This window comes from Hordeum vulgare, chromosome 7H, assembly GCF_904849725.1.
Source record: "Hordeum vulgare subsp. vulgare chromosome 7H, MorexV3_pseudomolecules_assembly, whole genome shotgun sequence".
In the NCBI taxonomy this organism is placed as follows: domain Eukaryota; kingdom Viridiplantae; phylum Streptophyta; class Magnoliopsida; order Poales; family Poaceae; genus Hordeum; species Hordeum vulgare.
In genome coordinates, this window is record NC_058524.1 from 420,178,161 (window position 1) to 420,250,249 (window position 72,089).

At 45.3% G+C, this 72,089-nt stretch overlaps 2 protein-coding genes across 2 annotated transcripts; one reads left to right on the forward strand and one right to left on the reverse strand.

Moving 5' to 3' along the window:
• Positions 1-24,847: 24,847 nt before the first annotated feature.
• On the reverse strand, positions 24,848-26,350 carry LOC123406979 (guanosine nucleotide diphosphate dissociation inhibitor 1-like). Its single transcript, XM_045100000.1, has 3 exons — positions 25,967-26,350; positions 25,223-25,285; positions 24,848-25,015 (listed from the first exon to the last, which is right to left on the reverse strand). Exons 1-3 carry the CDS (start codon positions 26,078-26,080, stop codon positions 24,908-24,910), a joined length of 285 nt encoding a protein of 94 aa, XP_044955935.1. The 5' UTR covers positions 26,081-26,350; the 3' UTR covers positions 24,848-24,907.
• An 836-nt stretch (positions 26,351-27,186) lies between these two features.
• On the forward strand, positions 27,187-30,121 carry LOC123406980. The gene is made up of 6 exons (XM_045100001.1): positions 27,187-27,775; positions 27,900-28,008; positions 28,960-29,015; positions 29,210-29,374; positions 29,566-29,682; positions 29,781-30,121. The coding sequence occupies exons 1-6, from the start codon at positions 27,200-27,202 to the stop codon at positions 29,874-29,876; spliced, it is 1,119 nt and encodes a 372-aa protein (XP_044955936.1). The 5' UTR covers positions 27,187-27,199; the 3' UTR covers positions 29,877-30,121.
• Positions 30,122-72,089: the final 41,968 nt, after the last annotated feature.

A 72,089-nucleotide genomic window follows, 5' to 3' on the forward strand; every position in this document is an offset into this window, starting at 1 on the left:
AGGAGTCCGAAGAAGAAGAGGAGGAAGATGAAGAGCAGAACTCGCCACCCCCACCGCCAGAGCTTCAAACCAAACGCCGTCATGAACCCGCGGCTCCTTTGGCCCCTCCAGCATCCTCGAGTGCCCCGCCAGCCACTCCTCTGGTTCCGAGCGCCTCGCGAGCCGTTCCCGTGGTTCCGAGTACTCGGAGCACCAAGAGGACCAGTGACGCTGCTGCTGAGCCTGCGGGTCAGCCCTCTAAGGTGGCCAAACCGAGTGGATCTAAGCCTCGGAAGGCTTTGCCGCGGATGAGGGTCACAGTTCCCATCACCTACGTAAGTGCATCGTTCTTCTATTTTCTTCCGGTATTCGATTGAACTCCTGTTTATTGGTCGAATGAATTTCACTCGGCAGAGTTGCCACCGCTACCACCTCTCCGACACGCTAGGGGGACGATCCCATGGACATGGACAACGTTGTCACATCCCAGCCACGTGCTTCGTGGCGATTATGAGAGTTTACATTATTGCATCACGAATTCAGTCGTTGGTCTTGCCTTTTTCCTGTGGTCTCACGCTGTTCGGTCGGGTTTCCCTCAGGGGTGATTTATGTGGAGGAGGGCGACCAGAGGAGGTCTGAGCAAGCTGCGGTGCCTGTCCTTGAGGCTGTTCCGCCGGTTACTACTCTCGCCATGGACGCGCCGCCGACTGAGACGATGCCGTCGACTGAAACGGCGCTGATCGCTGTTGAACCAACTGGAGCAGGCCTTGGGATGCCCAAGGAGTCTCCTACGATGCCAGGTCCGTCGACTGTCCAGTACAACGTCCAGTGCCTCCCGGAAGATCAGGTGGGAGCTGCCAAGGGGGCCATGGTGCAGGCGGAGCTGATGGCGGGAGAGGCCAAGAGAGCGTACGACTCCATCGCGTCCGTGTACAAGCGAAGCTTGGAACTGCGGGACGATATCCGAGTAAGTGGGCTAGTAAGTATTTACTTTCCTCTTGTAACCCAGTGGGTGTGAGCAATGCACTCGTATAGAGTATGATTATTTTGAAGTGGGTTCACTCTTAGTGAACCCAGTGGGTGTAGTCCCCGAGACTTCTGTCGAGTGCTTGCACCGGCAGTTGTCTTTATACACATTTCCTTTAACTTGATCAGATCAAAAACTAATCTGCTCGAATGTTACCGGTGGGGGCACTCCGAGTGCACCTACTGGATGAGTCCCCGAGAGTAATTTTACTCAGGTCGGGTAGTAGTAACCTCATAGGTTTGTTTGTTGTCATGTATCTCAATAGGGCTGACCTGTTTGAGCTTCATGCCAGTGGGGTCACTCATAGTGAACCCACTTGGTGTAGTCCCCGAGACCGCTGTCGACTGCTTGCGTCGGCAGGGGTCTGAAGAACTTAGAATTTTTATTGTTGTCCTTGTTGAATTTGTCTGATCGTCTCTTGGCGCTGACTTGCAGAAAACTTGCGAGATGGGAGCAGCGTACGAGACTCTGAGGGCTGAAAAGGTTCAGTTTGGTGGGGAACTGGATGCAGCAATGGTTGCCTTGGCTGGTATGAAGGATGTTCTGGCTGAACGAGAAAAGTCCTTGGAGGAGGCCCGTGAGCCAAACAAGGCGTTGGTGGCTGAAGTGGAAAAAATGGGGAAACAAAGGACCGAGCTGATGGGACAGATGCAAGTGTTGAACAGGCGGTGTATAGCACAGGAAAATTACGTCAGTGACTGGGCCCGGAAGATGATAGCGCTTCTCGGTGGTAAGTTCCGTTTTTCCGAGTGCTTGTGGACTGTGCATTGCATTTGGCGCTTACTCTTTTCTCGTCCTGTCTTTGCAGATTTTTGCATGGACGCTGAGGCTGAAGCAGCTGACGTTGAGCGGTCGATTCTTGCGAACGTTCCACTCGGCGAGGACGCCAATCGAGATATGCTCCGAGCGCAAATTCGTCTCGGCAAAGTGGGACCTTTCATCGGTCGATTGAGAGAAGTCGTCGGCCGAATCGACAAGGAGCTTCGGCCTGAAGATGAGTCTCGGCACAAGATGGAAGGCTTGATGACCTGGCTGGAGGAGGTCCCGAACCGAGTGCAGGCATGGAAGAAATCTGCGGCTCGCTGTGGTGCGGACGTCGGTCTATCGCTTGTCCGAGTGCACTGCAAGGAAGCTCGCGAAGAGAAGCTGAAGGCGTTGCAAGTCGCCAACACCAAAAAGCTTCGATCCGAATATTTTATGGAGACCTTCCTTGAGAGTGCCACTCGCATCGCATACAGGATCGACCTCGACACATTCGTGGAGCCTGCCAGTCCCAGTGCCAGTCCTGACGATGTTTAAGAAAACTTTTACCTCGGTATGCCGAGTGTTGGTTGTAAGAAACTTTGGCCACTGCTGTTGGCCGTCACATTTGTGGTTCGGTGTGGATAAGCTTGATATACACCGAGCCACCTATCCTTAGGCGAACTTTGAATTTGAATCGAATCTTTTTCTCTTCTTTTGCCAAAGAGTTGTTGACACGATTTTGGCTCGTGGTTTTTGTTTGGCGTTTCTTGGTGAAGCCAATGGCAAACGTGCGGAGCATGTAATTGTCAGTTGTCTTGACATCTGCATGAGCCTCACTGAGGGTCTGTTGAGTCTCCGAGTGGATCTGCAGGATACACTCGAAGGCAATTGAGTACTTAGGCGATTCGTGATCGCGGCTAAGTCTTCGAGTGCGACTGTAAGGTCGTACTCGGAGTGAGTTGTTACTCATGTAATTGTCAGTTGTCTTGACATCTACATGAGCCTCAATGAGGTTCTCCTACTCATGTAATTGTCAATTGTCTTGACATCTACATGAGCCTCACCGAGGGTCTGCTGAGTCTCCGAGTGGATCTGCAGGATACACTCGAAGGTAATTGAGTACTTAGGCATTTCGTGATCGCGGCTAAGTCTTCGAGTGCGACTGTAAGGTCGTACTCGGAGCGAGTTGTTACTCATGTAATTGTCAGTTGTCTTGAAATCTACATGAGCCTCAGTGAGGTTCTGCTCCTCATGTAATTGTCAGTTATCTTGACATCTACATGAGCCTCAATGAGGTTCTGCTCCTCATGTAATTGTCAGTGGTCTTGACATGTACATGAGCCTCAATGAGGGTCTGCTAAGCCTCCGAGTGGATCCGTGAGATACACTCGAAGGAAGCTTTCTATTTTAAGCGACTCTTGATCGCAGGCAAGTCCCCGAGTGCGACGTTAAGTGCACACTCGGAGAAAGTTTGTAGTTAGGCGATTCGTGATCGCAGCTAAGTCCCCGAGTGCGACGGCTAGTGCACACTCGGAGAAAATTTGTACATAGGCGATTCTTGATCGCAGCTAAGTCCCCGAGTGCGACATTAAGTGCACACTCGGAGAAAGTTAATACTTAGGCGATTCTGGATCACAGCTAAGTCCCCGAGTGCGACATTAAGTGCACACTCGGAGAAAGTTAATACTTAGGCGATTCTGGATCGCAGCTAAGTCCCCGAGTGCGATGTTTAGTGCACACTCGGAGAAAGTTAGTACTTAGGCGATTCTGGATCGCAGCTAAGTTCCCGAGTGCGACGTTTAGTGCACACTCGGAGAATGTTTGTACTTAGGCGATTCTTGATCGCAGCTAAGTCCCCGAGTGCGACGTTTAATGTACACTCGGAGAAAGTTTGTACTTAGGCGATTCTTGATCGCAGCTAAGTCCCCGAGTGCGACGTTTAGTGCACACTCGGAGAATGTTTGTACTTAGGTGATTCTTGATCGCAGCTAAGTCCCCGAGTGCGACGTTTAATGTACACTCGGAGAAAGTTTGTACTTAGGCGATTCTTGATCACAGCTAAGTCCCCGAGTGCGACGTTTAGTGCACACTCAGAGAAAGTTTGTACTTAGGCAATTCTTGATCGCAGCTAAGTCCCCGAGTGCGACATTTAGTGCACACTCGGAGAAAGTTAATACTTAGGCGTTTCGTGATCGCAGCTAAGTTTTTTTTTTGAGACCGGAGTCTGCGACCGCGGAAGAATTTTGAATCTGCAAAAACTCAATCTGCTTTGTATTATTTCACCGATGCTTGTTCTTTACATTGCTTTAGTCGACGGTCACGTGTAGAAGCGCTTCAGGAGATCTCCGTTCCATGCTCGCGGCTCGTCCGTTTCCCTGTCGATGTTGTAGAGTCGGTATGCTCCGTTGTTCAGCACCTTGGAGATGATGAAGGGTCCTTCCCAGGCGGGAGCCAACTTATGAGGTCTCTGCTGATCCACTCGGAGCACCAGGTCGCCTGCTTGGAATGTACGACTCCTAACGTGTCGCGTGTGAAAGTGCCACAGATCTTGTTGATAAATGGCTGAGTGAATCAGTGCCATCTCGCGCTCCTCCTCTAGAAGATCCACTCCGTCTTTTCTTGCTTGTTCTGCTTCAGCTTCGGAGAAGAGTTCAACTCGTGGAGCGTTGTGAAGCAAGTCACTCGGAAGGACTGCCTCTGCTCCGTAAACGAGGAAGAACGGGGATCGCCCTGTAGATCTATTTGGGGTTGTGCGGAGACCCCAAAGCACCGAAGGTAGCTCGGTGACCCATGCGCCAGCGGCATGTCCCACCTCTCGCAGGAGGCGAGGCTTCAAACCTTGTAGAATAAGTCCATTCGCCCGCTCTGCTTGCCCGGTTGTTTGGGGATGCGCCACAGATGCAAAATCCACTCGGATACCTTGGCCTGTACAGAAACCTTTGAATCTGTCCGAGTCAAAGTTTGTTCCGTTGTCAGTGATTATGCTGTGAGGTACCCCGAATCTGGAGATGATGTCCCTGACAAACTTGATGGCCGTTAGGGCGTCGAGCTTCTTGATGGGCTTGGCTTCGATCCACTTTGTGAACTTGTCGACTGCCACCAACAGATGTGTGAACCCCCTTGGCCTGTCCTGAATGGACCGACTGTATCTAATCCCCATACCGCAAACGGCCAAACAAGAGGGATTGTCTTCAACGCAGATGTTGGCCTGTGGGACTTGTTAGAGTAGAACTGACAACCTTCACATCGGTGAACCATATCTTTCGCCATTTCATTCGCCTGCAGCCAAAAGAAGCCAGCTCTAAATGCCTTGGCGACGATTGCTCTTGAGGAGGCGTGATGACCGCAGGTTCCCGAGTGAACTTCTTCCAGGATCAACTGTCCCTCCTCGGGGGAGATGCATCGTTGAAGGACGCCTGAAATGCTTTCCTTGTACAACTGGCCATCAATGAAAGTGAACGACTTTGACCTGCGAACGATCTGTCTGGCTTGGACTTCGTCTTTTGGTAATTCTTGCCTCAGGATGTATGCAATGAATGGCACAGTACACTCGGGGATGATAGCAAGAACTTCCATGATCAAATCAACCACAGCAGGGACTTCGACTTCAGTCGGATCTGTGGAGCTCTTTGGTTGTACGGGTTCCTCTGTGAAGGGATCTTCTTTAACTGAGGGAAGGTGGAGGTGCTCGAGGCAGACGGCACTCGGGACTGGTCTCCGAGTGGATCCGAGTTTTGCCAACTCATCAGCTGCTTGGTTTTTCAGTCGCGGGACGTGGTGGAGTTCCAGACCTTCAAACTTTTTCTCGAGCTTCCTCACTACATTGCAGTACGTGGTCATGGTGGGGTTCCTGACGTCCCACTCCTTCATCACTTGATTGACCACCAAATCCGAATCGCCATAGACCATCGGGCGACGGACGCCGAGTGAGATGGCCATGTGCAGTCCATAAAGGAGAGCTTCATACTCTGCCTCGTTGTTGGAGGAATCAAAGTGTATCTGCAGCACATACTTGAGTTTGTCGCCCTTTGGCGATATGATCACAACGCCAGCGCCGGAGCCATTCAACATCTTGGACCCATCGAAGAACATTGTCCAATGAGCCGAGTAGATGTGGGTCGGTTGCTGTTGTTCTACCCATTCTGCTATGAAGTCAGCCAGAGCTTGAGACTTTATAGCTTTCTTGGCCTCGAACTTGATGTCGCAGTACAACATCTCTATTTCCCATTTCGCCAATCGACCCGATGCGTCCCGATTGTGGAGGATTTCCGACAACGGAGCATCGGAAACGACAGACACCGAGTGGTCTTGGAAATAATGAGCTACCTTCTTCGTAGTCATGTAAATCCCGTAGATAAGTTTTTGATAGTGGGGATACCTCTTCTTGGAAGGAGTCAGGACTTCGGAGACATAATACACTGGCCGATGAACCTTGTAAGCTTCGCCTTCTTCTTCCCGTTCGACTGTGAGAACAGTGCTGACGACTTGACTTGTAGCCGCGGTGTACAAAAGAAGGGGCTCTTTACTGAGCGGAGCAGTAAGAACCGGCTGGGTGGAAAGTAGGACTTTGAGGTCGTCAAATGCGACTTGAGCTTCGTCTGTCCACTCGAAAGTATCTGATTTCTTCATGAGTCGGTACAGAGGAAGCGCTTTCTCACCGAGTCGACTGATAAACCTGCTCAAAGCCGCTAGGCAACCTGTGAGCCTTTGAACATCGTGTATTCTGACCGGCTGCTCCATTCGGATGATGGCTCCGATCTTTTCGGGGTTGACATCGATCCCTCGTTCGGAAACGAAGAAACCGAGTAACTTTCCGCTGGGAACACCGAATGAACACTTGGCTGGGTTGAGCTTGATATCGTACCTACGAAGGTTGGCGAATGTTTCTGCCAAGTCAGTCAGCAGGTCGGAACCCTTGCGTGACTTGACTACGATGTCATCCATATACGCTTCCACATTCCAACCGATCTGGTCGAGAAGGCATTTTTGGGTCATGCGCATAAAGGTTGCTCCTGCATTCTTCAAACCAAATGGCATAGTGATGTAGCAGAAGCACCCGAATGGGGTGATGAAGGCTGTTTTTAATTCATCGGGGCCATACAAACGGATCTGATGATAGCCCGAGTAGGCATCAAGAAATGACAAACACTCGCAACCCGCAGTCGAGTCGACAATTTCATCGATGCGGGGGAGCGGAAAATGATCTTTCGGGCAGACCTTATTGAGGTGCTTGAAGTCGATGCACATTTGGAGCGACTTGTCCTTCTTGGGCACCATGACAACATTGGCGAGCCACTCGGAGTGTTGTACATCGCGAATGAAGTTGGCTGCCAAAAGCTTGGCCACCTCTTCTCCGATTGCCTTCCTCTTGTGCGCGGCGGACCGACGCAGGCGTTCTCAGACAGGCCGAGCGGCAGGATCCACATGCAGACGGTGCTCAGCCAACTCCCTGGGTACACTTGGCATGTCAGAGGGCTTCCATGCGAAGATGTCCCAGTTCTCACGGAGGAACTGGATGAGCTCGGCTTCCTATTTAGGATCGAGGGTGATGGAGATGTTCGTCGGGGCAGCGGTGTCGTCCGTCGGGTGGATGCTGACCTTCTTCGTCTCTCCTGCCGACTGGAACGCGGACTCCGAAGCTCGCTTCTTCGAACGCATCAAGTCAACGGGGTCGACTGTCTTCTTGTACTCGTCAAGCTCGAGGACAGCCATCTGCTAATCGGCGATCCTCGATCCCTACTGCAGACACTCCTCGGCCCACTGCCGATTGCCTGTGATAGTGATCACACCTTTCGGGCCTGGCATCTTCAGCTTTAGGTACACGTAACATGGACGGGCCATGAAACGCGCATACTCCGGGCGGCCCAGAATCGCGTGGTACGCACTCTGGAAGTCCACCACCTCGAACGTCAGCTTTTCCTTGCGAAAGTTCTTGTCGGAGCCGAAGACGGCGTCCAACGTGATCTGGCCGAGTGACTTGGCCTTTCGTCTAGGGACGACTCCATGGAACTGCATGCTGCTCTCGCTAAGTTTGGACATCGGAATGCCCATCCCCTTGAGAGTGTCGGCGTACATGATGTTCAAGCCACTGCCGCCGTCCATGAGGACTTTGCGCAGTCGGATTCCTTCCACCACCGGGTCGACGACCAGAGCCTGCCTCCCTGGGGTGGGTACGTGTGCTGGATGATCCGACTGGTCAAAGGTGATCGCAGTCTGAGACCATTTGAGGAACGTGGGGTTGGTCGGCATGGCCATGTTCACCTCCCTGTTCACCAGCTTCAGTCGACTCTTGCTCTCAACGTCAGTAAAAATCATCAGTGTTGCATGGACTTGGGGGAACGGATCCTCCTTGTCCTCCTCATCCTGTTCATTTCCCTTTTCACTCGGTTGCCCTTCGCCGAACCCCTGGATCATGAGGCGACATTGCCGAGTGGTATGCTTCGGATATATGGCGTTGCCCTCTTCATCCATCTTCGTGTGAATCAGACATGGCTGGTCCAGGATGGGGTTGCTGAACTACTTCTTCTTGGGGGTGAATTAAGCCTTCCCCTTGCCTTTGAACTTGGCATTAGTAACAGCTGCGGCTTCTGCCTGCGGAGTGGACGGAGCTTTCTGCTTCTGCTTCCGAGTGTTATTCCCATCTCCATTGGTGACTGCTTTGTGCTTGCCGCTACGGATGCGGTCCTCTTCTTCGCCATTTGCATAGCGTGCTGCTATCTCCATCATCTTGCTCATGGAGATGTCGCCTGTTCGACCAAACTTCAGGTACAAATCAATGTACCGCACGCCTGCCTTGAAGGCGCGGACTGCTTGGTGTTCTGTGACGTTCTCCACCGTGTGGTAGAGGGTCGTCCAACGCTGAATGAAATCGCACAGGGGCTCATTCTGCTTCTGGACATAGTGCTGGAGCTCCACGAGGCCAGCAGGGCGCTTGCACGTCCCTTCGAAGGTTCTGATGAAGACTCGGGCCAGATCTGCCCAGCTGTAGATGCTTGAAGGAGCCAACTGGTTCAGCCACGCTCGTGCCGAGCTGTCGAGCATCAGAGGGAGGTGTTTCATGGCGATGTGGTCGTCCCCTCCTCCGATCTGGACTGCCACTCGGTAGTTGTCCAGCCATGTTTCTGGCTTGGATTCTCGTGTAAACTTGTTTATCCCCGTTGCCAATAGGAAGTTGGGAGGGATGTCAGTCGAACGGATGGCTCGACTGAAGCACTCGGGGCCAGAGACGATGGCCCTGCTTCCACTCGGACGGTCCATATCGAGACCATCACGGCGGGCTCGGCTCCTGTCGACCCTCCTCTGGGCGATATGCCCCCTCGCGTCGGGCCTCGGATCATAAGTGTCACCGACTGAACACCGATCATCATGATGTCGGGGCCCGTAGGGCCCACCCCGCGGAGGGGTGCGTGAGCGGCGACGATCTTCGGGATTCATGGAACGGCTGCCTCCCCTGTGTTGTTGATGAGAACCGGGGCTGTGAACAGATCGATGCGTGTTCGCGTGAACAGAACTATTCTGAATCCTGTTGTGCGACTGGGAGACCGCTGAATTTTGCTGCTACGCCATGTGCAGCAGGGCACGTATTTGCTTGATCCCTCCGCCAGCCTCTGAATCAGTCGGCTGGAGAGAATCGGCTATCTTGGCGGCGGCGGCCAGGTTGAGGACGGGCGTGCGATACACCTCCACGTTGCTCCGCCGAGTGTGCCGACTGGGAGAACGACGGGGATGACGGCGAGCGCCGGATGTTTCGCCGACCTCGTGCTCGTTCCGGCTAGATTGGCGGGGACTTTCATGGGAGTTGGCCATGTGCACTTCAGCCGCAGGCCCGCGACCCAAGTACTCGGAAGGAAACTCAGTCGGAACCAAGTCCGAGCGCTGGGACGGCGGGGCAACCACAACCGACTCTAGGACCACCACTTGTGAAGACGTGTTCTGGCGCGCCTGGGCGTGTTGCACCCAACGCTGGAGCCGCGGACGGCGGGACCGCTTGTTGCGGCGCGCAATGACGGCACAGGTCGACACCGGAGCCGATTGCTGGAGAAGAAGAATACCGCGGGCGCCGGCACGGAAGTGCTTAGCCCCGCGGCTGGGGAGCGCCTCGACGTCAAGAGGGGCATCCCGGAGCTATGCCGAATGGTCGACGATGAAGGAGAGAGCGCCGAAGAGGATCTCATGACCCATGCTCAAATCTCCACCGGATGACATGATGAAAAGATGTAGTCGCAAACTCGCCGGAAGTCGCTTAGACGCCTGCCCCACGGTGGGCGCCAACTGTCGTGGGTATAAGCCTGACAGTAGATGTGTAGGGTACGGAAGGATGAGCAGAGTCTTTGCTACGACGAGGTTGTATGAGTTCAGGCTCCTCTACGGTGGAGGTAATAGCCCTACGTCTCAGTGCTCTTGGAGCTTGTTGTCGAGTGGAATATGGATTACAGTGAATTGCTAACCCCTGCACCAGTGGGGAAGGGTGGCTTATATAGAGTGTGTTGCCCTTCACAAAGGTTCGGTGCACAGGGGTGGAGTAGTGGCGAATAAATGCCTATGTTACAGGTAACGTATGTCTGAATGCTAATAAAGGCACATGGAAAACGTATGACCGTTTCCCTCCTGGGGGTTACGATGCACAGAGTGGAATCCAGTCGGTTAGTTTGATACACTCCGAATGCTCATCTCCGACTGGATGATGGAGGATTCACCACCGACTGGATGATGGGAAGTCCTTAATTCAGTCGGAACTGACTAAGGGCCTTATCCCTTATGAAGGGTAGTCATTGGGTAGGACTTATAGGGCAGGCCTATGACCCTACCCTAGGACTATAACCCCATCACATATAATCCTGTATAACATTTCCTTTGTCTTTCGGTATGTTACTTGCCCGAGATTTGATCGTCGGTATCTCTATACCTATTTCAATCTCGTTATCGGCAAGTCTCTTTACTTGTTCCGTAATACAAGATCCCGTGACTAACACTTGAGTCACATTGCTTGCAACGCTTGTATGTAATGTTGTATTACCGAGTGGGCCCCGAGATACCTGTCCGTCGCACGGAGTGACAAATCACATTCTTGATCCATGCCAACTCAACGAACACCTTCGGAGATACTTGTAGAGCACCTTTATAGTCACCCAGTAACGTTGTGACGTTTGATACACACAAGGTATTCCTCTGGTGTTAGTGAGTCACATGATCTCATGGTCACAGCAATGAATACTTGACACGCAGAAAACAATAGCAACAAGATGACACGATCACATGCTACGTTTATAATTTGGGTCTCGTCCATCACATCATTCTCCTAATGATGTGACCCAGTTATCAAGTGACAACACTTGTATATGGTCAGAAAACCTTAACCATCCTTGGTCAACTGGCTAGTCAACTAGAGGCTTACTAGGGACACTGTTTTGTCTATATATCCACAGATGTATCTATGCTTTCATTCAATACAATTATAGCATGGATAATAAACGATCATCTGGAAACAGGAAATATAATAATAACTATTTTATCATTGCCTCTAGGGCATATTTTCAACAAGAGTAACATAAGTAGATACCATAACATGTTAAATGCTATGCTACTATGTGTCATGCATGATACTATGTTATGATACTATGCATTATGAAGATAGTATCATACAATAGTATCATATGCATGATACTACTATATGATACTCCCCACTATGACCAGCCTAAGTGACCCTCGACGATGACCGTAGAAGACGAGTAGAAAAGCTCGAGCAACAACGCGAGTCAAGGCCACAACTTTGACCAAAATAAGACCTTGTATTGCATTGTGAAAATCGAGATAAACCTCAAAGTTGTTACGAGCAAAAAAAATCAAAAAAAGAGGGAGGTGTTCAAAGTCTAGACTCCAAATGAAAAATCATAGTGATTGGTATTTGGATTGTAAAACTGATATAAATAAATTTTATAGCATAGCGAAAGCATAATACAATCAAGGATGAGTGAACTAGATTTTGTATTTGGTTTTCAAAATACCGCTCGTTAGATCTCGTAACCGACGGTAAATGTTTCGTCCCGGTTTAAGCACGCACAAGCACGAGCTCCCCTCCAGCCGCCTCTCCACTTTGACCCCGCCACCCTCCCCTCCTCCCCGTCGTCACCGACGAACGCTGTCAGGCAAAACACGGTGGACGTGACGGCGGGGGGCCCTTATTTCCCCTCTGCTCATGGGGCGCCGGCGCGGGGTGGATCCCTCGGGTGGTAGCCCTGGGCGGCCGCGGGGCACAGCGACGCGGCGGAGTGGCTGACGTCCTAGGTCCGGCATGCGGCTCGTCTTGGAAGGTGGTGCACAGACGATCTTCCGCTGGATCCGGATAGACGATCTTCCATCGACGGGTGTGGCAGCGGTGGTGCGTGCTTGGCGGCTCCGGCGTTTGGAGCTCATTGGGCGACGCGGGTAGGGCAGGGCCCGGGAGTGGTCGTTGCTCCGGTCGTGGGCGGCGACGCGGGGAGGTCCGATAGTGGTGCCACCCGGTGTCGTGGTGGCTTCGCGATGGCTCGGAGTATCTGCCTGCGGTGGCGGCTGACTTATCCAGCGCCGGCTCGTCTGTGCTCAGACTGTTTTGACCCTCGTCTCATTTCCGTGTTGCGCGGACGCTACTTCCATCAAAGGGATGACCCTCTCCCAGCTACGGTCCATCGGTCGTCTCGCGCCCCGTGCAGCAGGACCGAGCTCGCCTCGCGCACATGCTGCAGGACCGAGCTCGTCTCGTGCACAGTGCAGCAGGACTGACCTCGTCCCCCTCACGGGGCTACAGGATGGGTCGATGGAGGCGAGCACTGGCCGACCGATCGGGTCTCAGCGCTTGGGTCTCCCAGGGGTGCGAAAGGTGGGACCTTTTCGCCTGTCTCTTTGGTTGGGATAGCGTCGGGTCTCGAGTGAGGTGGTGTCAAGGTCTTGGATGCCGGGGCGGCGGCTTTGGTTGTGGTAGCGTGATGCTCGTCGGCGGAGGCCGTGGCATGGTGCTTCCCGGTGGCCATGGTCGAGACGTGGAAGCCGGGGTGTGGCGTTCGGTGGCAGTGAGTGTTGTCCCGGTTGAAAACCTGTTCTATCTTCGGATGGACTGACGGCGGTGTAGCTTGTTCCCTTTTTAAGGCGTCGTCGTGGCTATCACTGTCTGTCGTGCGGCTCCAGGGGAAACTCTGATCCTCAGATCGGGCGGTGGCTGCGCTACGGTGTCGTGTCCTTCCTGAAGGTGCCGCTTTGGAATCCTTGGTTCGTCGTATGCGGGTTCATCACTTCGCGGTGGTAGTGCTATGGATGGTGTTGCTGCGCTCAGCGCCTATATCCTGCTTTGGGGGTGTGTGATGGTGACGTAAGTTTATTTCGGGTGATGTTGATCTTTGTTTTATATATAAAGCAGGGTGAAAGCCTTTTTTATTAAATGTTTCATCCCTCTTACCTACAAAGAAAAGTCATATCCCTCTCTTTTGCCACGTTTTATGGTTTAGCCGCAACATTTTAGTTGTCTTTGAAGTTTTTATTAAGTTGCCATTATCTTGTTTATAAGCACAACATTTCCTTTGGTAAATGTTTACCCCCGGCGCGCCGGCCGAGTCTTCCACCGGTCGCGCGCGGGACGTGCGATTTGTTTTTAATCGAGTGGTCCTCGTTCACCCGTCCAGGCCCATGTGCAACAGACTCTTTTCTAGCCACACATCCAATGTATTATCCATCCACCAACTGCTCTTCTTCCTCCTCTAGCTCTTCTCCTGTTGGAAAAATGCTTCATCGACGTAAATAAAAGCTTCAACTGTCCATTGAAAAAGCTTCGACGAGCATGAAATGAAAAACTTCAATCCATGAGAAAAAGCTTCAACCGTTGAAAAAGCTTTGACTGTTGGTTTGAAAAAGCTTCATGTCCACGACCATGTCTGACTAGTTCAACCGCGAGATGCGCCCCCGCAGATCCCGACCGGCGATGATGCAACCATTGACATAAAATGCTATAACCGTTGATGAATAAAGCTGCAACCATACATATAGAAATCTACAAGCGGTCATTGCCATGGCGGAATGCTGCAACCGTTGACATAAAATGCTACAACCGTTGATGAAAAAAGCTGCAACCATACATATAAAAAATTGCAAGCGGTCATTGCCATGGTGGAATGCTACAACCATTGACATAAAATGCTTCAATCGTTGATGAAAAAGCTGCAACTGAAACAATCGAGAACGCATTAACCGAGCGCTGTTAAAAGATAATAGTTGCAACCCTTTACAGAAAAGCTTCGACCGTAGAGGGAAAAAGTTCCAACCATTGAAAGAGAAAGCTACAACCATACACTGCACAATCAGAAAAGTTGCAACTGTTCTAGAGAAAACTTCAACCGTATGTGTGAAATGCTTCAACGAGCGGCGACGAGGGAAAAAAGTTTTGACCGCCGCAGCCTCTCCTACAAGCAACGTGCTTGACAACAACACAAGCACCGACGAGCGGCTCCGACGAGCACGCTCGCGAGCGCGCCGACGAGCAGCTCCGGCAAGGACGAGCGGCTCTCCCGCGAGCGGCAGCTCCGGCGAACAGCTCCGGCGAGCAAGCCGGCGAGCGGCTCTAACAAGCGCGTCGACGAGCAGCTCCAGAGAGCGGCTCCGATGAGGATGTTAGCTTGCACGCCGACGAGCAGCTCTAGAGAGCGGCTCCGACAAGCGTGCTGGCGAGCACACCGAGAGGCGGTGAGCGAGGAGGGGAGTTTTTTATTTCTTTTTCTTTCTAAATCGGACGGTTACATGTGCATTTATCCTACGCTGGAGCATTGACCAGCCGAAACGCTTGTGTCGACGCGCCGATGTAGAGCGTTGCCCATTTCCTTTTGGAAAACGCTTGGGAACGGCGCGCCGGCCGAACGACTCGCCGGTCGTCTCCACAAACGCACGCGCTATCCCCTCCTTAGAAAACCACGTGGACTATTTTTTTCCCATCTGCCACCGATTTGCTTCAACCGGTCATACAAGGGCGACTTGGAGGGCGACAGGGCCGGCGGTTGCTCCGGCGACAGGACCGGCTGATCCGGCGACAGGGCCGGCGGATCCGGCGACAGGGTCTGCGGCGGCGGCGGCGGGCACGTTCTCCAGCGACCTATTCTTCCTCTCATCTCTGTCACATCTATTATCCGTTCCCATCAGATCCATGGTGGACGAAAAAGTTACATCCGGCTACACGGGAGCTGCAACCAGAATGGCGACGGCGGGCGGGTGATCCCATGGCCGGCAGGTGAGGTTGCTGCATGAGGATCTGCAAGGATGATGTCGCGAATGCTACAACCACGTATCACAAAAGCTGCAAGCATCCAAAAAAAAGTTACAACCATTGATAAAAAAAAGTTACAACCACGTCCGTGAGAGTTACAACCAAACTTCACCGGAGTTTTGTAGCCGGAGTTGCAACCATGATGAAAAAATGTTGCAACCATTATACAATTTTGGTACATCAGTCATTCTGTTTGGTTGCAACCATATTATTTTTTTGCTACAACCGTTCGCATGGCGAGTTGCAACCATGATGGGAAAAATGCTACAACCATTATATTTTTTGTTACATCCTCGTTCTGTTTTTGTTGCAACCGTATTGTTTTGTTGCTTCCACTGACAATTTTTTTCTTCACGTGAGGCAAAATGCTACAACCATTATACAAATTTGGTACATCCGTCATTCTGTTTTGTTGCAACCGTATTATTTTGTTGCAACCGTATTCTGGCAACGGAGCTCATCCTGGAGCTTGAGCCCAAATCCATGGCAGCCCGTGATAGATGGGGAAGACCCTCCTCGAGCTAATCCTGCATGCCACCGCCGCGGATCCGGCCACCGCCGCCGCGGATCGGGGACGGACCGACGTGGGGGCAGAAGGCTCCGCGGTTGAAGCTTTTCTAAAAACGACGGGGAGCGACCATGACTGGAGCTGCAACGACGACGACCAGCGGCGAGGACGGGATGGCTTTGCGATGCTGCGCGATGCGGCGCTGCGGTGGGGACGAAGGCGGCTTGCATCAGTGCGGGGCGGGATGGGGCTGCGCTCGAAAAAGAAGAAGAAAGAAAACACAGATAGAACGGTAGGGCTGGCTGCATCGGGCGGCTAGGGTACGACCGGCACAACAACTTGGGCCGGCGCCTAGCAGTGCCCTTTCCTTTTATGCCTCAGCGTGAATTGTGTTTCTGTGGTTCTGTACCTATATCTCTCCCTAATAATAAAGCAAATTGGGTTTCTGGTCGTCCGTCGTGGCATTTTTGCGAAAACATCCTTGTCGTTTCGGATAATTAACCCGCAGTCTTGTTTTAAGTGGATACTTTAAGAAAACGTTTCGTTCTTACACAAAACCCCCTGTAGTTTTGCCTACTCAACCCGCGATCCTTTTTCACACAGGCACAGTTGGTGCTACAGAGTTGGTGCTACAGATAATTTGCCAGTCAAGCGTGTCCGTGTACGAATCAGATTATACTATACAACGACTCCAAGTCCTATTTAGATTCCTACAGAAGTCCAAAACCTACTTAGGGACAGCCACCGTTGGTTCTACAAATACTATCTCCAGGTGATTGTTGTCTTACACAATCCCAAGCCTTTGGTTCAATCAACATCTCAATTTCACACGTCGCCCTGTAGTACCTGCCTTCGTCAAGCCAGCTTTACAACAGGTATTCTTGGGCTAGCACACCATGGTCCTGCCCATGTTCAAATTTGGCAGTTAATAGACCAATATATCCCTCCAGTAGCATATCTGTGAGTCCTTCCAGCTGAGACCATAGATTAGATTTCATTGGCATGCTTGCAGATCCTGATTCTCTCAAAAGCTCCATCACACATGATGCCAGACTCCTGAAGCAACACAGAATCATGAAATAAATAAACTTTGGCATGCATTGTTTGAAACCTTAGGAATCCATCTATTTGCTGGCTAGCTTTGGTTGTTCTCAAGGAAATAAAGAGACATGATGAACTTGCAAATTATAAAAGCGCAAGAAGAACATTAATAAAATAGTGGCGTAGAATTACACCAAACCTGATATTTTTGCTTCTATAATTTGCTTTGCAAGGTCATACAGGGATCCAAGAAGTTCATCTCTCCGTTCACAGTATTCTTGGGCTAGCACACCATGGTCCTACCCACGTTCAAATTTGGCAGTTAATAGACCAACAGCACAGGACGACAGATGACATAACTGCAAATCCTGATTCTCTCAAAAGCTCCATCACAGATGATGCCAGACTCCTGAACCAACACAAAATCATGAAATAACTAAACTTTGGCATGCATTGTTCAAGCCTGAGAAATCCATCTATTTGCTGGCTAGCTTTGGTTTTCGAATAGCACTGATACTGCTTAATCGTTGTTGCTGGTGCTACCTGATATGTTGTGCAAACAACATAAATAAAGACCTTGAAATATAAGAAATGTTCAGTGCTTAAATGATCAAAACAGTGAACTTGCACATATAACATGATAATTTTCAATGGACCTTGTAGTGACCAAAACAACACCGAGAACACCATATTTATCATGCTGGCCATGCTTTTGTTTAGTTAATTCATAGTTGAAATTGTCAATCAAAAAGTGGCCATTAGTTACCTTAGAAGCTTGGCCGCATCTTCTGGACCAGGATTTGCAGCGTCTATTTTCCTCTTTCCATCAACAGAACCTGGAGGTTTCCACCATTCTTTGCAGGAAAGATTGTCTTTCCCATAGACTAAATGCTCCGTGCTTAGCAATCAGTGAAATTGTAGACACTTATATTCAATACTTTATATTGTTTTTCAGTCCATTTTGCTTGTTCAATTATATATAACTTCATGGCATCCAATTTTACTTTAACATGCAATGCACTCAAAACAAAATATCATGTATGGCATTACAAATATTTCTTTCTCTCATGCAGGAAAAAACTTGGGCCATAACCTAAAATCATGGATACTAAGGAAAAAAGAAGAAAGAGAGAAAGAGAGCGGTATCAACGAATGACGAATGAAGAAAAACAGGAGAAACTCAAAAAACGCCGTGAAGCCTATCAACAAAAGAAAGATTCAAGAAAGACAGCAGAACAGAAGGCAGCAACAAGCGCACAAGAAAAACAAAGATATGAAAATATGAAACCAGAAAAGAAGAAAGCAAGAATGAAACAAATAGTAGCTCACCGTCAAATGAAACGGGACACACCATCCAAAGACTCAATAGCAATGGAGAATCCTGAATATGTCGCAACTGAACAGGACGTAGCAATTCTACATTTACTTCTAAATACAGGGATCATGTGGCAGCAGGAAAAAGGCAAGTGTTGCTACACCGTCGTAATGAAGAATTCACAGAAAGACGGAAACAAACTATTTCCATATCTTCAAAAGAAGATGCTTCAATGACGGGAAACTGCAATGAAAACAACCAAACTCTAGAGCAGCCACAAGTCATGATTTATGGTAATAATCCCAAATTAAAACTCACATTCCAAGTCAATACAAATATGTCTATACAACTAACCATCTATTCTGGACAGACATCCCCTCCCCAATGTTTCCAAGCATAAGAGAAACAGATGCACGAACAGAAGTGGATTTATGGCCAAACATACCCTCCTCCAACATGCTTGCAACAATCAAAGATGTGGAAGCACGAATACAATCATTATGCAATGATGATCACTGTAAGTTCTTAAATTACATATAAATATTTTTAAATAATAACATTTAATAAATGATGATAAATTATTAAATAGGTGATGATGGAATCATATATGAGCAAGAAGCAAGTATTATGGAAATAGATGCCGCGGTAAAATCAATCTACAACGACAATCTCGGTAATGTTATCAATTACATACTCCATGTTATTAGGCAATACAAACAAAATATATAATCAAAAATTACAACACAGGTAATGATGGAGTCATATTTGAAGAAGACATGGACGAAGATGAATACGTGTTCACCGGTGAAGGTATGCTTTAAACAATTATTACTATAAATTTGCACAATTATAATAGTACTTACTAAATTTTATATGTTGCATATCAAACCAGAGTGGGATGGAGAAGTGGACATTGAAATCATAGATGATGAGGAAAGTCTCAATCCTGATCCATATGATTTCGTCTACAACAACATACCAACAAGCACAAACGTTCTCGAAAAAGAAGAAGATTGCGGATTCTGCTATGCAACCAAATTCAAGTATGAAACTAAGGGTTTATGTTGTAGAAAAGGACAGATAAGACTAGTCAATCCCAATATACTACCTGAACTAATGAGACTTTGGACAAGTAATGAGTCTGATGCACGACATTTTCAGCAAAATATAAGATTTTTTAATGGGCACTTCTCATTTACAACTTTATATTGTCAACTTGACAAAGACACGACTGACATGCGAACGGCTGGTATTTGCACCTTTCGAGCACATGGTCAAATATATCACAACATACATTCATTTGGTAATAGTCGCTCGGATCCAGAGCATCTACAACTATACTTCTACGATGATGATCCAAGCTTAGAGCATCGATACCGCCGTTGTCATGACGAAATGTATGAGCAAGACAAGCATATGATTGGAATAATAACAAACATCCTACGCGATAACCCGTACTCTCAACAGTTTAGGAGTTTGGGACAAGCCGAAAACCTTGAGGACTACAGACTCGTCTTAAACCTTGACCAAAGATTGGACCAAAGAACATACAATGAGCCAATCAATTCGGAGGTAGCTGCAGTGTGGATTGAAGGAAATGAAAGAAAAGATACTTATGACAGAAATGTAATATTACATGGGAACAATAACGAAAAAGAGCACATTCGGTCATATTAAGGGAGCTATGATCCGTTATCGTACCCTCTATTCTTTCCAAGAGCTGAACTGGGTTGGCATAGGAAAATCCCAAAGAGGGAAACACGAGACGAAGATATTGGTGCTGATAATATCAGTAATGACGATGATCCAGGTAAGAAATTCATATACTATTATATTAAAAATTCAATTTTCATACAATATTAACTACTCAACTAACTTTTTATATTGCAATGTTTGCACAGACTCAATCAGTGGCCTATGGGTAACCATGAGAGAATACTACTGCTATAAATTTCATACACGACCAGGCATATCAACCCAATTTTACACGGCGGACGACTTTTTCAGCAGTTTGTTGTAGACACATATATCAAGATTGAAAGCTCCAGACTTGACTACATCTGGCATAATCAAAAGAAAATAAGAGCGGATCTATACCAAGGCCTTCTAGACAGCATTTAAGCTGGACAACACAATGCAGATGCAGTCGGAAAACAGAGAATTCTAGCCTCATCATTTATTGGAGGGCCACGAGACAAACTTCGTCGGTATCTAGATGCTATGGCATTGGTTAGAAAATATGGAAAGCCAGACGTATTCCTAACAATGACCTGCAATCCCAACTGGGAGGAGATCACAAGTGAACTAGAGAATGGACAAACACCACAAGATCTTCCAGACATTGTCGTTCGTGTTTTTAGGGCAAAATTACAAGAAATGAAGAAGCAACTATTTGAAAAGTCAATTCTTGGAAAAGTTCGAGCATATACATATGTAGTAGAATTCCAAAAGAGGGGATTACCGCATGCTCACTTTTTGCTTATCATGACTGGAAAATACAAATACACATGTCCGGAGCAGTATGACAGAATCATCTCTGCCGAGCTCCCTAACAAGCACAAGTACCCAGAGCTATACAAAATGGTGATCAAACATATGATGCATGGTCCTTGTGGTGCATTGAATAAACTTTGTCCATGCACAAAAAATCGTCCATCATGCAAGAACAATTATCCAAGGCCATTCAACGAAACCACAATTCAAGGCAAGGACTCCTACCCAATATATAGGAGACGCAATGACGGGAGGTCTGTAATGGTCCGAAAATGCACACTGGATAATAGGTGGGTGGTTCCTTACAATCCCTATCTTTTAAGGATGTTCAACTGTCACATAAATGTTGAGGTATGCTCAAGCATTAAAGCCGTTAAGTACCTCTTCAAGTACATCTACAAGGGTCATGACCGAGCTTGTGTATCTATAACTGACAATACAAACGAAGTCGAAATCGACGAGATTAAGCAATACAGAGACGCGCGGTGGGTGACACCTCCTGAAGCATTGTGGAGAATATATGGCTTCGAACTAAGAAAAATGCACCCACCAGTCCTGCAACTTCAGCTACATCTCCCAAACATGCACATGGTTTCATATCATAGCATGGAAAAAATACAGAATGTTATCGACCGTGAAGGCACGGAAAGATCAATGTTGACTGCATACTTTGAAGAAAACAGCTTATATGAGAAAGCACGAGGCATACTATATAGAGAGTTTCCAGAACATTATACTTGGCAAAGTCAAGGGAAGTTTTGGAAACAGAGGAAGCGAGTCACTGTATTCCAGGTCGGCAGGATAGTATCGGCACACCCGGCTGAAGGAGAACGATACTATCTTCAAGTCCTCCTAAACCACGTGACAGGGGCCACAAGCTTCGAAGACCTACGAACAGTAAATGGACAAGTAATGCCAACCTTTCGAGAAGCAGCAGAAAAAAGAGGTCTCATTGAGGCAGATAGCACATTGGATGACTGCATGACAGAAGCAGAATTGTTTCAAATACCATCATCGCTACAAAGACTATTCGCAACAATCTTGGTTTTTTGCGAGCCCAGTGACGTATGTAGCCTCCGGAACAAACACCTTGAGGCAATGTTAGAGGACTATAGTAGAAATTGCAAATGCAAACACACCGTCGAACAAATGGTTTTGAAAAACATCATAGACATGTTGCACTCAATGGGAAAAGACATAGAATCGTATCCTCTTCCGGAGATAGACCAACAACACGAGACGACAGATGACATACCAAGGGAGATCATGGAGGAGACCTCCATCGAGGTGGACCATGAGGACACATCTTTGCATAAGAACCTAAACAACGAGCAGAGGGAGGCCTACGACGAAATCCTAGCAGCAATTGACCACCAAAGAGGAGGAATATTCTTTGTTGATGGACCTGGAGGCACGGGAAAAACATTTCTTTATAGGGCACTCTTGGCCACAATACGCGGTCAAGGCAATATTGCTGTGGAGACAGCCACTTCCGGCGTTGCTGCTTCAATAATGCCCGGAGGGAGGACCGCACACTCAAGGTTCAAGATTCCACTCAAAATAGACGATGGGGATATTTGTGGATTCACAAAACAGAGTGGGACAGCCAAGCTACTCAAAGCAGCATCGCTAATAATCTGGGATGAAGCATCTATGACCAAGAGGCAAACGGTGGAGGCCCTGGACAAAAGCATGCGGGACATAATGGACAGACCAGAACTTCCGTTCGGTGGAAAAACAATCGTATTTGGAGGGGATTTTAGGCAAGTGTTGCCTGTTGTGCGAAAGGGAACAAGAGCACAAATAGTAGATGCATCACTACGAAGGTCCCAGCTTTGGAATTCAATGCGTCAATTGAAGCTTGTGCGCAACATGAGGGCTCAAAACGACAAGTGGTTCACAGAATACTTACTACGCATTGGAAATGGAACCGAGGATACAAATGAAGATGGTGAAATACTACTGCCTACAAGTATATGTGTTCCAAAAAAGACGGATGACAATAGCTTGGATAGGCTCATCGACAGTGTCTACCAAACGGACAATGCTTCCCTAAAAGATCCAAAGTACATCACGTCAAGAGCAATTTTATCCACAAGGAACGATTCCGTAGACAGAATCAACCTAAAAATGATTGACCGCTTCCAGGGGGAGGAGATGGTATACCACAGCTTAGATTCAGTAGAAGACGACCCACATAACTACTATCCACCAGAGTTCCTAAACACTCTCACCCCAAATGGACTGCCTCCACATATGTTGAAGCTCAAAAAAAATTGTCCAATCATACTACTCAGGAACATCGACCCTGCTAATGGACTATGCAACGGCACAAGGTTGGTCGTACGCAGCTTTCAAAAAAATACAATTGACGCAGAGATTCTGGTGGGACAACACTCTGGAATGCGAGTTTTCCTGCCTCGAATACCATTATGCCCCTCTGATGATGACATGTTCCCGTTCAGTTTCAAGAGGAAATAGTTTCCGGTCAGGCTAAGTTTTGCAATGACAATAAACAAATCACAAGGTCAGACAATACCGAATGTCGGCGTCTACCTTCCTGAACCGGTTTTCTCACATGGTCAACTATATGTAGCGCTTTCTAGAGCAACAGCGACAGCAAACATTAAGGTACTAGCAGGTACGCATGATGTGAACAACCAGAAGAAAAAAAACACCGGTACAGTCAACAGATGCACAAAGGTAAAGAAGGATAAGAAGACCAGTACAAGCGAGACCTATACGAAAAATATTGTCTACAAGGAAGTCCTCACCAAATAGGTAATGCTTAGGATAAACTAAAGTGTTTATATTTCACATTGCATTGCTTATCACACACACTAGCCTGACCATTTGTCCAAGGTATGAAGTTGTCGATCAAAAACATGCTGAAACAAACCTGAAAGCTAACCTTTTTCATAGGACCTATTTTCTGCGGCGGCAACCTCCAGATCTCACAATGGGCATCAAGGAATTCATTAAAGAGGTGTCAGAGAGAAGATGAAGAGGATGATGTGATGTGCGTGGAGATGGCAGCTTGATGAGGCTGGGTGATGGAGGTGTTAAGGACAGCGGCGACATGCCGGAGGAATCGGGAAAAGTTGATAGATGAAATATACGGTCAAGGAACGATAGCTATGTGTCGACTCTGGACTACTCACGGGAGAAAAAAAGGACTACGATGAATAGTAGGAGTATCTTTTTTAGTTTTTTGCGTTCAGTTTTTTTCTAGGACATTATGAGCCTCTTGAAACTCTACACCACCTGCATGTATATATATACTGTTCCTGAACTTTGTTCATAAACAGCTTAAGTGGCCTTGTTTCAAGGATGAACTTTGTTCATGATATATGTTTCAAGGATAACTAGAAACACAAAGTGAGATATGTAAACCCTTAACTGTTTCAAGGATGAACTTTGTTCATGATATATGTTTCAAGGATATATGTTTCAAGGATAACTTTGTTCTTGAAGTGAGATATGTAACTATGAGATATGTAACTATGTAACTAGAAACACAAAGTGAGATATATGTTTCAAGGATAACTTTGTTCATAAACAACTTTGTTCATATATATACTTATATCCTTGAAACACAAAGTGAGATATGTAAACCCTTAACTGTTAGCAAGGAACTAAGATTTTATGGCTAAACAGTACCAAACGGAAGTACTGAAATGATCTGTTGGCTAAACAATTTCAGTTAACTATTTTTCAGACTAAAGCAATTTCAGTAAACAGCTTCTCCGACTAATAACAGTTTCAGCAAACTGGTTCAAACACAATCAGATTAGCAACCCAATAAGATACAACCTCAAGGATCATGGGCATGTAGCATATAGTTCATAAAAAAAATTCAAGCAAGGCTATCGATTCAGCTCCCCATCATCACCACACAAACACATTCAGAAACTTGCATGAACTGTATATCTACAAAATTACCGTCAGAAAAAAATATTGATATGTAGTCTGCATAAAAGATAAGGATAAGAAACTATAGAGTCTTCCCGCAAATAAAAACTATAAAGCCAACTATGTTGAGCTGGGTGCATCTCAAATACTCAATCTTATCGGACATGCATCCCATCTACAACAAGATATATCTTTCTTTGGCGACGATGACAAAGATAAAATAGCCAATATATCTTAAGGTGCATATGCAAGTTCCCAGCCTTCTGCTGCCTCAGAACCATATTAGTGGCAGATGGCAGCTGGAAGAAATCATAACCTCCCATATTCCATTCTATCTTGATTTCATTGGTTTGGCACCCATCTACGAACCGGACACCAAATCCTCACCGATTGTCATCAATTTCAAACCTCAGCTGGGGCTTTCAAAGGCTGTTACAGCAACTCTGGTAACCATGTTCGAAAGGTTATTTACTGGTCATAAGCCAACGGTTTTCCTTATTGCTAAATCACTCGACTGAACAACAAATAAGTTTGTAAATATTTTTGCGAGGAAAAGAGTACATATATTGTATAGTCAGTTAATATGTGCGGCACACAAGGATGGATTTAATCAAAAGGGGCATGCCACACCTTTGGAACCATGTCTACATTGTAGTCTCTGCTGGCGCCTAAATGCGCCGGTGGTTTATCTTCCCCCCTAAACTTCTTCCAGAGCTGTTGACAAAACATACAAATATTAAAGAGATATAACTAAAAAAAACTACAAGAATAAATCAATCATATCAAATACCAAAATAGACTGAGTCGCTTTTGTTCATATATAAATATTTTCAAGAAGTACCCGTCATTACAATTATAACCTGATTCTAGGTGGTTGCAATCTTAGCTTAAACCACTCGATAGAGACATATAGTTGCTTGCCTGGTTCAAGTTGAGGGAGGTGGAATCTCCTCCATAGTAGTCATTTCTATCCATGTGCAAAACCTGCAAAAAGTAAAAGAAGACTTAGAACACATTTAGCAATATCAACGTTTTTCCACCCCTTCAGACTACAACATGTATCGAGCAACCCCGTCACTTTTAGATCAGCAGCACCTCACCAAATTAATACATCATAAAAGAGCATGCTTCCAAATGGGTAAGCATGTCACGCCACAACAAACTCAAAATACGCCCTCCCTTTTTCCTCACTAACTGATGTACCCCAGCTTTGCAAACTCATACTCGCGCCTTACAAGCATGTATCACATCTACTAGCATGAACTGGGAGACCATGGCTGGGGTCGCCGTCACTGCAGTTTACCTTCCAATTCAGCCATGGCCCTGCGTCCCTACCTCCACATCACTACAGGCTGCCTCCCCCAAGTCGAACGACAGACTAAGTTTCGCAACAATTCCTACCAACAACAAGAGAGGGGCACGGTGTGGCAGCCGAAAAAATCGCCCATCTGCCGGCATCAGGTCCGGATCAAGCCGGATGCCAGCACCATCGCCCGATCTACTACCTGGAAGCAGCAGCAACCACCCCACGCGGCCATCGAGCGCGCGGGCCCCGTCGGAAAGCACGCGAAACCCCAGCACGGGAGCTGAGCGAGCGACGGCACGGCAGGCGGCTGGAACGGGGAAAGGCACACAGATCGATCGGTAGGGGGAGGCGGGCCTCACCTTAGTCAGCGGTGACGAGATCTGGCACCTCTCCCTGAGTCGAATCGAAACGGGATCGAGCCCGGTCCCTGCTGCAGATCGCCGCCGGGGTCGAGCCCACTCTGGGTTGAGCATGCGGGAGATGGCCGACTTCGCTCGACGGACACTCCGGTGCGTAAACAAGAGCTGGCATGCATCCTGGACGAGGATGCGGGGACACGCTCGGGAGATGGGGGATCTGGGAGGAGGATTAGATCACCGCGGGGGGTGGCTGGTCCGAGCTCTTGGAGAAGGAAATGGTGGGATCTAGGAGGAGAGTTGTGCTTTGCTGAGATGGGGAATATCTATCTGATCAGGAGGCGAGGTGAGCACACACGTCCACTACCTGGGTCCCAAGCACCGCTACCACATCATTTTTTTGGTCGAGTCTTCTCTTTCTATCGATCACACACATGGAAATGGCCCGGAAGTTGCATTAGAATATGCTCGTGTTGAATTAGGTACTATTTTTTTTTACAAAACAACCCTCGTACTTTACTAAAAGGACTCTTAATGTTAAAGTGGGTAAAGCAATTGGTCCTCCATCACCAGCTTTAGGGCATCTCCAAAGCTAATTCACAAATTTTATGTTGCAACACACGAGCATATATTATTAGGGAGAGATGAAATGGAATGGAAGAGATGATGCTGCAATTTGCCTACCAAATGATGATGCCTTTTTTAATAACATCAATTGTTATTGTACTGCAAGTCATTTGGGCCAAGCCCAAAATTAACAAAATGAACAAAAAAATTATTTATTTCAAAAAAATCATTTTCAAAAAATAACTGGAAATTCATAAAAACAATACTTCTTTTTTAAAACATTTAACATTTAACCTTATCATCGACAATTATTAAAAATCCATATAAAAATGATACACAATAACACATGAAGCAAGTTTTGCCAAAAACAATAAAAAAATAATATTCAAAAAATATTTATGGAAAATCTGTTGTACACACAAATATCCAGTTTTTATGTAAGCATTGCCTAATATTTAAAAAGAAAATATTTAACATTATTATACATATTTATTTCAATTAATATCGCATAATGGCACAACAAATAGATTTCATATTTTATTCCTGCCCGGTGCAACGCACGGGCATTTGTACTAGTAGTTGCAATTTTCCTATTATTGTGCGGAATTTATATTTTCCAGTTGACTTCCAAACCCTCCGTGCGCTAAACCCTTGTTTCCTACGCTTCCGATGGCGGCGATCACCGCCCATGTGTACCATCCAGTGGTAGCCCTCTCACGCTGCGGACCACCGTCCAACCCCTTCCTCCGCTTCGCCCCCTCGCCGTCGGTGCTCCTCCGGTCCCGCGGCGCGGCGAGGCCTCCGCTGGCTCCCATCGGCGCGCGTGGCAAGGATGATGACCCCATCTCCTACCCGGAGCCGCGTAACAGCTCGCTCGGTCTCTCCCCCCTGCTCGTCGCCGTGGCAGCTGCGGCGACCCCGCAGGCCGCGCTGGCCCTGTCCGGTGGCTCCTGCGGCGGGTGTGACGACTCCTCCAGTTCGTCCTCGTCATCGTCGTCGTCCTGCGATGACTCCACTACCGATTCCATAGATTGGTTATCCACGTCCTTCTCCTCTAAGCCGAAGAAGAAGGAGGGGGCGGAGGCGACTCACGTGTCGGTCGGCACAGCGGCGGCTCCCCCGTTGGGCTGGAGCTCGGACCTGTGGTTCTGGGGTACCTTCGCCTTGGGATCCGCCGGTGTGGCTGCCCTCTTTTTCGCCTCGGTGAAACTGCTGGGCGAGACGACCGCCGTGATTAAGCTCCAGGTTCGATCTCTCCTTATTTCGTGATCCAAATGCAGTTCAGTTAACAACCTTAGTTCCTTCATCATTGATTACTTACCTCTATATATGTAATTGTATATTTCATTGGAATTTGCTCGTGATTCAGGTTGCGCTGCGTGATACAGCGATGATAAAATCAGTCCAAAAGGATCTGAATTCCATTGCTGAGAGGGTGGAGGGTTCGAACGGATGGTGGTATAAGTTCATATTAACCGGTAAGTAAGACCGGAAATTCTGAATTATTGCGTTTTTATGCTTCAGTGCCTCGTTGGCATGTCTCCAGTTGGTTACTGTATAATAATAGTCAGGCCATGCTATTGATATCTAGGTTCGTCCTGTTCAATGGCTTCCATGTTCGCTGTTCTAGTTGTGCGTCTCCATTGTTTAATTAGTTTATGCTTTTGAAATACAATTTCAAATTTATACTCCCCTAGAAAGTAGAATGTATAATCAATCACAGTATATGTAAAAATATATATCACAAAAGTAGGTTAGACAAAATGTAACCAGTCAGGTGTCTCTGCGGCATAGTTTTAAATAGCGGGCTACGGCAAATAGCGGCGAGCCTCTAAATCAGCTATAGCGGCATATTTGTACATGATACTATTTAGCGGCACCCTGCTAAAAAGGCTGTAGCGAGGCTATAGCGGGCTATTTAAAACTACTCTCTGGTTATGAAGTGCAGTGGCAACATTGGCACTGAGTGTAGATAGATAATCAAAATCAAGGAATCTGGATGTGTACTTAATTTATTGCAAATAGGTCGGTGATAAAAATGTATTTTTTTTTTGACGAGATGAACATCTATTTTGATGTGCATATGTAGAATTGTAGATACATGCCATTTAAAAAATGTCAAAACCATTCACTGAAACTAGCTTATTTGTATTCAGAATATAAGATGGGTGGTATAGAGTTTCTAAATACCGGTTAGTGCACAAATGTTGTTCAAGACTTGAATACATAGTTTTTTTTTCGAAAGGGCGGCAAAAGATTTGCCTGACTTGAATACATAGTGAAGGACATCAAAAGTAATAATGCTACAAAGTTGCCCAGCATTACTAAGCTTATTTACGTACCTTCTTTTTTAGATATCAGAAGATTAGCATTAATAGTTTCCTACTGCTACTTTGTTTGGTCTATTCTGATGATTCACCATTTTGCAGAGACCACTTATTCCTTACGCCGTCACCAACATTGCTGCATATCTTCATGCTTATCAGTAAGAAAGCATATAAGTTCTTAAAACCTTTGTTGATACGAAGTATACACTGTATTATTTAGAACCTTTGGGTGTTGACACTTTTATATACATGCGGCTGCTTCTTGTTGTGATGACGATTTATACCAGGAAAATGTAAGTAACCCTGCAGAGTGAATCACTGAATCTTGCAATTTCCGTTCCATCTACTTCAGGTTGTCAAGACAAACATAGAGGGTTCTTGGAAGAAGCATTTTGACAGGATTTCTGTGGAGGAGAGGAGCAAATTTGATGAAGAAACACTTTCAAACTCGAACGGGGTCAAACAAAAGAAAACCTACTCCATGAAAACAGATGGCAGCAGAAACGAGTACATAGTGGTATGTTCGACAAAAAATTCTTCCAACATTTTGGATGTCCTATATTTACTTCTAAGTATGTCCTGTCACATCTTGGTTCCGTGATTCTTATGAACTAAAACTTTACTTTTTCCTTTTCTGGTGAAACATGCATGTCTCACATTATTGATGATGTGAGAGTATTTTTTTTTGATGATTTCCTAACTCTCCAGGTAACCATTCTCGTTGCTGCTAATGGAACAATAAACCTCCCCGAGGCGATCAAAAGCCCTGCAGATCTGGAAGCAGTACTGGCAAGGCTCAACTATATGTCTGCAAGTGAACTTCGGGTATGCATGCTGTTTCCTTTCTGTTCAATAAATTAGGATGAGTTCATCTGATACTATACCTTAGTTTCCCACTGTGCTAATTGGTCACACCATTTCAGGGTGTTCGAGTCATGTGGACCCCTCAAGATGCGGACGATGTTCTCTCGGAGGAGAGGATGCGGAAGGATTACCCATACCTGAAGCCCCTTGTGTGATGACGAGCAGGCGGAGTTCATCGTGCCCTTGGATGGGGGGGGGGGTGAGAATCACCATGTAACCCTGGCCGTTTTCTAGGTAATGGAGTGATGGCCATGCACTCATGTTACCGAGTATGGATCGCAATGCTAGGTTTTTTGTTTGTGTTTTAACTATGATGCCCTTCTCAAAAGGATTCCCACCATGTAACCCTGGCCGTTTTCTAGGTAATGGAGTGATGGCCATGCACTCATGTTACCGAGTATGGATCGCAATGCTAGGTTTTTTGTTTGTGTTTTAACTATGATGCCCTTCTCAAAAGGATTCTCCCCCAAAATATGGGCACCCAACGATGTGTATGCGTTGTCTCGCCAGATTTCGCGGTGCTGAACAAAAATGACACTTAGAGAGCATATTCCATATATCCATAATGGAAAACGTTCTAAATCAACGGGCTGACACCCCCCCCCCCTAAACCGCCTCCTCTTTGCGCCACGTGTCCTAGTGAAGGCCATGCACCTTACCCTTTCCAGCCATATGTCCTACGCAATCTCCCTTCTCCACCTTTTCCCCCTTCTTCCTCGTTCTTCACGACTAGAGGCAGAGAGTCGTTGCTTCCATGGCGCCCGCACCACCATGATTTGCTAGGAGCTGTGAGGGGCTGGTGCCGATGGTCGCATGATGCCCACTCTGCCCAGTTGCTCTTGGACCTGCTTCTTCTCTTTTCTTCTAGACGCAAGCACAACAGCGCTACGATCTAGGATCTTGCCGCCGACCAGAAAGCTGCAACGTGAGTCCGCCATGGCAGCGAATTTGCAGTGTAGTAAGCTACACGTGACACTTGGAGCCGGAGCCCATCGATGCTGTGTCGGAGCTCCCCGGGGCTCCAATGGAGCTCGGCCAGAGTTGCCATGGAGCTTCGCCGGAGCCCTCGGCACTGCGTTGGAGCTTCGACGGGGCTGCAATGGAGCTCGGTCGGAGTTGCCATGGAGCTTCGCCGGAGCCGTCGATGTTGCGTTGGAGCTCCGTTAGGGCTTCAATGAAACTCGGTTGGAGTTGCGATGGAGCTTCGTGGGACCCGTAGGCGCTGCATTGGAGCTCTGTCGGGGTTGCAATGGATCTTGGCTAGAGTGTCGGTGTTGCGTTAGAGCTGCAATAGAGCTCGTCGAACGCCCTCGGTGCTGCGTTGGAACTCTGCCAAGCCTTCAATGGAGCTGTGTTGGAGCTGGCGTGCTCGCTGCTGCTGTGGAGCTGCTATGATCCAACGGCCACCATAACGCTAATCCAAAGGTTGAACAGGCGGATGATTCCTTAGAGAAATCATCTAGCTGATTCGTAGCAGCCCCATCCATAATGGCAAAACGTAGCTTTATCCCCATAAAATGGTAGAATTTAGGGGATTAAACTTCTTTTCATTTAGCATATTCCCTAAATTCTTCCCCGATCTAGGGCCCTGGGTCGGGCATCCAGGTTGGGCTCAGCCCGTCCGGCGGTGTGGCGCAACAGTCGCCTCCTACTGCGCGCGTGCGTTTTGGTGGTGGTCGGCGAGGAGGTGGTGGCAGGTGTGTCTTCAGTTCTGTTTGGTTGCTAGTTTGGAGCGACAAGACTACCAGTGAAGATCGAGCCTCGACTACGCTCATGACGGACGATGACGGCGTCTTTAGGCATCTATACCTTGTTGAAGGCATCATAATAGCAAGTTGTGTCGTTCCCTTTGGCTTGCTTCAGGGAAACCCCAGATCTATATCCGGATCGAACGATGGTGATGTCCGGCGCCGCGCTCCTTGCTCAAGGCATCATTTCGGAGCAGGTACCGACTCGAGTAGACATGCGATGGAGCGGCGTGGTTTCTACCGTGTCGTTGACGACATGTCTCAGTGGCATGGTGCGGCGGTGTCTCGGCGGTGAACGCGTGTTGATGGGTGATCGCAGGATGAAGGCGCTTTTTGGCATCATGGTGGCGTGGACGTAGTTAGGCCTGGCAAGGTCGATGCATCAGTACCCGTTTTGAAGATGGATCGGTGGAAGACGGTGTTGGTGACCTCTGTAGCGTGTGCGTGCGGTGACCATTAAGACTGTGTCGGACCGCTGAGTGCCCTAGTCCCGACAACGCCGCTTGGTTGGGGCCTCCGGCTTTAGATATTAGGTTTTTGTGCGAGGTATTCGGCTCAGACTTTTGGCACCCCTTCATCAAGTGGATAGGAGTAGCGACAGATGTTGCCAAAAAGATGGCTTCGTACTTACTGATGTATTATTTTGTAAGATCTTTGTTAATACTTAATAAAATGATTGCATGCATATCCCAGATGTAGGGACCGGGGATCATCCTCCTTTCCCAAGTAAGAACATATCCCCTAAAGTTGATCCCTCGAATCAACTTGATCTCACATGGACGCCTCTCTTCATCTTCATCCTCTTCTTCCTTGTTCTTAAATTGACATGACCAATATGTCAGCCTAGGATAAATGATCCACAAAAGTAATTTGATAAAGGATTAGCAAACACACATACACATGCAAAGTAGTTGAAAAGGTAGGTAAAATTCGTCCTTCTCCACCCATGTTTTGGGCACTTCTGAATGGGCCCTTCTCTTCTTCCTTGTCCTAGTGTCATGATGGTATGGTCCAGAATGCAATGAATCATTGGAATCGTCGTCACAGCCATATTTCATTGTGCATAAAAGATATACTCCCTCTATCCATATATATAGGGCCTAATGCGTTTTTCGAGGCTAACTTTGACCATATGTTAGAGCAATAATATATGACATGCAAGTTACACAAAAGTATATCCTCAAATTCGTACGTGAAAGGAGCTTTCAGTGATATAATTCTCACATTATACATTTCATATACTATTAATCTTATCAATAGTCAAAGTCAATCTCGAAAAATGCACTAGGCCATATATATATATGGATGGAGGGATTAGGTGTTGTTTCTCCATTGTAGGAGCTAGTTTGCTCGTATTATTGATGTGCTCGTGGACGACGACGAAATGGAAGAGTGCTACCTCGCCAGGGATGCCAGGGAGAAGTGCCACTATGGCCGTAGACGACAGGAAACTATGCCAAAAAATAAAACTACAAAATCACCAAAATCTCTCCCAAGATGGTGAGGCAAAGGAGGTGGCGCCGAGGGGAGGCACCATAGGCAAAGGGGTGGACCGGGGTAGCCGATAGCAAGGTGGGTAGTGGCTCTAGCGGATGCGACTGCCAGGGTCACCTTCCTACTTATTCTCATAGTTGCCCTCGTTGGAGAAATATAGGCTAGATGTTTAGGGGATCCGTTGATAGGGTCCCCTTTTAAGGAGGGCATACTTATAATTTTGAGGATTTATACATTTTGCTATCGCACTTTTGAATGAATCCCAGTTCAAAACTATGACACTTACTTTGAACCGAGGGGTAGTTTTTACATTACTATTACAAATTGTGTTTTTTCATAACATGCCAATGAACAAAACCAAAGCTTATATGGAAGTACTGTTGGGGAACGTCGCATGGGAAACACAATTTTTCCTACACGCACGAAGACCTATCATGGTGATGTCCATCTACGAGAGGAGATTTGGATCTACGTACCCTTGTAGATCGCACAGCAGGAAGCGTTAAGAAACGCGATTGATGTAGTGGAACGTCCTCACGTCCCTCAATCCGCCCTGCAAACCGTCCCACGAACCGTCCCGCGATCCGTCCCGCGATCCGCTCCTATCAAGTGCCGAACGGACGGCATCTCCGCGTTCAGCACACGTACAGCTCGACGATGATCTCGGCCTTCTTGATCCAGCAAGCAAGACAGAGAAGTAGATGAGTTCTCTGGCAGCGTGACGGCGCTCCGGTGGTGGTGAAGGATCTACTCCTGCAGGGCTCCGCCCGAGATCCGCAGAAATACGATCTAGAGGTAAAACTATGGTGTCTAGATCTGAGTTGCACGTGGCAAAGTTGTCTCAAATCAGCGCTAAATCACCAGTATATATAGGAGGGAGGGGGAGGGACTTTCCTTGAGGGCCAAGCCCCCAAGGTGCGCCGGCCAAGAGGATGAGTAGGACTCCTACTCCAATCCTACTCAAAATAGGATTGGAAAGTGGAGTCCTTCTCTTCCTTCCCACCTTTTTTTCTTTCTTTGGTTTTCTCTCCATGGAGCATAGGCCTTATTGGGCTGTCCCACCAGCCCACTAAGGGCTGGTGTGCCACCCATAAGTCCTTTGGGCTTCCCCCAGGAGGGTTTCCCCCCTCCCGGTGAACTTCCGGAATCCATTCGTCACTCCCTGTACATTCCCGGTAATGCTCGAACACTTTCCGGTAACCAAATGAAGTCATACTATATATCAATCTTCGTATTCAGACCATTCCGGAAACCCTCGTGACGTCCGCGATCTCATCCGGGACTCCGAACAACATTCGGTAACCACACATATAACTCAACTATACTAAAACATCGTCGAATCTTAAGTGTGCAGACCCTGCGGGTTCGAGAACTATGTAGACATGCCCCGAGGTACTCCTCAGTCAATATCCAATAGCGGGACCTGGATGCCCATATTGGATCCTACATATTCTCCGAAGATCTTATCGGTTGAACCTCTGTGTTAAGGATTCATATAATCCCGTATGTCATTCCCTTTGTCCTTCGATATGTTACTTGCCCGAGATTTGATCGTCGGTATCCGCATAACTATTTCAATCTCGTTACCGACAAGTCTCTTTACTCGTTCCTTAATACAAGATCCCGTGACTTACATTTAGTCACATTGCTTGCAAGGCTTGTGTGTGATGTTGTATTACCGAGTGGGCCCCGATATACCTCTCCGTCACACGGAGTGACAAATCCCAGTCTTGATCCATACTAACTCAACGGACACCTTCGAAGATACCTGTAGAGAACCTTTGTAGTCACCGAGTTATGTTGTGACGTTTGATACACACAAGGCATTCCTCCGGTGCCAGTGAGTTATATGATCTCATGGTCATAGGAACAAATACTTGACACGCAGAAAACTATAGCAATAAAATGACATGATCAATATGCTACGTTCATAGTTTGGGTCTAGTCCATCACATGATTCTCCTAATGATGTGATCCAGTTATCAAGCAACAACACTTTGCACATAGCCAGAAAACCTTGACTATGCTTGATCAACTGGCTAGCCAACTAGAGGCTTGCTAGGGACATTGTTGTGTCTATGTATCCACACATGTATCTATGTTTTCATTCAATACAATTATAGCATGGATAATAAACAATTATCTTTAAACAGGAAATGTAATAATAACTATTTATCATTGCCTCTAGGGCATATTTCCAACAGTCTCCCACTTGCACTAGAGTCAATAATCTAGTCCTCACATCACCATGCAATTTACATTGTAATAAATCGAACACCCATACAGTTCTGGTGTTGATCATGTTTTGCCCGTGGAAGAGGTTTAGTCACCGGGTCAGCTACATTCAGATCCGTGTGCACATTGCAAATATTCACGTCCTCTTCTTCGACGTAGTCGCGGATGAGGTTGAAGCGTCGTTTTATGTGTCTGGTCTTCTTGTGAAACCTTGGTTCCTGTGCTAAGGCAATGGCACGGGTGTTGTCACATAACAGAGTCAATGGATCTAGTGCACTTGGCACAACTCCAAGATCAGTCATGAACTGCTACATCCAGACACCCTCCTTTGCGGCCTTCGAGGCAGCCATGTACTCCGCTTTACATGTAGAATCTGCTACGACGCTCTTCTTGGAACTGCACCAGCTTACTGCACCCCCATTAAGAATAAATACGTATCCGGTTTGCGACTTAGAGTCATCCGGATCGGTGTCAAAACTTGCATCCACGTAACCTTTTACGGCGAGCTCTTTGTCACCTCCATACACGAGAAACATTTCCTTAGTCCTTTTCAGGTACTTCAGAATATACTTGACCGCCATCCAGTGATCCACTCCTGGATTACTCTGAAACCTGCCTGCCATACTTATAGCCAAGCTGACGTCTGGTCTAGTGCACAACATTGCATACATGATAGAACCTACGGCTGAAGCGTAGGGGACGGAACTCATTTGTTCTCTATCTTCCGCAGTTGCTGGGCACTGAGTCTTACTCAATTTTATACCTTGTAATACTGGCAAGAACCCTTTCTTGGACTGATCCATTTTGAACTTCTTCAAAACTTTATCAAGGTAGGTGCTTTGTGAATGTCCTATTAGGCATTTTGATCTATCCCTATAGATCTTAATGCCTAGAATGTAAGCAGCTTCTCCTAGGTCCTTCATAGAGAAACTTTTATTCAAGTAATCCTTTATGCTCCCCAAAAGCTCCAAGTTGTTTCCAATCAGCAATATGTCGTCCACATATAATATTAGAAACGCCACAGATCTCCCACTCACTTTCTTGTAAATACAAGATTCACCAACCACTTGTATAAACCCAAATGTTTTGATCACCTCATCAAAGCGCTTATTCCAACTCCGAGATGCTTGCACCAGTCCATAAATGGATTGCTGGAGTTTGCATACTTTGTTAGCATTCTTTGGATCGACAAAACCTTCGGCTTGCATCATATACAACTCTTCCTTAAGAAAACCGTTAAGGAACGCCGTTTTGACATCCATCTGCGAGATTTCAAAATCGTAAAAGGCACCTATTGCTAACATGATTCGGACAGACTTAAGCATCGCTACCGGTGAGAAAGTCTCATCATAGTCAATTCCTTGAACTTGTGAAAAACCCTTTGCCACAAGTCGAGCTTTATAAACGGTCACATTACCGTCTGCGTCTGTCTTCTTCTTATAGATCCATTTGTTCTAAATAGCCTTGCGGCCTTCAGGTAGTACATCTAAAGTCCACACTTTGTTCTCGTATACATGGATCCTATCTCGGACTTCATGGCCTCCAGCCATTTGTTGGAATCCGGGCCCACCATTGCTTCTTCATAATTCGCAGGTTCATTGTTGTCCAACAACATAATCGTTAAGACAGGATTACCGTACCACTTGGGAGCAGTACGTGATCTTGTCGACCTGCGAGGTCTGATAGTAACTTGATCCGAAGTTTCATGATCATCATCATCAACTTGCTCCTCAACCGGCGCCGCAGCAACAGGGGTTTCCCCTTGCCCTGCGCCACCATCAAGAGGAATTAGAGGTTTGACAACCTCATCAAGTTCTATCTTCCTCCCACTCAATTCTTTTGAGAGAAACTCCTTCTCAAGAAAAGCTCCATTTTTAGCAACAAACACTTTGCCCTCGGTTTTGATATAGAAGGTATACTCAACTGTCTCTTTTGGGTAACCTATGAAGACGCACTTTTCCACTTTGGGTTCCAGCTTTTCAGTCTGAAGCTTTTTGACATAAGCATCACATCCCCAAACTTTAAGAAATGATAACTTTGGTCTTTTGCCATACCACAGTTCGTATGGTGTCGTCTCAACGGATTTCGATGGTGCCCTATTTAAAGTGAATGCAGCTGTCTCTAATGCATAACCCCAAAACGATAACGACAAATCGGTAAGAGACATCATAGATCGCACCATCTCTAATAAAGTACGATTACGACGTTCGGACACACCATTACGCTGTGGTGTTCTAGGCGGTGTCAACTGTGAAACAATTCCACATTGTCTTAAGTGAGCACCAAACTCGAAACTCAGATCAGACCGTAGGAACTTGATCTTCTTGTTACGATGATTTTCAACTTCACTCTGAAATTGCTTGAACTTTTCAAACGTCTCAGACTTGTGCTTCATCAAGTAGACATAACCATATCTACTCAAACTGTGAGTGAAGGTGAGAAAATAACGATATCCGCCGCGTGCCTCCACACTCATCGGACCACATACATCGGTATGTATGATTTCAACAAGTCACTTGGACGCTCCATTGTTCCGGAGAACGGAGTTTTAGTCATCTTGCCCATGAGGCATGGTTCGCACATGTCAAGTGAATCAAAGTCAAAAGTCCATCGGTATGGAGTTTCTTCATGCGCTTTACACCAATATGACCTAAGCGGCAGTGCCATAAAAACATGGCCCTATCATTGTTAACTCTAACTCTTTTGGTCTCAATTTTATGTATATATGTATTATCACTATCAAGATTCAATATGAACAATCCTCTCACATTGGGTGCATGACCGTAAAAGATATTACTCATAGAAATAGAACAACCATTATTCTCTGACTTCAACGAGTAACCGTCTCACAATAAACAAGATCCACATAAAATATTCATGCTTAACGCAGGCACTAAATAACATTTATTTAAGTTCATAACTAATCCTGATGGTAACCGAAGTGAAACTGTGCCGACGACGATTGCATCAACCTTGGAACCATTTCCCACACGCATCGTCACTTCATCCTTCACCATCCTTCGCTTATTCTGCGGTTCCTATTTTGAGTTGCAAATATGAGCAACAGAACCGGTATCGAATACCCTTGCACTACTACGAGAGCTGGATAAGTACACATCAATAACATGTATATCGAATATACCTGATTTTTCCTTGGCCGCCTTCTTATCAGCCAGATACTTGGGGCAGTTGCGCTTCCAGTGACCCATACCCTTGCAATAATAGCACTCCGTTTCAGGCTTAGATCCAGCTTTGGGTTTCTTTGTCGGATTGGCAACAGGCTTGCCGCTCTTCTTTGAATTACCCTTCTTTCCTTTGCCGTTTCTCTTGAAACTAGTGGTCTTATTCACCATCAACACTTGATGGTCTTTACAGAGTTCTGACTCTGCGACTTTCAGTATCGCGAATAACTCGCCGGCGACTTGTTCATCCCTTGCATGTTATAGTTCAACACGAAGCTCTTATAGCTTGGTGGTAATGATTGAAGAATTCTGTCAGTGGTAGCCTCTTGCGGGAGTTCAATCCCCACCTCAGCTAGACGGTTTGAGTACCCAGACATTTTGAGCACATGTTCACTTACACACGAATTCTCCTCCATCTTGCAAGCATATAATTTATCGGAGGTCTCATACCTCTCGATCTGTGCGTTCTTCTGAAAGATAAACTTCAACTCCTGGAACATCTCATATGATCCATGATGCTCAAAGCTACGTTGAAGTCCCGGCTATAAACCATACAAGTCTGCACATTGAACTACTGAGTAGTCCTCCTTGCCTGCCAACCAAGCGTTCTTAGCATCTTGGTCAGCCGCGGCGGGTGGTTCATCTCCTAGCGGAGCATTAAGGACATAATCCTTCTTCCCAGCTTACAGGAGCAATTTAAGATTACGAGCCCAGTCTACAAAGTTGCTTCCATCATCTTCCAACTTAGCTTTCTCTAGGAACGTATTAAAATTTAGGGTGACTATCGCGTGAGCCATTGATCTACAACACAAATATTTTCAAAGTGGACTTAGACTATGTTCAAGATAATTAGAGTTTAACTAATCAAATTACTTGCTAAACTCCCACTCAAAAAGTACATCTCTCTAGTCATTTGAGTGGTACATGATCCAATTTCACTAGCTCAAGTCCGATCATCACGTGAGATGAGGATAGTTTCAGTGGTAAGCATCTCTATGCTAATCATATCAACTATATGATCCATGCTCTACCTTTCGGTCTTATGTGTTCCGAGGCCATGTCTGCACATGCTAGGCTCGTCAAGCTTAACCCGAGTGTTCTGCGTGTGCAACTGTTTTGCACCCGTTGTATGTGAACGTTGAGTCTATCACACCCGATCATCACGTGGTGTCTCGAAACAACGAACTGTAGCAATAGTGCACAGTCGGGGAGAACACAATTTCGTCTTGAAATTTTAGTGAGAGATCACCTCATAATGTTACCGTCGTTCTAAGCAAAATAAGTTGCATGAAAGGATTAACATCACATGCAATTCATAAGTGACATGATACGGCCATCATCATGTGCTTCTTTATCTCCATCACCAAAGCACTGACACGATCTTCTTGTCACTGGCGCCAAACCATGATCTCCATCTACGTGTCGCCATCGGGTTTGTCGTGCTACTTATGCTATTACTACTAAAGCTACATCCTAGCAATATAGTAAACGCATCTGCAAACACAAACGTTAGTTTAAAGACAACCCTATGGCTCCTGCCGGTTGCCGTACCATCGACGTGCAAGTCGATATTAACTTATTATAACATGATCATCTCATACATCCAATATATCACATCACGTCATTGGCCATATCATATCACAAGCATACCCTATAGAAACAAGTTAGACGTCCTCTATTTGTTGTTGCATGTTTGTAATGCTCCAGATGTAACCCTTTCCATATTTGGAACCCTTTCCTATTTTGGACCCATGTTTTCAATGCTATAAGAGTTATCATTTCATCTGGCTTTGTTTTCTGTCTCCATCTTGCATCATGACATTCATTGCATTCATGTCAATCCCTTTGCGTGATTGTTGTTTGATCCATGATGAATGCTAGTGTGCTTGTGTATGGTGTGGTGGTGTTTTCAAACTAGGTTGCTTCCAAACTAGGTTTCAAAACCCCTTCTCCATTATTATTTGTGCTCATGTATTAACTTGTTTTAAAAATGTTGAACTTTGACAGTGTTATCTTGTGATTGAGGGGCATTGACTTGGGGTTTTCAAACATAAGTTAATTGGGGTGTTATTTACAAAAACAACATATTAAATTATGTTTTGAATTTAATTGAGTTGTTCCAAAAATCAGTTTTATATTTTATTTAAATAGGGCATAATTCCCTTATGCCCTAGGTATTTTTACTTTGTTTTCTTCAAACCCCTGTGTGGCTGTGTGCATTTTTGTTTGAAGGTGTTATTTAAAATGAGAAAAACCCTTTTGATTTTATTCTCTCTTATCACGCGCCAGGTGGGCTGGCTCCCTCCTTCCCCTAGCCCATCTCCTTGTTTCATCGCGCGCATCCCACCCCACAACCGTCTCCCTCCTCGGGCTGTCCTCACTGTGTACGACCGAAGCTCCACCGTCGATCCTCCCCCCTTCGATCTTGTGGCTCCAAGCGCGCCTCCCGAAGCCATTCAAGCAGCCAGGCACCCTCCTCGCAACCCTAGGGCTCCATTTTCCTCCTCCTCTCCTCTCTGGCACCGTCGGGGGCGTTCCCGAGAAGCTCCACCGCCATGGCGAGCTCGTGTTGAGCTTGTCGCCGGCAGATTGGTGCCTCGGCTTCTTCCCCGACCGGATCAAGAGCACGCGGTGGACGCGGGGGTTCCGTTCCCGAGGAGAACGCGTGACGGGAGCTGCTACATCGACGTCCTCGACGACCTCCACTTCTTCCACTCCAGCGGCTGCTGCAGCACCTCGTCGACGAGATTTCTGCCTCTCCATCCGCGAGCCCCTCTCCTCTCAGCGCTAGGTGAGCGAAGCCCCTGCTCTCCTCCGCTTCCCCTCTCCGTTAGCCGTGTCCGAGCCGTGAGCTCGAGGCCTGCCGGAGTTGCACTGGCAGGTTGATGCAATTGTGGCCGCTGCTTGCTGTTGCTTGTGCATGGGCGTAGCTCCTCTGCTTCGTGGCCGAGTCGTCCCTCTCGCAATTGTAGAGTAGCCGTAGTAGACCCCGCAGGCGAATCGTATGCGTGTAGGACGACCCGCTCCGGTGAGCCTCATCGTCGGCGCCTCTCTGCAAAAGCAGAGCAAGGCCGCCATTTTTTTCTTGCTTACCTGGTTTGAGATCCCCCTCTCGGACAGCAGCACCGTGCTAGCTCAACTGGTTTAACCCATGCGCGCAGATCGGCGCGACGCGGGTTCGATCCCCTGCAGGGCCCTTTTTATTTCTTTGTTTTGCTGGTGGTAGTTCCCGTCAGAGTTAGCTTACCTTGTTGTCTTCCCCTTCTCTGTCGAGAGCAAGGCAATAGCCCAGTGGTGTGTGTTGGGGTGGTAGCACTAGAGGTGCTGGGTTCGACTCCAGGGGCCTCCCAATTTTATTTTTGCTTCCCTTGTTATTTTTTCCCTTTCCTTTTCTTGTGCAACAAGTTTTGCTTTGTTTTTATTTTAGCTAAACCATGGTATGTATTTCTTTTAATGCCTAGGATATTCATGCATCAATGTGGGTGTATATATGTGTGTGTGCAAGTGCATGAGTGTGTGTAGGTGGTGTGTGCACTAGTGTGTGTAGGTGGTGTGTGCACTAGTGTGTGTATGTGTGTGTGCACATGAGTGAAGGTGTGCATACATGTGAGTGTGTGTGAGTGCATGTGGTTGCACATGCATATGTGCAAGAGGGCCTAGCCCCTCATGTTTCACCTTTTGTAGTGTGTGTGTGTGAGCACATATATGTGTGTGTGTGTGGGCATGGGGTGCACATATGCACTTGGGCATGAGGGCTAACCCCTCATGATTTCCACTATGGAGCGATGTAGTGGTGTATGGGCCTTGTGTGTGTGCATGTGTAGGTGTAGATGTTGCTACATGTGCTATATTAACATGTGATATTGTTCCTATATGTCATATTGGATTCTAGGTTTGTTTTTCGAGCTAGCTTTGTGCCTAGATGCTACATGCAAGTACCCATGTATTATAGATGATTTTGGGGTAGAATCTTCCAAGGAATCCATTGGTGCAATCCGATTTCACTTTAGAGCAACTTCATAAAACTGTCATTTTCTGTTATGATGCCATGTTTAGTGCTTTGTATTAGGTGATGCCTTGACCCTATGAGGATGAATCCTTGATGTGGTAGTAGTGCGTGAACCCCTCTACAGCATGGTGTATTTGTTTTGTTCTTAGGAATTTGTATGCACCTTTTCTGCCTTGTCAAAGTTGATACTTGGCTGAAACTGACAGCTTTGTAAAAATATGTGATTTTCACTAAGTCTGAGAATCTGTTGTTATTTTCTTCCCCTGTTGCCTTGATTGAATTAGCTCCCGTGTTGGGAATAAGCCTATTCAACAAACTAAAGTTTGTGAGCTTTTGTGTTTTTCTAGCTCCCTGTTAAATTTTATGTTTTTTCACTTCCTGTAGATATCATTTTGGAGGCTGCCAAAATGCTTCAGAGCATAAGCAGCTGCCAAATGGTTGTAGGTACTTCAAATAGTGTAGACAAACTGCTATGATGCTGTTAAATACAGATTGCATGTTTTTGTTGATTTGAAACTTGTGTGGGCATTGTTGATGGTGTGGTGTGTTTCCATGCACCAACACACTTATATTTGGTTGCTTGATCATGTGGCAACCTGGTAACACCAGGGGAGTGCCATTGAAGTGTGTTTGTGGCTGATTTGAACCATAGGTCTCCATATCTTGTTTCGTAGTTTCCGGTTGATCCGTAGCTCCGATCTCTACGTTCTTTATATGATTTTGCATCGTTTTCTCGTGATGCACATGATCATGCCATCATCATGTATGTCAAGATAACTTAATACGAGGTTATGTACAGAATTCTATTAACTCACTAATGCATATGAAAGTGACTTGAACAGTGATGCATGCTTCCTTTTCCACACATGCATCATATTGCTTGTTGCATTATGTTGTGTTGGTATTCATTGTCTGTTATCTTATCTTGGGTAGCATCGGGATCGGAGAGCGAGTACGTGGATTCTGGAGTGTACGTGCAGGAAGATCAATAGCAGTTCCAAGCTGAAGACATCACAGGCAAGATGACCGTGACCTCGATACCATACCAGGATGTAAGTTGGCTGTTTGCTGGACGCTCTTGGACATGGCCACATTGCCCATCATTTTTATGTGGGATTAAGTGGTAGCCCAGTTAATTTTTATGTGGGACTTATGATGTCCATATACTGTCCATACACTACAACATTCATACTTTTATAGTATTTCTGAGATAAAAATACTTTCCATATAATTTCTGAGATAAAAATACTGTCCATATTCTAAACATTTCTTCAGAAAAAATATACTTTCTAAGATAAAAATACTGTCCATATACTGCAACAAAATAGTATTTCTCAGATAAAAATACTCCTAATCTCTCTTCAGATTAAACATCTCTCTGCAGCTTACACTCTCTCGGATAATTATTAAACTATAGGATAAAATGTATACTTCCACAAAGCAACAACAACTTGCTCCACAAAGCAACAACAACTTGCAAGATGAATCAACTTGCACCATGAATCAACTCGGTTTCTCTGTGAAACTCCTAAGCTCATCGAATATCTTTTGGACCTACCATGTAAATCATCTTTTTTTATAATTTCAGTGATTTGGTGAGAACAAAAAATCCAAGTGAGTTGGAGCTTATATTGAGTATATATGTGCATATGCCTGACGAAGTCATGCAATTTTATATAAAGGAAAATATAACAAATCTAACTTGGAGAATTTCTTTCTGACCAACTCCTCTAAAACAAGCTGATCCGCCACGAAATCAAGTACAGTGAAGTTCCATACAAAGTTTGAATAGGTAGTGAAAATTAGGAGACAACACATAGGAGAGAAGACAATATATCAACAACAGACATTATCCTCTAATTTAATGTATTGTAATCCTAAAGGCAATCATAGTTTGAAAAGCATGCCTTAATGGATATTAACATCTTGATTTCCTTACCTAATCATGACTAAACCATAATGCCAGAGAATAAAAAGCTTAGGCTACATAAAGAATATATTACATCAGTAACTACTAACAAACTACATGACCACCCCGGTGTTGAGTTGTATTTTCTCCAAGCTTAATCCCAAGTTACATAATGTTTGTATATATCACTGTGCTATTCTAGTAAAACTTGACCATGAATTTCAACACGCTTTGTTGAAAAGAAATACGTGGAGAAGGGATAAATATTATCTTGTGTCCAAATTCAGGTTAAAGGACACCCGAGATATCAGGGCGAATATTCAACAAAGCAAAACATATTTTTTTACTATCTATCAGTAAAATAAGCTTATCCAATCAAACTTAACTGCCCAAAGGAAACGATTACTTCACATTCTGAACTACAACCAATCCAGAATTATATGTTCGCTTGTGCATAATCCAAATAATGCAGTGTATTTGTCTGCCATTGTAAACTCATTAGTTATATCTTATTTGTACAGAAAAATTGCTGGAATGAAAGTAAGAAACAATCAATTCCTAGCAGCAAATCAATTCTTAGCAGCAAGTGTAACTAGTGAGACCAATACAACTATACAAGGCCACCATGCTGCATACCCAAGGAAAGGAAAGGTAAGTAAATACCTCAGTTAATAGAAGTGGTCTTCCTGAACAATGTCACACTGAACATCAGATTTATACCAATCTTGGTGGTAGATCAAGGCTTCGACAGTCTTGTTGCTCAGTCTGCTTCTATAATCGCTTACCACACGATGTCCAGTACTAAAAGCTGATTCGGATGGTACCACGGAAGCTGGTACAGCAAGAACATCACGAGCTATACAAGAAAGGATGGGATACTTCCAAGAATGAATATACCACCATTGAAGAATGTTGAAATTGTATTTTCTATTGAATGTTTCTTCCTCCAAGTATCTATCAAGCTCATTAGCAGATTGGCGTTGCTTCTGGTGCAAGTGTTGATCCCAATCTGCCAAAGGATCATTCTCTTCAATCATAACCTCATCATTTTTCTGTCCTTGAGTTGACTCACCCAGTGCATCTGCCATTTGTGAAGAATATTCTTCAAACAGGCTGTTAAGAGCTTTTTTCACAGCATCCAAGTGTTTCTCTATATCAGAACCAAAGGCTTGTTTTAAACGAAACTCAACGAAGCTTAGTTTGAATCAAGGATCAAGGATCAGAGCTATACAATTTGGCAAATATGACTCGATTCAGTATTTGTCAAACTTTGCTTGCATCACAACAACCATTGCTCGAATAACATCATTCTTTGACGATGCTTCCTTCTGAAGTAACACTCTCATATTCCATATTTGATGGAAGTACATATTTGGGATAGGATAACTTGAACCAGAAACTACTTCCGATGATGGACTCTTAACATATCACAAACAGTTTGAGCTCTTTTCCACTCTTCCGATGATGGACAGAATTTGTAATCCTAGTCCCGTCCAACCAAAGTACGAAATGCTCTTCGAAATGGGAGAGATGACTCTAACATAAGAAAGGTGGAATTCCAACGCGTTGGCACATCGACTCAGGGCAGTTGGCAAGAAATACCAACTTCTGCAATTACTGCTTTGAACTTATCCAATCGAGAGGGGGAACTCTTAACATACTTTGCACTCTCTCTTATATTATCTATCACACCTTTCATCACTGTCAACCCATCTTGGACAATCAAATTTAGCACACGGCATGCACAACGAATGTGAAATAATTGACCTTCAATAGGCAACATATGCTTGTTGTTCAGATTTTTTCTTAGATAGTAAACCATTGTGCCATTAGTAGCTGCATTGTCTAATGTTATACTAAAGAGTTTGTCTTCAATATTCCAATCTTGCAAACTCTTTAACAATACATTAAACATTGATATTCCATTATGTGGAGTCTCTACCATAAAAAACCTTATGATCTGTTTTCTCAAAGCCCAGTTTGTGACAAAATGGCAAGTTATGCATAGATATGACAAAGTTTGATTAGACGTCCACATATCAGCTGTTAAAGAGACTCTGCCTCTATATTTCTTGAAACCTTCACGGAATTTTAATCTCTCTTGATTAAATTGTTCCATGCAATCATCTTTAATAGTACCCCTAGAAACCATGCTAAACAAGGGATTCAAGCTTTTCACAAAGTCTCGAAAGCCACTATAATCAACAAATGAGAAAGGCAACTCATCCATTACTATCATTCTAGCCAGCAACTTTCTAGATGCAATCTGATCAAAACTCCATTGCTGAAGCATAGATCTATGAGGAGATGAAATTGAGGACTTCAACTTGTCAACAACAAGGGACAAATCCGACCTTTTCTCGTAAGCAGTCAAGTCCCTTTGTAAACCATTAGTACCCACGCCACGTCCAGCTAGAAACACCTCAAGACAGTGGTTGCACTGAGCATTGACAAGTATGTTACGATGATAAATAGGTTTGGCATCCCTCCAAACAGCAGAAGTTAATCTTCGTGTCTTGCGGACTATTAATTGGCAAGCATAAAAATAAAGTCAACTCACAAGAACATTTTTAAAGTTGTAACTATATACAAGAGTAACTTTGGAAGGGAAAAACGAAGCCAACTCACTACGTGGTACAAATGAAGTAGTCGCCGAAGAAGGGGATCCTAATATAGATGGTGACATCGCGGACGACTTTTTTGAGGCTGCAACTCTTGCTAGAACCCCAAGGAAAGACCTCCATGTGTTAGCCACCGGTGATCCTACCAATGGGGATCTGGTCACTCTTTGGCCATGTGTCATAGATGGAGAGTCTCGACTCTAGATAACAAAACAAAGAAAATCAGAACATGCTATGAACTTAAAGTAAGGTACAGAAGCAGATTTGTGTTACGAAGTGAGGTTTAATATAGAAGCAGACGTGTAGCTCCTCTCTTGTAGATCCTTGGATAAATTCAGAACGAGCATGTTTCCTCTTCCCCTGCAACTCCTCCTTTTGGTTTTTCCTCTTCTTATCTTGCTTCTTCCTCTTCTCTTCCCTTTTCTCTTCCCTCTTCTCTTCCAGCCTTTTCCTTTTCGCCTTCTGCCTTTGCTTTTTCTTCTGCCTCTCTGATCTGTAATGCAAACGTTGGGGGTCAAAATATATATCAAAAAATACAGTTAATGTCACAGGGAAACCCATGAGGGCTAGGAATTTACTTTTGTTGCTCTTCAATAGCATTCCACACATGTTGGTCCTGGTCCATGGCTTCCCACTTTTCAGTTTGCTTGTCGGTGGTCAATGCCACCTGGTCGTCACCCATGGTCACTTCAATGAAATCTGCATTGAAATGTCATATTAGATGTTTTGGACGTAATAAATCTCATCACAATCACATAGAAAACTGCCCGGGGCTTCTTCGACATTTTGGAAAGATGAACCCTTCTCCACGCTTGTTTTTTCACACCGGTTTTGAGACATCAGGCTAAACAAAGCTCATCACAAGTACTAGCAATCACACAGCAAACTGCTTGGGGGTTCGTCAGCATCTGGGAAAGAATAGATGAACCCTTGTCCCTCCTTTTAACTGTTGGCCTAGTTAACTGTAGGCTTGTTATTGACGTTTTGGAGGATACAAGCAAAGGAAATCTTATCTTTTCCGGTGGTTGGCATGGATTTGGGGCATCAGCGGCACTCAAGGTAGTGGCGCAACTTCTGAAATCTTCAGAATGGAAGTTTGACAGAGATATTCATGTGGATTGCATGGTGAGGAAAAGCATTAGGGCCCTGCAAAAGGCAGTTGTGGACGAGCTGAAGCTTCCTCTGTCAGTGATGGGCTGATACCATCTTCAGTTGGTGCGATGACTGACAAGGAAGATGATTTGTGGGATAGACGAAGACTCTTCAGGGGTAATAGCAAATATCAGTACAGAAATCTGAAGAGAGCACGTTAAAAGTAGATTTGTAGTAATATTTCACAATGGGAGTTAGAAATACATTGATCTGTACAAGTGGGGTGTCCCAGTAATACCAATCTGGATTCTGGAATAATAAGGTGGGGTGGATCAGGATGAAAGGTTTCCACCCTGTTTTTGTTCGAAATTCAAACAAATCAGGGAAGAAAGAGCTACGATTACCACTATCTCAATGTCTAGGCAATTTTATTGGGTTTGCCAAAAAAAGGCAATTTCCTAGGGAGCAGACCTTACCTTGTACTTGATGGGTTCGAGCAATCACACTAGCAAGTATGCCCATAACACGACACAAATGCTGGTAAATCTAAATCTCTCCCTACCAAAATACACTGTCAGTAAATCAGCCTACCGTTAACTAGGGAAGGCACTACTAGCTGATGAAGCAATATCTGCTTCCCAACGCGTCAGCTCTCCTCCTCCCCACGTCTGCACCACACCAGAGTGCGAGCCGTCTAGACCTGGAACTGGAACTGGAACTAGAAGACGATGGGTTCTTGTGCAGACTGAGGCAACCACTACGCCTCCGCATCCTCAGCATGACAGAGGGCTCAAAAGGATCTACCAAGTAGTGCATCCTCAGCATGACAGAGGGCTCAAAAGGATCAATCACTACAACTACTAGAAAATAGTTTTTTGCCATCTGCCTAGTCTTTGCCGTCTGCTAGCTAATGGCAAAGAGTGTCTTTGCCGTCAGCTTCAGCAAAACAGACGGCACAGTACTGGCTGATGGCATACAGTCTTTTTGCCATCTGTCACCTCTTTGCCGTCTGCTAGCGGAAGGCAAATAGTCTAGGGGCAGACGGCAAAGATATAGATAGGCCCACCTGACCGTGGGATGGCTAGGTCAAACAGGAGTCGGACCTTTGCCGTCTGCTAGCGGACGGCAAAGAGTCCGGAGGCAGACGGCAAAGCTCTAACTCCGTTAACGGCTCCTTCCCCCCTCCCCGCCCCTCTCTCTCTGTAACGGCTCACCCCGCGCGCCCCTCGCTCTCTCTCCCCACCCCACGCGCTCCTCTCTCTATAACGGTCGCCAGGACTACTGTCGCGCCGCCGGCCCCGTCGCGTCGCCGCCCTTATCGCCCCTGTCGCCGCCCCTGTCGCGCCCCACTGCCGCCCCTGTCGCCCCCGCCGCCGCCCCCCTCTCTCTCTCCCCACCTCGCCCCCGCAGCCGCTGCCGCTGCCCCACCACCGTCGCGCCGCCGCCCCTGGCGCCCCCGGCGCCGCCCCGCCACCCCCAACACCCCGGCCCCTCCACAGCCGCCCCTCTCGGTGAGCCCCCACACCCCCACCCCCACCCCCACCCGCATTATTTTTTACTAGTTTTATTATTTTTTAGTAGTTTTAGTAGTTGTTATTGTTAGTAGTTTTAGTGGTAGATTTAGTTAGGTTAGTAGTTTTAGTTAGGTTAGTTAGTTAGCTTGGTTAGTTAGGTGGAGGAGGAGAAGAGGAGAAGAGGAGGAGGAGGAGGACAAGAAGAGGAGAAGAAGAAGAGGAGTAGGAGGAGGAGGAGGAGGAGAAGAAAAAGAAGAAGAGGAAGAAGAAGAAGAAGAGGAGAAGAAAAAAATAAGAAGGAGAAGAAGAAGAAAAAGAAGAAGAAGAGAAGAAAAAAATAAGAAGGAGAAGAAGTAAATAAGAAGAGAAGAAGAGAATAAGAAAAAAATAAGAAGGAGAAGAAGAGAAAAAAGAAGAAGTTGATTTTTTATTGTTTGGTATTTAGTTGTAGCTAGATTCTTTTTTAGTTACTTAGTGGTAGATTCTGTTTTTGTTATAGTGGTAGATTCTGTTTTTGTTATTTTTTGCCGTTTAGTGCTATCTAGGTTTAGCGATAGGTTTAGTTAGCTTGGTTAGTTAGGTTAGTTAGTTAGTTAGCTTACAAGAAAGAATAGGAAGAAAAAGAAGAGGAGGAGGAGGAGAAGAGGAGAAGAGGAGGAGGAGGAGGAGAAGAAGAAGAAGAATAGGAGGAGGAGAAGACAAAAAGAAGATCACATGTTTGGTATTTAGTTTTTTGGAAATAATTAGTAGTTTTAGTGGTAGATTCTGTTAGTTAATTAGTAGATTTAGTGGTAGATTCTGTTAGTTTATTCGCCCATCATTATTGCTTAGGTTCAAGACTACTTCAAAGAAGATCACATGTTCTTTTGTTGAAATCAAGTCTGTCAAAATAATGTATCGTCTATATTTATTGGTACCGGAGAAAAACAGGACAACTTAAGTAATATTGCCATCCTCAAATGTAGAAAATATCGAAAAGTTTTATATAAACTGAAAAGTCGTATAGGTAACCTGGAAAGTCGTCTGGACCAAAAGGGCAACTTCTGGACCTGCGAACTTTTAGGTGCATGTCCATGTACCAGGGTAATTAACCCAACAATGACATAATTAGCCCATTTAGCTCCAAAATACCATAACAAACTCAAAATGGCATAAGAACTTTGGATAGCTCATTAATATTATATACTTAGCTAGTTTTCCTCTGAAATGGGATAATTAGCCCATTTAGCTCAAAAAAGACATAATTAGGTAATTTAGCTCCAACAAGAGGAGAAGAGGAGAAGAAATAGGCAAAATGAAAAGAAAGAAAGAAGAAGAAGAAGAAGACAAGAAGGAGAAGGAGAAGGAGGAGGAGGAGAAGGCCAAGGACCTTCTATCCTTCTCCTCCTCCCCCTCCTTCTTCTTGATTTCTTCTTCTTCTCCTCCCCCTCCTCTTTCTTCTCCTCTTTCATATTATCCTTGATTTAATTAACCCAACAATGACATAATTAGCCCATTTAGCTCCAAAATGCCATAATAAGCTCAAAATGGCATAAGAACCTTGGTTAGCTCATTAATATTATATACTTAGCTTGTTTTCCTCTAAAATGGGATAATTAGCCCATTTAGCTCAAAAAGGCATAATTAGGTAATTTAGCTCCAACCAGAGGAGAAGAGGAGAAGAAATAGGCAAAATGAAATGAAAGAAGAAGAAGAAGAGAAGAAGAGAAGAAGGAGAAGGAGGAGGAGGAGGAGGAGGAGGAGGAGGAGGAGAAGGCCAAGGACCTTCTAGTCCTTCTCCTCCTCCTCCTTCTCCTCCTTCTCCTCCTTCTTCTTGATTTCTTCTTCTTCTCCTCCTCCTCCTCTTTCTTCTCCTCTTTCATATTATCCTTGCTTTAATTTCCGCAACAATGACATAATTAGCCCATTTAGCTCGAAAATGCCATAATAACCTCAAAATGGCATAAGAACCTTGGTTAGCTCAGGAATATTATATACTTAGCTTGTTTTCCTCTAAAATGACATAATTGGAATATTTGTGTTGATCGGGTGGATTTACATGTGATAGTTGTCTCGTCGCTGTGAGGTCTGCTGTGCGAAGACCTGCCCGTGCGTTGTACGAGCTCCGCCCGTGCATTCGTGGGTCAGTACAAATTTCATCTCCTCCCCGCCCCTTCATTTACTGTGGCTCGGTTTCCGGATGGAACTTTCTAGATTTAGGTAATTCAATTAATTTATCAGTATGCGTGACCAGTATGCGTCTCCTGTTCGAAAGGGCGACATCTATAAATATGCATGTCTTTGCATATTTATAACCGCCATCCTTTCGAATTGTCCAACATTATCCATGGACAGCCCGAGTGTGTGTAGATTGGGTTCGTTTTCCCGTATGCTGTGCTCTGGATCCAATGCGGAATTTCGTCAGTGCCTCCCTGTTGTTCTCCGGATGCACATCCTCTCTGTTTATTGCGGAGACGTGTATCAGGAGAACAGCGGGGAGGTGCTGCCGAAAGTTTGCGTTGGATCCGGAGGAGAGCATGGGAAAACGAACCCAATCTACACATACTCGGGCGGGATTAGGACCTATCTTTACCTATTAGCGTGTAGGTTGCCTGGACGTAATAAAAATGGCGAACCTGATTAACCAATGAATATAAATGCTAAATTATATATAAATATATTTCTTCTGTCTTTAGTAGCTATGCAAGATGAGTGATCGTGCGTGGATGTATACCGGTCACCCTAGTCAGAAAGAGATGACGAAAGAATGGTTTTTAAGAACGAAGGAATTTGTGAAAGCCGCATTCGCAAATGGCCAGGAAATAAACTATTGCCCCTGTCCTGGATGCGACAACTATAAAAAGACGACATAGGCTGTAATGATTAAACACCTGCAGAGTTTTAAGCCTAATTATACGGTGTGGACATTTCATGGTGAGTCTATACAACACACAAGAGCTGAGGTGGTCCGTCGTCGCACGGACGAGCATGGTACCGGGATCGAAGACATGGTGCAAGACTTTGATGATGCTCGGGATTCGGAAGATGAGATGGAGGTATCTGCAAAGGCCTTTTATGAAATGTTGGAGTCTTCAAAACGTCCTCTCCATGAGCACACTGAGCTCTGTCAGCTGGATGCAATTGCACAAGTAATGGCTCTGAAGGCTCAGTTCAACTTGGGAAGAGAATGCTACGACGCGATGATGACACTATTTGGACGTTTCCTACCCAAAGGCCATGTCATGCCTGCAAACCTGTACCAGTCGGACAAAATACTTCGTGTACTTAAGATGCCCTATGAGAAGATAGATGCATGTGAGAAAGGATGTGTCTTATTTAGGAAGGAGTATGCACACTTGGACTATTGTCCCAATTGCGAGTCTTGCAGGTATCTTGTGGTAGACAACGGTATGGGTGAGAAGAGGCAGACCAAAATCGCAGTTAGTGTTCTTCGGTATATGCCAATCGTACCAAGACTTCAACGTCTTTTCATGGTCGAAGAGACAGCCACACAGATGACATGGCACAAATTGGGCAAAAGAACCGAACTAGATGTGGATGGGAATAAGATGATGGTACACACATCGGATGGGGAAGCGTGGAAACATTTCGATGGATTGCATCAGGATAAAGCGGCAGATCCAAGGAATCCTCGAGTCTGCGCCGCCACGGATGGTTTTAATCCCTTCAGCATGACGGCAACCCAATACAGTTGTTGGCCTGTATTTGTCATTCCACTCAATCTCCCCCCCGGGCAGATTATGGAAAGAAAGAACATATTTCTGACGTTGATAATTCCAGGGCCCAATTATCCGGGGAAGAATATGAATGTGTACCTACAACCGCTTAAGGATGAATTGGAAGAAGCTTGGGAAAATGGGGTCAAGACATACGATGCCGCTAGAAAAGAAAACTTCAAAATGCATGTGTGGTACATGTACTCTATGCATGACTTGCGAGCGTATGCGCTATTCTCTGGATGGTGTGTGCATGGAAGGTTCCTGTGCCCCCAATGCAAGGCAGCTCTTGAGTTTCATTGGTTGCAGGAGGGTCGGAAGTATGCTTGCTTTGACTTGCATAGACAGTTCCTGGATCCTGACCATGAGTTCAGAAAAGACAAGAAGAACTTTACCAAAGGTAAAGTGGTCAAAAACTTGGCACCACCTGCGTTCACAGGCCAACAGATCCTGGATCAGTTAAACGCCCTCGAGCCTGATCCAGAGCGTCCAGGGTATTTCAAGGGGTATAATTCAAAACACGCCTGGACTCACAAGCCATGCTTCTGGGATCTGCCTTACTTCAAAGACCTCCTTCTTCCACACAATATCGACATGGTGCACACTTAAAAGAATATCGGAGAGGCTATTTTTGGTACATTGTTCGACATAGATGGGAAGATAAAGGATAATATTAAGGCTAGAGTCGATCAAGAGACACTATGTCATAGACCGTTACCAAACATGCGAGAAGGCAAAGGAAAGTAGAAGTGGTCGAAGCCAAAGGCCTGGTTCAATCTTGGAAGGCCAGCTATGAGGGAAATTATCTTGTGGGTCAAAATGCACTTGATGTTCCCCGATGGGTATGCAGCGAATCTAAAGAGGGGAGCGAGTCTTGAAAAATAAAAAATCTTTGGTCTCAAGAGTCATGATTGGCACATATGGCTAGAGCGGGTAATGCCGGTGACGTTACGTGGCTTTATTCCTGAGGATGAATGGCTAGTACTGGCGGAGCTGAGCTATTTCTTCCGTGTTCTTTGTGCGAAAGAATTGTCGCCTGGCTTGGTAGAAGACATGAAGGAGTTTGCACCGGAGTTGTTGTGCAAGTTAGAGAAGATCTTTCCACCGAGCTTCTTTAATCCAATGCAGCATTTGATTTTACATCTACCGATCGAGGCAAGATTGGGTGGGCCCGTGCAAGATCGTTGGTGCTATGCAACTGAGAGGATGCAGAAGACCCTTCGAGCTAAATGTAAAAATAAGCATAGAATTGAAGAATCGATGGCTGAGGCATTCATTACTGAGGAGGTGGCAAACTTTGTGACAGCACACTACGAAGCCAAAAATCATCATTTGCATAATCCGAAGCCTCGGCACAATGATGGAGACCCTAAAAAAGGTGGGTCCAACCTCAGCCTATTCAAAGGGAAGCTCGCACCAGCCGGTGCTTTGAAACCAATAACGTTGGATATCGAAGAATGGCGGAACATTTCGTTGTATATCTTCAACAACCTAACAGAAGTGTGGCCGTACATCGAGTGAGTTCTCGGCACATTTTCCCGTAACTTCTAATTCATTTGAACTGCTCTTATTCCCGTATATTTCAAACAGCCGTTACGTCGTCAAATTCTTGGATGGTGCGGTGATCGAAAATGATTCTGTTGAAGAGTATGAGCTTCTGTCAAAGACAGGAGGCGGCTATCCCGGTTTCATCTCTTGGTTCAAACAAACGGTAATTATCAATAATGGACCATTTCATTCTTGGTCTAACTTGCGGCTAATGCAACAACCGTTTCGTATTAAACTTGTAGGCTAATTCAGAGTCTATGGACGCCGAATTGAGACAAGTCGCTAATGGTTTTGACTATAAGGGCCGTTCATTTGAGAAATACAACATCAACGGGTATCTCTTTCGTACCTTTGGCAAAGAGCTATCTATGCCCGACCGGAAATCTACAAATTACGGTGTCTCTGCTATCGGCGAAGGTGTTATCGAGTATTATGGAAGAGTTGAAGCAATTTATGAACTTCAATTCTATGGTGAAAACCCACCGAACGTCGTAGTCTTCAAATGTTATTGGTTCCAGCCGAAAAAGACTAGAAGGACTCATGAACATATAGGACTAGTCGAAATCAATCCAAACACCCATTTAGATATTCCCGATGTCTATATTACGGCTCAACAGGCGACCCAAGTTTTCTATCTACCGTGGGCATGCCGAACGGATAAGAATCTGGAAGGTTGGTATGTTGTTTATGAAGTGCCTCCACATGTCAGACCACCTCTCCCAAATGAACAGGATTATGAACCTCACATTAACCCAGACACATATGATGGAGAATTCTGCCAAGAAACACGTCTTTCCAAGAAACGTTTCAAGAACCGCCGTGCTTCATCCAAGAACATGGAAGTAGACAGCGACAATGAATCCGACTCCAGCCCTGAGCCGGAACCAGAAGACCTAGAACTCGTAGAGGTTACTGATGCGGATGACCTGTCAATGCTTCAACGATTAAAGGAAGGCCTTTCACAACTTCACGCCGTTGAACCCGATGAGCACGTCATTCATGAAGACATGCGTGATAGTGATGATGATGATGCATTTATTGATGATGATTATTAGTTTGTAAGATTTACAACTTAAATTATATATATTTTAATCTTTATTATTCATGTACATATTATTATTCATGTCAGTCATTCAATTTTTTTATGTTGTACTAATTTCTTTTAATCTTTATCCTGGCAGGTGTTGAAAGATGGTGGGCGCGGGTCCAGAGCGCTCGACGGGTTCTTCCCAGACGCCCCGCACGAGGGGTGGTACTTCCCTTCCACCCCTATCTCTCTGTAGAGCTTTGGCAGACAGTCTTTCGACACCAGCCGGGGGTTCTTCTTCGTCGGCGGCATTGCCCACTGGGAGAGGTGCTGGTCGGGTAGGGAGGAATGGGAAGGGTACATGGAGAGGTGGTGGCCGCGGAAGATCCAGGAGGACTGTTGAGCCGTCCTCGCCACCACCACCAGCTCATTCACCCGTGCATAGGACTAGTATGGTCGACCCGTTTGCGGAGGAAGCTACGGGGACTCCGGTCCAGGAGCCTGGTGTTCACGGGCATTCGTCCCATGAGACTCCGGTCCAGGAACAGCCTCGGGTCCAGGTGCATTCGGCCCAGGAGCAGCCGGAGGAGACTACGGTTCCAGAGGCTTCACCCGACGTGGAGAGGCCCGGATGGGAGCCTTGGCCGGATCGTACCGAGTTGCCGGATTGGACCGAGGGTCCGGGTGGTTCAGGGGGCGGGGATGGCGGGGATGAGCTTACGGATAGTGAGGGCGATGTGCAGGTGGACGGGGCCACCGTGTACAAGCGTGGTAGTACACGTCTCCCGGTCGCCCCGGCTACCCGCGAGCAGAGGCCGGTGATTAAACCTGAAGGAGATAGGTAAGTACATTTACCCTTTTTTTAGCTTTTGCCTTCAAGTTTGTTCAAATATCTAATGCGCTGACCTTATCATACTGCAGGGGATGGGTACACCCTCTTGGAGTCCGCAGGCCGAACTCCGTCCTTGGTGTGCTTTGCCGGACAAATTTCCCGGGGTTTGTCACGTTGCCTAGTGAGGGTCAGGTTCCTACACTAGGATTTACCTGGGAGCACTACCAGGCTGCGCAGGCCCCGTCGGAGGAGATTATAGATGGTGTCTTGTGCCACACGAGGGCCGAGATGGTGATCAAGAGCTTTTGGGTAAATTATCCTTTTACAGAATCTAAAATTAACAATATAGCTAACTATTGTACTAATCGGTGTTTTCACGTTTGATTGCAGACCTTCTATAGGTGTGTGGATGGCTATGAGGAGGAGGCGGCCAGGGTTCTCGAGGTCGAGTGTTGGCGGATACTACAGAACTTGCGCCACGAGGCTCGGCCACAGGCTATTCAAGATTACTATGCCACGCGTGGTATTAAGAAGGAGAAGAAGGATTGCCGCGGAAAGTTTCTGAAGAAGGAGCAATACATGAAGGTAATTACCTATTCTTAAGTCCTTCCACGTAGTTTTCTTGATTTCATTCATAGGCGTAGCGCTGAAAATTCTTTCTAATAACTTACAGGTGCCCCCGAGATGGTGTGCGGATAAGATGGATTGTTGGGAGGCGTTGGTTGATGAGTGGTGCACAGGCAGCTGGCGAGCCGTCCACGAGAATGCGAAGGATCGGCGTAGCCAAATGGTTGGTGTGCCACACCATCAAGGCAGCGCCAACTTACTTCAGTTTGGACGAAACTGGGTATGTGATTTGCTTCATGATTCATGCAATTCATTCTTGATGCTAATACTTTTTTCCTCTCTTTTAGGCGCATCACAATAAGACTGAGATGCCACACTTGTACGACCTTTATGGCATGGCCCATACTTCCTCGTACAAGAAGGCGAAGGCATTCTCTGAGTCTGACCTGGATGATCCCAATAACTTCACCAACATATCATCCCACCAGAAGCTCGTGGCATACAGGGACTCGGGGAAGGCTACGAAAGGGGATGACTTTAACCCTAGCGAGGAACCTTTGGATCCAGAGCTGGTGATGATATCTGGTTGCGGGAGGCCCCATGGCTCGATAACCATTGGAGATGGGATAATACGTTGTCCACTCACTCTTCCGGAGATCAAGGCGCGCCAGTCGAGAAGATGTCCTGAGATAACGTCTCGTCCACGGCCAGTTGAACTTGCCATCGAGGTTAGTTGTACGGACTAAGAACACTTTCATCCATTTCATTATGTGTGTCATCATAGATCATTACTGTGGTAACGAGGAATGGTGTTTTAGGCTGCTCTTCAGAAAGAGAGAGCGGCAAACCAGGCTGCTCTTGAGAAAGAGAGATTGGCAAGCCAGGCTGCTCTTGACGAGAGGGACCAGACCACGACACGATTGCTTGAGGAGGAGAGGGCCCGCAATGAGGCGGGTCAACGGGCCCTGTACGAGCTTTTTGTGGTATGTTTTTTTAACATTAGCCAAATCATGTGTGTAATGTCTCTTTCAATACTAACTAATACGACCCACTCTTCAGGGTCTGTGCGAGAAGAGCGGTCAAGTCCCTCCGCCGATGCCCGTCTTCTCTTCGATTGGCGTGGTGAGTTTCATTATAAACTAGTATTAATAATTGAGTGTCATCATGCTAACTGAGACATTGCAAAATATATTTTCTGTAGAATAACTCCTGAGCGGCATCGCACGACCCTTCTCCAGGGCAACCGTCTCCAAACGAAGCCGGCGTGAGCAATCGTGGTGTTTCTCCTCCTTGATGACCACTACGGTAAGTTTCTCCTCCAAACTTATCTTGTTTTCCTCTAAAATGAGATAATTAGCCCATTTAGCTCCAAGAAGACATAATTAGGTAATTTAGCTCCAACAAGAGGAGAAGAAATAGGAAAAATGAAAAGAAAAAAGAAGAAGAAGAAGAGAAGAAGGAGAAGGAGGAGAAGGAGGAGAAGGAGGAGGAGGACGAGGAGAAGGAGGAGGAGAAGGGCAAGGACCTTCTAGTCCTTCTCCTCCTACTCCTCCTACTCCTTCTCCTCCTTCTCCTCCTTGATTTCTTCTTCTTCTCATCCTCCTCCTCTTTCTTCTCCTCTTTCATATTATCCTTGCTTTAATTCCCCAACAATGACATAATTAGTCCATTTAGCTCCAAAATACCATAATAAGCTCAAAATGGCATAAGAACCTTGGTTAGTTCCAAAAAGACATAATTTGGTAATTTAGCTTCAACAAGAGGATAAGAGGAGAAGAAATAGGCAAAATGAAAAGAAAGGAGAAGAAGAAGAAGAAGAAGAGAAGAAGGAGAAGGAGGAGGAGGAGGAGGAGGAGGAGAAGGCCAAGGACCTTCTATCCTTCTCCTCCTTCTCCTCCTTCTCCTCCTCCTCCTCCTTCTTCTTGATTTCTTCTTCTTCTCCTACTCCTCCTCTTCCTTCTACTCTTTCATATTATCCTTGCTTTAATTAACCCAACAATGACATAATTAGCCCATCTAGCTCCAAAATGCCATAATAAGCTCAAAATGGCATAAGAACCTTGGTTAGCTCATTAATATTATATACTTAGCTAGTTTTCCTCTAAAATGGGATAATTAGCCCATTTAGCTCAAAAAAGACATTATTAGGTAATTTATCTCCAACAAGAGGAGAAGAAATAGGCAAAATGAAAAGAAATAAGAAGAAGAAGAAGAAGAGAAGAAGGAGAAGGAGGAGGAGGACGACGAGGAGGAGGAGAAGTCCAAGGACCTTCTATCTTTCTCCTCCTTGTCCTCCTCCTCCTCCTTCTTGATTTCTTCTTCTTCTCCTCCTCCTCCTCTTTCTTCTCCTCTTTCATATTATACTTGCTTTAATTAACCCAACAATGACATAATTAGCCCATTTAGCTCCAAAATACCATAATAAGCTCAAAATGGCATAAGAACCTTGGTTAGCTCATTAATATTATATACTTCGTTATTTTTCCTCTAAAATGGGATAATTAGCCCATTTAGCTCAAAAAAGACATAATTAGGTAATTTAGCTCCAACAAGAGGAGAAGAGGAGAATAAATAGGCAAAATGAAAAGAAAGAAGAAGAAGAAGAAGAAGAAGAAGAGAAGAAGGAGAAGGAGGAGGAGGAGGAGGAGGAGGAGGAGAAGGCCAAGGACCTTCTATCCTTCTACTCCTTCTCCTCCTCCTCCTCCTTCTTCTTGATTTCTTCTTCTTCTCCTCCTCATCCTCTTTCTTCTCCTCTTTCATATTATCCTTGCTTTAATTAACCCAACAATGACATAATTAGCCCATTTAGCTCCAAAATGCCATAATAAGCTCAAAATGGCATAAGAACCTTGGTTAGCTCATTAATATTATATACTTAGCTAGTTTTCCTCTAAAATGGGATAATTAGCCCATTTAGCTCAAAAAAGACATTATTAGGTAATTTAGCTCCAACAAGAGGAGAAGAGGAGAAGAAATAGGCAAAATGAAAAGAAAGAAGAAGAAGAAGAAGAAGAGAAGAAGGAGAAGGAGGAGGAGGAGGAGGAGTAGGATGAGGAGCAGGAGAAGGCCAAGGACCTTCTTTCCTTCTCCTCCTCCTCCTGCTCCTCCTCCTCCTTCTTCTTGATGTCTTCTTCTTCTCATCCTCCTCCTCTTCCTTCTCCTCTTTCATATTATCGTTGCTTTAATTAACGCAACAATGACATAATTAGCCCATTTAGCTCCAAAATACCATAATAAGCTCAAAATGGCATAAGAACCTTGGTTAGCTCAGTAATATTATATACTTAGCTAGTTTTCCTCTAAAATGGGATAATTATCCCATTTAGCTCAAAAAAGACATATTAGGTAATTTAGCTCCAACAAATGATATATAGTTCACCACACATATACTTAGCTTGTTTTCCGCTAAAAATGACATAATTAGCTGAAAACATCATATTTTGTTCTTCTTCTAACTTTCTTATTCATATTTTTGCAGATTGGATATACTACATGCATGGAAGCTGGCATTCATGGAGTTGAACAATGTCGATGGATGAACTTTATATGTATATCATCTAGTTTTCATTTGAGTTGATGAACAATGTCGAACTATATGTATATGTATATATGGATAAACAGTGCAATACTTGGTATGTTGGTTCTTTGGATATATGGGGATGTACATTGGTGAATCATATATGTGTGGTGAATTATATATATGTGTTGGCAAGTATATGTGTGGTGAACTATATATCATATATGTGTAGTGAATTATATAAATGTGCTGTCAAATATATTTATATATATATATATATATATGCTGTGAAATAATATAAAACAAAAAATACAGGAACTATATGGTCTCTTTACCGTCTGCCAGCTGATGGCAAAGACCTGTGCCATCAGCTGGCAGACGGCAAAGGTGCCACATGGCACCCAACTGTGCATTCCGGGGTGTCTATGTAGTCTCTTTGCCGTCAGCCTCCAGGGTGGGCAGACGGCAAAGAAGAGGGAACAAGGGAGGGGGGAGGAGGAGGCAGATGGCAAAGAGTGGAGGGGGAGGGGAGCGGAAGAGAAGGCAGACGGCAAAGATGGACGGGGAGGCAGACGGCAAAGATGGAGGGGGAGGGGAGGGGAAGAGAAGGAAGATGACAAAGATGGACGGGGAGGCAGATGGCAAAGATGGAGGGGGAGGGGAGGGGAAGAGAAGGCAGACGGCAAAGATGGACGGGGAGGCAGACGGCAAAGATGGACGGGGAGGCAGAAGGCAAAGCCTCCGTTAACCCCTAACGGAGGCAACGCCTGTCGGCTGCCGTCTCGAGCACTTTGCCGACTGCTCCTAAGGAAAGCTGACGGCAAAGAGCTTTGCCGTCCACTTTGGGGGGGCAGACGGCAAAGAAGGTCCTATGTCGTCGTAGGCTGACGCAGAAATTTTGCCGGCCTTGAGAATCTTTGCTGTCTGTGATATTGTCTTTGCCGTCCGGGATATTGTCTTTGCCGTCTGTGATGGCAGACGGCAAAGAAGCTTATTCCTGTAGTGTACACCTATTACATGCCAGGCCCGAGGGATCCGCCGCCGTGGCTGGCTAGGGTTCGTCACGGAGGAGAGGCTGGTTGTTGGGGAGGGGAGGGGAGGGGAAGGTGAGATCTGTGCATACCTGGGAGCAGAGGAGGAGGCGGGGGAGCAGGTGCCGGGATTGGGGAAGGAGCAGCCACACAAGGCTCGGCTTGCTCCACGATGACCCCCTTTGACGGCGGCGGAGGAGGGGGAGCCGAAGATGGCGTCGGAAGGATGAGGGACGGTGGTGGTGGTGGCGCCATGGATCGGCAGGATGAAGACGCATTCCCAGCGATTTCCCCAGCGATTTCCTTGGACGGCGGTGGCGGTGGCCGCGGCGCTATGGATCGGGAGCGGGATGTCTTGGCGCGGTGCGGTGGACTGTCGATGGGCTATTCTGGGCTATCCATTTATCCCAGTTAATTTTTGTGGGTGTCCACAAAAGCCATTTAAGAATCTTTTGGTGGATGGCATATGTGGGACTAGTGGGTCCCAGCGCCATTTACATCCTTAATACCGTATCTAGCTTTGTTATGCTTAGAATCACGTTTCCTTTGATACATGCTTGCTACCTACCACTTGATATAAATGCCACATGTCATTGCCATGAAACCCAAACACCTCCCCCTCCTAGCAAACGTTGTTTGGCTAAGTAGGCTTGCTCAACATCTGATGAATAGCTTTGCTAGTTGCAGGTGCCAGCTGTCTCATGTGATAGCATGAGTATTTTTATATCATTATGTTTAAACTGCTATTAATTAATGCACCTATATACTTGGTAAATGACGGAAGGCCTAGCCTTTTGCCGGAGTAGAAAGGTGTGTCCTCTACATTTGGCGAACTTGCTCACTCTGTTTCTTTGGCCTTTTTTCTATGTACTAAGAGCTCAATACACACAATTTCGTATTCATAACCCAATTGTATAAACCGCTGTAAATTAATAATGAATATGAGCTAAACAAACAAATTAACTGGCCTCATAGCTCCTGATCAAGCTTCATTTTTAGTCCTAAGTCTAAATCAGGCCAAACGGCTCTTCAGACAGTAGATGACATTACAATTGCATTTGTAATATTCGTTATGTATGCGCAAACCTTGTATTCACGCATGAGGGTATATCTTGACCTTAATATAATGGCAATTTACTGAAGATTTGTCACATCCCTGAACTCTTAAGCAAGTTAGTTTGTGCTCATGTTTTTCTTTGCATTGCATCTAGGAATTTCTCAACAAGAACAAAGCAAATGATGAAGGAAAATGCTAAAACCCTAGCCACTTCTCAAAATGAGCAAAAATTCAAAACTAGTTAAAATCAATGAACCCAAAATGGCCTCAAGAAAAGTTCAAACTTTGTAATAATTCATGAAAGTAAAGAGCAATGAAGACAACCATTTTCTTGACATTTTAAGCATTTTAAATAAATGCAAAAAGCTACTGGTTTCAAGTTTTAAATTTGAAATCAGAAATTTGAAACTTTCAAAAATGTTGAAAACTTTAGGAATGGTTGGAAATATTCCAACAAATATTCTAGGGTGCTCAACATAGTTTTTTCAATTTATTTGGGAGTTGAAATAAATAGAAAATCAGTGAAATAGCAAAATAGAGACAAAAACAGAAAGAAAATGAAAAATCCTTACCTGTCGCCTAACCTGGCCCGGCCCAGCAATTCCAGTCGTCTTCCTCCCCCGCCAGTGGGCAGCAGGAGGTGGCCGCCGCGTACTCTGGCGCGGCCACGCACCTGTGCGTCTGCCTGGCCTCCGTCTCGCGCTGGCAAGCCCGGGGATAAGCTCCCCGAGCCCGTGGCTATCCATTCCCAGCGCCAGTTCCCCCCTCCTCTCGGATCTCTCCTCCCTCCTTCTGCCGCCATTGGAGCCCGAGCAAAGCTCGAGCTGCCCATGCCCTAGCCATAGGATCCTCACTCTGAGTGTGCCGTTAGCTCCGCCTCGTCGATCTGGTCCTCTGTAACGACCAAACCTCGAAGGATTTGAGTCTCTGTGCTTTACTGTGCTAGTCCCTAGATCGACTCGCTAGCACACATGGTATAGATGAAAACCAGATATAGCAAGTGCATCATTTATAATAACGTATGATCCAGAATTTATAAAATATAACAATCTGCATAGCACTTAGCTAGCTTTACACTAATAAACAGCGGAAAAGTAGCAGAATAATAACGATGAGTCCCATCATAGCCCACTGGCGATGTTGAGTGAAGACTCGCGACCCTAACGGTACCTTACTCCTCGTCTGAATATCCTGCAACATGATAGGTTGCAGCCATATAGGTCAATACTCTAAATGTATTGGCAAGTTACACAAGAAAAGATAATATAACAGACCTACATGTATATGCATAGTATAACAAAAGAAAGGCTGATGGTTATTTTGCAGAAAGCTGATTTTATCCTCATAGCTACCTAATAGTCAAGTTTTAATTTGTTGCTACAATACTTATATATGGTTGAATTGGCATTTCCAACTCCAACCTATTACCATTATTAAGTTCCCCATCAAGTTTAATTAAGTGTGTCATCTGTCAAGATCATCCAACAACTGTAATGGCCTAGCTGCTCAAAATTGTCCATAACTGGGGACACGGCTAATCATGATTAGTTTATACACTCTGCAGAGGTTAGTACGCTGTACCCACTGGACCCAACCCGAAGATTGAGACGAAGTCTTTCAGAAGCAGTCACCTAGTCCCACAGGAGGCCCATCCCACCTATCATAGCTACATCAGCTGGCACATCCGGGTAAGGTTTCCACGACTGATCAACTAAGCCAGAGCCCATAATAGCCAGTGGTCGCACAAGGAAGCTACTAGTCACTAAGTCTGTTTGATCTTTTTGAACCTGGGCGGCATTCCACTTACATTCAGAGGGTAGAAACCATGATGTTCTTGAAACCACCCAGCAATACCATATCCGCCCAGAGGTGTATTATATCCTGAATTACTACTCAATTTATTTTGTAGTAATCCTCACATAATCTCAATGAATACAGGAACCAATCCCCGTCTACATAGCATAGCAAAACTACAAATATCACGATCTTCAATGACGAGGGGATATAGCTTAATAGCATAGCAATGATAATATTCCTATACATGCATAATTTTCATACGGTGATATAATACTACATGCATAGAAAAATAATAGGTAGAGGATGATCAACATGTAACTTGCCTTGATTCTGGTTCAGAAGGTCACGCTCCTGACAATAGTTTGCGTCGCACTCCGCACAATCTACACGTTGCAAACAATCACACCAATCAATCACCACAATCAAATAACACCAAATAAAATCATCGGCAATAAAACAACTTGTTTAAAACCAAAGCATAAATAGCATGGCAGCAGGTATAAAATCATCTACATGCTGATACGATGACAACGCAAAAAGAATCAACTAAACCGGATGAACGGTTTGCAAAATATGGCCTCCGATAGGTTAAAATAATCTGTTTTAACAAAAAAATTAATTTTCGTAAAACTAAAAACTACTGGTTCTAACATGTTCTACTCATCAATACGAGATCACAGGAAAAATAATTTCCTGAATCGGAGTTACGAGTAAAAAGATAAACGCGTTTCAAAATTATACCGAGAATCTGACACAGTTAAAAACAGATTAAAAATAGACTAAATTTCGTGCTGAAGCTGTTCATCGGGGTTTGATGAATCCGCTCGTGCGTGCGTTCTCACCACGAACAGCGGGGAAAAACGGAACCGTCTCGGTGTGGCTCCTCCGATGGTGCTCCGGTGGCGGTCGAACGGACTCCGGTGACGGCGGCTCCGCGAACTCCGACGAACACGGACGAACTCGGACGTGCGCGGCGTGTTTTTGCGAAGCTCGAGGCTGCTGTGCGTGCGAGGCGGCGGCGCTGTGCGAATCGGGAGCAGGGGTCTCGTGCTCCTGGAGCCTTTTATGCTCGCGGTAGTTGTCCAGGGTGATGCTGCCTCGGTTCCTGGGAGTATGCGTCCCTGGCGCGGTCTCTTGATCCGGCTCGGGGTGGGATACAAGTGCGGGGGTGGGCCTGGGGCGAGCTGCCACCTGGCAATGGGCTGGTGGTCGGTTCCTGGGAGTTCCTGGCTCGAGGGCTGCATGGTGCGCTGGAGCACAGGAGAGCTCGTGCTCGGTTGGCTCGTGGCAGCTGGGAGCGTGGCACTGGGTGTGGCTCGTGGGGCTTGGCTGGGCGTTGCACAGCACCTGGGGCTGGCTTGCCTTGGTGCTGGCCCCTGGTGGATTTTTTTTTTACAAAATGCAAAACATCCGCAAAACTAAAAAAATAAAAAATATATTTTCTAGCTAGGATAAATACGAGAAAACATATAGTAAACTACTTAGAAAAACAAAAAAGATATATACTAATATATACGTTTACACTAAAATAGTATATATATTTTTTTAAAGAAAAACAAACAGAGAAAAATAGTAATGATATACGTATACAAAAATACATACATATGTATATTAAAAACAAACGCATATAGTAATATATAATTATAGATATATATAGATACATATATTAAAATCTAATATAGGTATATATATAAGTATAAAATAAATATCCTAATAGATACTAAAGGAAACCTAGTTCTATCTAATGCAAATTTTAAAAATAGTTTTAATGCAATAGACCACGCAAAAAGCATTTAAAAACTTAACTAGAAATAATTTCAGGCATTATAAAATTTGCGAAACCAAAACGATAACTCCAAATGACATTTTAAATATCACGAACTTTTTATTTCACACGGGAGAAGTCATATTATCTCCACTCCAATAAATTGCCCGAAGTTGCAAAATGAATAAAATTTTCAGAAGAACAAAATAATGCATAGAAGAATATGAGATGCATATGAATGATCTATTAACATCCGAATTTAGGAAAATTGGGATGTTACAAACCTACCCCCCCTTAAGATGAATCTCGCCCTCGAGATTCGGGTTGGTCAGCAAATAGGTGTGGGTGCTCCTGCTTGAGATCCTCCTCTCGTTCCCAAGTAGCCTCTTCTTCGGTACGATGATCCCACTGAACTTTGCATAACCTGATTGTCTTGGTGCGAGTAACTCTCTCTGCTGTCTCCAGAATCTTAACAGGCTTCTCCTCATATGTCAAGTCAGTCTCCAACTGAATTGCCTCAAGTGGCACTGTATCTTTCAAAGGAACATCTGCCATCTCGGCATGACACTTCTTTAGCTGGGATACGTGAAACACATTATGAACTCCTGACAAAGCTTTTGGCAACTCCAGATGATAAGCTACTTCTCCTCGACGCTCCAAGATCCTGTAAGGCCCCACAAACCGTGGTGCTAACTTACCTTTGATCCCAAACCTCTTAATTCCACGAAGTGGTGAAACTCTAAGGTATGCACGGTCTCCTACCTCATATGTCACCTCCTTGCGCTTTGCATCTGCATAACTCTTCTGTCTGGATTGTGCTATTTTCAGCCTGTCACGAACCAACCTGACTTTCTCCTCAGCATCTCTAATCAAGTCTGGTCCAAAGAACTGACGCTCTCCAACCTCATCCCACATCAATGGCGTCCTGCACTTCCTGCCATACAGAAACTCAAACGGTGCCATCTGCAGACTAGCCTGATAACTGTTATTATATGAGAACTCTGCATATGGTAAATTATCATCCCAACTGGACCCGTAGTCCAAAGCACAAGCTCTCAACATATCTCCAATATCTGATTGACCCTCTCAGTCTGCCCATCTGTCTGTGGATGGAATGCTGTACTGAACTCCAGTCTAGTACCCAATGATTCATGCAACTGACGCCAAAATTTAGAAGTGAACTGAGTACCTCTATCAGACACTACCTTCTTTGGAACTCCATGCAGACAGACAATTCTGGACATATAAATCTTAGCTAGCTTAGCACTGGTATAGGTAGTCTTTACCGGGATGAAGTGAGCGACTTTAGTCAAACGATCAACAACTACCCAAATAGAATCATAACCTGATCGAGTCCTGGGTAATCCAGTGATGAAATCCATACCAATCTGATCCCACTTCCAATCAGGTATAGGCAATGGTTGTAACAAACCTGCTGGTTCTGATGTTCTGCTTTAACTCTCTGGCACACATCACATACTGCAATATACTCAGCAATTTCCCTCTTCAGGCTAGGCCACCAAAATCTCTCCCTCAAATCCAAATACATCTTAGTATTACCTGGGTGGATAGAATAAGGTGAATCATGCGCCTCCTGAAGAATCAACTTCCTTATATCTGCATCCTGAGGTACACAAATACGCTTCTCAAACCATATGGTTCCATGTTCATCCTCATGGAAATCCTTTGCTTTCCCTTTTAGCATATTCTCCTTTATCTCAGCAATATACTTATCATCCTTTTGAGCTTCTCTAATTCTGTCAAGCAAAGTAGGCCTTACCTCAAGTGTAGCCAAATAGCCTCTAGGGACCATATCCAATCTCAGATTTCTGAACTGCTCACATAACTCCGGTGGCATATCCTCAATATCAATTGCATTAGCATGGCTCCTACGACTCAATGCATCAGCAACAACATTAGCCTTACCAGGATGATACTGTACATTCAAATCATAATCCTTAATAAACTCCAACCATCTCCTCTGTCTGAGGCTCAACTCCCTCTGAGTAAATATGTACTTCAGGCTCTTATGATCAGTAAATATATCACAATGATTACCAACAAGATAATGCCTCCAAGTTTTCAATGCATGCACAACTGAGGCTAACTCCAAATCATGTGTAGGATAATTATGCTCATGATTCTTAAGCTGACGTGAAGCATAAGAAACAACTTTACCTTCCTGCATCAAAACACTCCCAAGTCCCTGACGAGAAGCATCACAATATACCTGAAAGTCTTTATGTATGTCTGGCAGAGTTAAAACTGGTGATGTGACTAAACGTTGCTTCAACTCCTGAAAGCTAGCTTCACAATCATCAGTCCAAACAAACTTATTTCCCTTCTTCAACAATTCAGTCATAGGCTTTGCAATCTTTGAGAAATTCTCAATAAACCTCCTGTAATAGCCTGCTAAGCCCAAGAAGCTGTGAATCTCACCAACTGACGTGGGTGTCTCCCACTCTGTAACAGCAGCAACCTTGGATGGATCAACTGCCACTCCATTACCTGATATAACATGGCCAAGGAATGCTACCTCATCCAGCCAAAACTCACATTTGCTGAACTTGGCATACAACTGGTGCTCCCTCAGTTTCTCCAACACCAAACGCAAATGCACTTCATGCTCTTGCTTATTCTTGGAGAACACCAATATATCATCAATGAAAACAACCACAAATTTATCCAAGAACTCCATAAACACCTTGTTCATCATATTCATGAGGTATGCTGGGGCATTAGTCAATCCAAATGACATAACAGTATACTCATACAGCCCATACCTCGTAGTGAAAGCAGTCTTTGGAATATATTGCTCACGAATCTTTAATTGATGATAACCAGAACGAAGATCAATCTTAGAAAACACAGTAGCTCCCTTCAACTGGTCAAAGAGATCATTTATCATAGGCAAAGGATACTTATTCTTAATGGTTACCTCATTCAGAGAACGATAATCAATACACATCCTCAAGGTTCCATCTTTCTTCTCCACAAACAAAACAGGGGCTCCCCAAGGTGATGAACTTGGGCGAATAAATCCTTGTGCCTGTAACTCCCTCAACTGCTTCTTCAATTCCTCCAACTCTTGAGGAGGCATTCTGTATGGTCTCTTTGCAATAGGTCCGGTACCAGGAATCAAATCAATGAGAAACTCAATATCTCTATCTGGTGGCATACCTGGGAACTCCTTCGGGAACACATCTGGATAATCCTTCACAACTGGCACCTCTTCCAGGCTACCCCCCATAAGAGAGTTCACCTGCATCCTTTTATGCTGGTACTTACATACATATTTGATTCTTTTCCCTCCTGGTGCACTGAGAGAAATAGATCGACTAGCACAATCGATAACTCCTTCATATAATTGTAACCAGTCCATACCCAAAATAATATCCAGACCTTGTGACTTCAATACGATCAAATCTATAGGGAACTCATGCTTCCCAATAGACAAGTTTAACTGATGACAACCAACACCTGCTATCATCTCAGCTCCTGGGGAACTCACTCTAATAGGCATACTAAGGGTTTTGGTTGGCAATCCATGTTTATCAACGAATACCCTCGAAATAAATGAATGCGATGCACCAGTATCAAAAAGAACAAGAGGCGGGTACTGAATTGATCAAAAACTTACCAATCACTGCATCTGGCTCATTATAGACCTCCTCCACATTAACGTGGTTGACATGACCCTTTTGAAAGGGGTTTGGCTTGATGGATCCAGAATTCCCATTACCATTATTGCTCTCTGGGCATGCATTGGAATAGTGGCCCATCTTTCTGCACTTGAAGCACTGGACCTGTTTAAGGTCCCTCTACACTGGCACATTCTGGCGGTTCTGGTTATTATTACCTCCATTACCATTACCATTGCCATTGTTGCCCTTGTGTCCATTATGATGATGGTGGCCATTATGATTGTGGCCATTACCTCCATGATGATGATGCCCATTACCTCCATGGTGATGATGTCCATTACCTCCATGATTATGATATGAAGTGCGTGGCTTCTGCTGTGGTCCTGAATTAAACTTTTTGTTGCTATACTTCCTCTTGCGGTTCTCTATTGCCTGATGCTTTCCCTCAAGCACAATAGCCTTATCAACAAGCTCCTGATAATTTCCAAAATTGGCCACAGTCAACTGAACTCCCAAATCATCATTCAGGCCCTCGAAGAACTTCTCTTGTCTAGCTGCATCAGTGTTAACATCATTAGGAGCATAACGTGCAAGTTTGTTGAACTCCTCCACATACTAATTAACTGAGCGACCTCCCTGACGCAAGCTGCGAAACTCCTTCTTCTTTAGACTCATGGTGCCAGCAGACACATGTGCGGCGCGGAAAGCTGCCTCAAACTGCGCCCATGTGATAGTATCAATGGGATAGGTGACCAAGTAGTTGTCCCACCAAGCTGCGGCAGGACCCTCCAATAGATGTGAGGCAAACCTCACCCTCTCTGCATCTGTGAATCCAACGGTCTGTAGGTTCCTACCAATAGAACGAAGCCAATCATCCGCCATAATAGGTTCAGGGCTGCTGGAGAACCTCTGAGGATTCAACCTCAAGAACCTAGTAAGCATATCCATAGGTGGCGGAGGCGGTGGGTTGTTGTTGTTATTGTTGGCCAAACTCTGGGCAAGCAACTGGATCAACTGGCCTTGTCCCTCAAGTATCTGCCGTACATATTGCGGTGCATCATTGCCATTGCCATCATTGTTGCCTGCTCCTGCATTCCCGTCCCTAGGCTCACGTCTCGGCCGCATCTGGTGGGCAAGAATAGATACGAAAATAGATAGAATAGGTCTAAAGGAATATAGATATTCTACCCATATGCATATTATGATCAAGGTAATATATATGAGGCAACAAAACATCATAACAAATAACACAAACAAGCATAACAATAATCAAACATATCTATATATATAGTCGAATAATTCCAACAATATCCTAATTTAATAAACAAGCAAGATAACAATCAAGCAAGCAACCTAGTATCGTCATGCCACAAGCAGGCATAAACAGATACACTAACACGTTAATAGCGCAAATAAAACAAGATAGGTGGTGGTCTCAACACTAGTTCCTACCTAAGCTGGTCAAGATACTAGAGTGGTTGTCTAATGAAAGAGTAAGATGTAGACAAAGTTAATAGTATAAACTTAGACTCCTATGGCTTTTCTAATCCATTTTCTAGGGTCACGACCTACAGTCAACGCATTGCTCTGATGCCATTTGTAACGACCAAACCTCAAAGGATTTGAGTCTTTGTGCTTTACTGTGCTAGTCCCTGGATCGACTCGCTAGCACACACAGTATAGATGAAAACCAGATATAGCAAGTGCATCATTTATAATAACGTATGATCCAGAATTTATAAAATATAACAATCTGCATAGCACTTAGCTAGCTTTACACTAATAAACAGCGGAAAAGTAGCAGAATAATAACGATGAGTCCCATCATAGCCCACTAGCGATGTTGAGTGAAGACTCGCGACCCTAACGGTACCTTACTCGTCTGAATATCCTGCAACATGATACGTTGCAGCCATATAGGTCAATACTCTAAATGTATTGGCAAGTTACACAAGAAAAGATAATATAACAGACCTACATGTATATGCATAGTATAACAAAAGAAAGGCTGATGGTTATTTTGCAGAAAGCTGATTTTATCCTCATAGCTACCTAATAGTCAA

Excerpts from the sequence above, each read along its gene's own strand:
- LOC123406980 (XM_045100001.1), top strand. The coding sequence starts at position 27,200 with ATGGCGGCGATCACCGCCCATGTGTACCATCCAGTGGTAGCCCTCTCA. Across the intron at positions 29,016-29,209 it reads GCATATCTTCATGCTTATCA|GTTGTCAAGACAAACATAGA; the intron begins GTAAGAAAGCAT and ends CATCTACTTCAG. Across the intron at positions 29,375-29,565 it reads GCAGAAACGAGTACATAGTG|GTAACCATTCTCGTTGCTGC; the intron begins GTATGTTCGACA and ends CTAACTCTCCAG.
- LOC123406979 (XM_045100000.1), bottom strand. The coding sequence starts at position 26,080 with ATGCTCAACCCAGAGTGGGCTCGACCCCGGCGGCGATCTGCAGCAGGG. Across the intron at positions 25,286-25,966 it reads TCTCGTCACCGCTGACTAAG|GTTTTGCACATGGATAGAAA; the intron begins GTGAGGCCCGCC and ends TACTTTTTGCAG. Across the intron at positions 25,016-25,222 it reads CCTCCCTCAACTTGAACCAG|CTCTGGAAGAAGTTTAGGGG; the intron begins GCAAGCAACTAT and ends TTTTGTCAACAG.